At 42.0% G+C, this 72,089-nt stretch overlaps 2 protein-coding genes across 2 annotated transcripts; one reads left to right on the top strand and one right to left on the bottom strand.

Annotated features, from left to right (window-relative positions):
- Window positions 1-27,471: 27,471 nt before the first annotated feature.
- On the top strand, window positions 27,472-31,807 carry LOC149397583 (uncharacterized). Its single transcript, XM_089614271.1, has 5 exons — window positions 27,472-28,047; window positions 28,546-28,971; window positions 29,950-30,425; window positions 31,633-31,738; window positions 31,796-31,807. Exons 1-5 carry the CDS (start codon window positions 27,472-27,474, stop codon window positions 31,805-31,807), a joined length of 1,596 nt encoding a protein of 531 aa, XP_089470397.1.
- Window positions 31,808-48,418: 16,611 nt separating this feature from the next.
- LOC149397582 (uncharacterized) lies at window positions 48,419-51,187 on the bottom strand. Its single transcript, XM_089614269.1, has 3 exons — window positions 51,180-51,187; window positions 49,431-50,089; window positions 48,419-48,453 (listed from the first exon to the last, which is right to left on the bottom strand). The coding sequence occupies exons 1-3, from the start codon at window positions 51,185-51,187 to the stop codon at window positions 48,419-48,421; spliced, it is 702 nt and encodes a 233-aa protein (XP_089470395.1).
- Between the last annotated feature and the right edge of the window lie 20,902 nt (window positions 51,188-72,089).

Raw genomic sequence — 72,089 nt, 5'->3', positions numbered from 1 at the left:
AATGAAGATGAATTTATAGGCATGAAACAACCCTTCATGCTAGGAAAACGAAAAGCCTCATTTGAATCCATAAACACAATGAAAAACGAAATTATAACCCCCATAGTAATCAGACCACATAATGACACCTCTTAAACCCAATAAATACAACATTTTGAATTCAGCCTACTAATAAAACGAAAATAAACAATTACCATTTGTTTCAGCCAACTAAAAGATACCGATTTAAGGTGAAACTTCATAAGAATCCCAAAACTCATGCCCATTTATAATCTGATGTAGAATAAAACGTTTTTGGCTTCTTAACCATCTCTTCAATTGCTTGGATGATGAATTAACCAATTTGCTTCTGGAAGCGTAGATCAGCCCATGCCAAGATTTATACTTTTTCCATTCGTCTTGGGACAAACCATGAAAGTCTTCATTGAAGTCTTCAAGTCTTGTATTTGGAATTGGCTCGTTGACATGTCTTGGTGTAGACGCTGCCCTTATCATATCATACTCTCTCTCTTGGAAACGATTTGTCCTCAAATCTTGCATGTTGTTTGCAGCGATTGGGGATATCTTGAACTCCTTTGATTGAGAAGAAATTATTTCGTCCTCCAGGCTCTTGTTCTCTTCAAAATCATTAACTTCGGAGTCTGGAACGTCCAAAGTTTACTTTAATAGGCTCTTCGTTCAGCGTAGTCACATAATCCTTCTCCGTGGGCTTTTTCATTTCTTTAACAACTTCAACACGCTGAACGAGTTCTTCCTTGTCTTCTTGTTCAGTCGATTTTTCCAACATGGCGTAGATGTTTTCCATAAAAAAATCCACTCTGACCTTCTTTTCTTTTCTATCAGACTTCTTGGTTGTAATTTTTCTTCAAGTTGATCTAATCTCTTCACAATCTTTCTCGTTTCTTTTGAAACCATATCCTTCATTTCACTTAAAACCTTATCAAAATCTATTTTCTTTTAATAAAACTATTAACAATCACTCATAAAAACCTGGGAGAGTTCTACGCTATGGTACCAAATGACGCGGTGCTCGCTGCGAGGAACACGATTTCCAACGAAAGGATCGTTTTCTCCACAAGTTTGGTGACTCCGCGACCCAACGCCTATAGAGACACAAACCATGGAATAATGAAGACACAACAGACAATGGTGAAAGATCGTTTGATAAGTCGGGGATTGAATGATGCCACGATCAGATGCGAAAGACCTATTGATAAGTCAATTTGAACGCCGCAAGGCTAGTCTTAATAAGTTCGATAAAAGTTCATATAGAACTCAAGAGAAGACTCTCATTTTTTTTAATCAAAACCTGGATCCTTTCTCATTAAAATGAAGATGAATTTATAGGCCTGAAACAACCCTTCATGCTAGGAAAACCAAAAGCCTCATTCGATCCATAAACACAATGAAAAACGAATTTATAACCCCCTTAGTAATCAGACCACATTATGACAACTCTTAAACTCAATAAATACAACATTTTGAATTCAGCCTACTAATAAAACGAAAATAAACAATTACCATTTGTTTCAGCCAACTAAAAGATACCGATTTAAGGTGAAACTTCATAAGAATCCCAAAACTCATGCCCATTTATAATCTGATGTAGAATAAAACGTTTTTGGCTTCTTAACCATCTCTTCAATTGCTTGGATGATGAATTAACCAATTTGCTTCTGGAAGCGTAGATCAGCCCATGCCAAGATTTATACTTTTTCCATTCGTCTTGGGACAAACCATGAAAGTCTTCATTGAAGTCTTCAAGTCTTGTATTTGGAATTGGCTCGTTGACATGTCTTGGTGTAGACGCTGCCCTTATCATATCATACTCTCTCTCTTGGAAACGATTTGTCCTCAAATCTTGCATGTTGTTTGCAGCGATTGGGGATATCTTGAACTCCTTTGATTGAGAAGAAATTATTTCGTCCTCCAGGCTCTTGTTCTGTTCAAAATCATTAACTTCAGAGTCTGGAACTTCCAAAGTTTACTTTAATAGGCTCTTCGTTCAGCGTAGTCACATAATCCCTCTCCGTGGGCTTTTTCATTTCTTTAACAACTTCAACACGCTGAACGAGTTCTTCCTTGTCTTCTTGTTCAGTCGGTTGTTCCAACATGGCGTAGATGTTTTCCATTAAAAAAATCCACTCTAACTTCCTTTTCTTTTGAATCAGACTTCTCGGTTGTAATTTTTCTTCAACTTGATCTAATCTCTTCACAAGCTTTCTTTTTTCTTTTGAAACCATATCCTTCATTTCACTCAAAACCTTATCAAAATCCATTTTCTTTTAATAAAACTATTAACAATCACTAATAAAAACCTGGGAGAGTTCTGCGCTCTGGTACCAAATGACGCGGTGCTCGCTGCGAGGAACACTATTTCCAACGAAAGGATCGTTTTCTCCACAAGTTTGGTGACTCCGCGACCCAACGCCTATAGAGACACAAACCTTGGAATAATGAAGACGCAACAGACAATGGTGAAAGATCGTTTGATAAGTCGGGGATTGAATGACGCCACGATCAGATGCGAAAGACCTATTGATAAGTCAATTTGAACGCCACAAGACTCGTCTTGATAAGTTCGATAAAAGTTCATATAGAACTCAAGAGAAGACTCTCATTTTTTTTAATCAAAACCTGGATCCTTTCTCATTAAAATGAAGATGAATTTATAGGCATGAAACAACCCTTCATGCTAGGAAAACGAAAAGCCTCATTTGAATCCATAAACACAATGAAAAACGAAATTATAACCCCCATAGTAATCAGACCACATAATGACACCTCTTAAACCCAATAAATACAACATTTTGAATTCAGCCTACTAATAAAACGAAAATAAACAATTACCATTTGTTTCAGCCAACTAAAAGATACCGATTTAAGGTGAAACTTCATAAGAATCCCAAAACTCATGCCCATTTATAATCTGATGTAGAATAAAACGTTTTTGGCTTCTTAACCATCTCTTCAATTGCTTGGATGATGAATTAACCAATTTGCTTCTGGAAGCGTAGATCAGCCCATGCCAAGATTTATACTTTTTCCATTCGTCTTGGGACAAACCATGAAAGTCTTCATTGAAGTCTTCAAGTCTTGTATTTGGAATTGGCTCGTTGACATGTCTTGGTGTAGACGCTGCCCTTATCATATCATACTCTCTCTCTTGGAAACGATTTGTCCTCAAATCTTGCATGTTGTTTGCAGCGATTGGGGATATCTTGAACTCCTTTGATTGAGAAGAAATTATTTCGTCCTCCAGGCTCTTGTTCTGTTCAAAATCATTAACTTCAGAGTCTGGAACTTCCAAAGTTTACTTTAATAGGCTCTTCGTTCAGCGTAGTCACATAATCCCTCTCCGTGGGCTTTTTCATTTCTTTAACAACTTCAACACGCTGAACGAGTTCTTCCTTGTCTTCTTGTTCAGTCGGTTGTTCCAACATGGCGTAGATGTTTTCCATTAAAAAAATCCACTCTAACTTCCTTTTCTTTTGAATCAGACTTCTCGGTTGTAATTTTTCTACAAGTAGATCTAATCTCTTCACAATCTTTCTCGTTTCTTTTGAAACCATATCCTTCATTTCACTCAAAACCTTATCAAAATCCATTTTCTTTTAATAAAACTATTAACAATCACTCATAAAACCTGGGAGAGTTCTGCGCTCTGGTACCAAGTGACGCGGTGCTCATTGCGAGGAACACGATTTCCAGCGAAATGATCGTTTTCTCCACAAGTTTGGTGACTCCGCGACCCATCGCATATTGAGACGCAAACCTTGGAATAATGAAGACGCCTCAGACAATGGTGAAAGATCGTTTGATAAGTCGTAGATTGAATGACGCCACGATCGGATGCGAAAGACCTATTGATAAGTCAATTTGAACGCCACAAGACTCGTCTTGATAAGTTCGATAAAAGTTCATATAGAACTCAAGAGAAGACTCTCATTTTTTTTAATCAAAACCTGGATCCTTTCTCATTAAAATGAAGATGAATTTATAGGCATGAAACAACCCTTCATGCTAGGAAAACGAAAAGCCTCATTTGAATCCATAAACACAATGAAAAACGAAATTATAACCCCCATAGTAATCAGACCACATAATGACACCTCTTAAACCCAATAAATACAACATTTTGAATTCAGCCTACTAATAAAACGAAAATAAACAATTACCATTTGTTTCAGCCAACTAAAAGATACCGATTTAAGGTGAAACTTCATAAGAATCCCAAAACTCATGCCCATTTATAATCTGATGTAGAATAAAACGTTTTTGGCTTCTTAACCATCTCTTCAATTGCTTGGATGATGAATTAACCAATTTGCTTCTGGAAGCGTAGATCAGCCCATGCCAAGATTTATACTTTTTCCATTCGTCTTGGGACAAACCATGAAAGTCTTCATTGAAGTCTTCAAGTCTTGTATTTGGAATTGGCTCGTTGACATGTCTTGGTGTAGACGCTGCCCTTATCATATCATACTCTCTCTCTTGGAAACGATTTGTCCTCAAATCTTGCATGTTGTTTGCAGCGATTGGGGATATCTTGAACTCCTTTGATTGAGAAGAAATTATTTCGTCCTCCAGGCTCTTGTTCTGTTCAAAATCATTAACTTCAGAGTCTGGAACTTCCAAAGTTTACTTTAATAGGCTCTTCGTTCAGCGTAGTCACATAATCCCTCTCCGTGGGCTTTTTCATTTCTTTAACAACTTCAACACGCTGAACGAGTTCTTCCTTGTCTTCTTGTTCAGTCGGTTGTTCCAACATGGCGTAGATGTTTTCCATTAAAAAAATCCACTCTAACTTCCTTTTCTTTTGAATCAGACTTCTCGGTTGTAATTTTTCTTCAACTTGATCTAATATCTTCACAAGCTTTCTTTTTTCTTTTGAAACCATATCCTTCATTTCACTCAAAACCTTATCAAAATCCATTTTCTTTTAATAAAACTATTAACAATCACTCATAAAAACCTGGGAGAGTTCTGCGCTCTGGTACCAAATGACGCGGTGCTCGCTGCGAGGAACACGATTTCCAACGAAAGGATCGTTTTCTCCACAAGTTTGGTGACTCCGCGACCCAACGCCTATAGAGACACAAACCTTGGAATAATGAAGACGCAACAGACAATGGTGAAAGATCGTTTGATAAGTCGGGGATTGAATGACGCCACGATCAGATGCGAAAGACCTATTGATAAGTCAATTTGAACGCCACAAGACTCGTCTTGATAAGTTCGATAAAAGTTCATATAGAACTCAAGAGAAGACTCTCATTTTTTTTAATCAAAACCTGGATCCTTTCTCATTAAAATGAAGATGAATTTATAGGCATGAAACAACCCTTCATGCTAGGAAAACGAAAAGCCTCATTTGAATCCATAAACACAATGAAAAACGAAATTATAACCCCCATAGTAATCAGACCACATAATGACACCTCTTAAACCCAATAAATACAACATTTTGAATTCAGCCTACTAATAAAACGAAAATAAACAATTACCATTTGTTTCAGCCAACTAAAAGATACCGATTTAAGGTGAAACTTCATAAGAATCCCAAAACTCATGCCCATTTATAATCTGATGTAGAATAAAACGTTTTTGGCTTCTTAACCATCTCTTCAATTGCTTGGATGATGAATTAACCAATTTGCTTCTGGAAGCGTAGATCAGCCCATGCCAAGATTTATACTTTTTCCATTCGTCTTGGGACAAACCATGAAAGTCTTCATTGAAGTCTTCAAGTCTTGTATTTGGAATTGGCTCGTTGACATGTCTTGGTGTAGACGCTGCCCTTATCATATCATACTCTCTCTCTTGGAAACGATTTGTCCTCAAATCTTGCATGTTGTTTGCAGCGATTGGGGATATCTTGAACTCCTTTGATTGAGAAGAAATTATTTCGTCCTCCAGGCTCTTGTTCTGTTCAAAATCATTAACTTCAGAGTCTGGAACTTCCAAAGTTTACTTTAATAGGCTCTTCGTTCAGCGTAGTCACATAATCCCTCTCCGTGGGCTTTTTCATTTCTTTAACAACTTCAACACGCTGAACGAGTTCTTCCTTGTCTTCTTGTTCAGTCGGTTGTTCCAACATGGCGTAGATGTTTTCCATTAAAAAAATCCACTCTAACTTCCTTTTCTTTTGAATCAGACTTCTCGGTTGTAATTTTTCTTCAACTTGATCTAATATCTTCACAAGCTTTCTTTTTTCTTTTGAAACCATATCCTTCATTTCACTCAAAACCTTATCAAAATCCATTTTCTTTTAATAAAACTATTAACAATCACTCATAAAAACCTGGGAGAGTTCTGCGCTCTGGTACCAAATGACGCGGTGCTCGCTGCGAGGAACACGATTTCCAACGAAAGGATCGTTTTCTCCACAAGTTTGGTGACTCCGCGACCCAACGCCTATAGAGACACAAACCTTGGAATAATGAAGACGCAACAGACAATGGTGAAAGATCGTTTGATAAGTCGGGGATTGAATGACGCCACGATCAGATGCGAAAGACCTATTGATAAGTCAATTTGAACGCCACAAGACTCGTCTTGATAAGTTCGATAAAAGTTCATATAGAACTCAAGAGAAGACTCTCATTTTTTTTAATCAAAACCTGGATCCTTTCTCATTAAAATGAAGATGAATTTATAGGCATGAAACAACCCTTCATGCTAGGAAAACGAAAAGCCTCATTTGAATCCATAAACACAATGAAAAACGAAATTATAACCCCCATAGTAATCAGACCACATAATGACACCTCTTAAACCCAATAAATACAACATTTTGAATTCAGCCTACTAATAAAACGAAAATAAACAATTACCATTTGTTTCAGCCAACTAAAAGATACCGATTTAAGGTGAAACTTCATAAGAATCCCAAAACTCATGCCCATTTATAATCTGATGTAGAATAAAACGTTTTTGGCTTCTTAACCATCTCTTCAATTGCTTGGATGATGAATTAACCAATTTGCTTCTGGAAGCGTAGATCAGCCCATGCCAAGATTTATACTTTTTCCATTCGTCTTGGGACAAACCATGAAAGTCTTCATTGAAGTCTTCAAGTCTTGTATTTGAAATTGGCTCGTTGACATGTCTTGGTGTAGACGCTGCGCTTATCATATCATACTCTCTCTCTTGGAAACGATTTGTCCTCAAATCTTGCATGTTGTTTGCATCGATTGGGGATATCTTGAACTCCTTTGATTGAGAAGAAATTATTTCGTCCTCCAGGCTCTTGTTCTCTTCAAAATCATTAACTTCAGAGTCTGGAACTTCCAAAGTTTACTTTAATAGGCTCTTCGTTCAGCGTAGTCACATAATCCTTCTCCGTGGGCTTTTTCATTTCTTTAACAACTTCAACACGCTGAACGAGTTCTTCCTTGTCTTCTTTTTCAGTCGGTTGTTCCAACATGGCGTAGATGTTTTCCATTAAAAAAATCCACTCTAACTTCCTTTTCTTTTGAATCAGTCTTCTCGGTTGTAATTTTTCTTCAACTTGATCTAATATCTTCACAAGCTTTCTTTTTTCTTTTGAAACCATATCCTTCATTTCACTCAAAACCTTATCAAAATCCATTTTCTTTTAATAAAACTATTAACAATCACTCATAAAAACCTGGGAGAGTTCTGCGCTCTGGTACCAAATGACGCGGTGCTCGCTGCGAGGAACACGATTTCCAACGAAAGGATCGTTTTCTCCACAAGTTTGGTGACTCCGCGACCCAACGCCTATAGAGACACAAACCTTGGAATAATGAAGACGCAACAGACAATGGTGAAAGATCGTTTGATAAGTCGGGGATTGAATGACGCCACGATCAGATGCGAAAGACCTATTGATAAGTCAATTTGAACGCCACAAGACTCGTCTTGATAAGTTCGATAAAAGTTCATATAGAACTCAAGAGAAGACTCTCATTTTTTTTAATCAAAACCTGGATCCTTTCTCATTAAAATGAAGATGAATTTATAGGCATGAAACAACCCTTCATGCTAGGAAAACGAAAAGCCTCATTTGAATCCATAAACACAATGAAAAACGAAATTATAACCCCCATAGTAATCAGACCACATAATGACACCTCTTAAACCCAATAAATACAACATTTTGAATTCAGCCTACTAATAAAACGAAAATAAACAATTACCATTTGTTTGAGCCAACTAAAAGATACCGATTTAAGGTGAAACTTCATAAGAATCCCAAAACTCATGCCCATTTATAATCTGATGTAGAATAAAACGTTTTTGGCTTCTTAACCATCTCTTCAATTGCTTGGATGATGAATTAACCAATTTGCTTCTGGAAGCGTAGATCAGCCCATGCCAAGATTTATACTTTTTCCATTCGTCTTGGGACAAACCATGAAAGTCTTCATTGAAGTCTTCAAGTCTTGTATTTGGAATTGGCTCGTTGACATGTCATGGTGTAGACGCTGCCCTTATCATATCATACTCTCTCTCTTGGAAACGATTTGTCCTCAAATCTTGCATGTTGTTTGCAGCGATTGGGGATATCTTGAACTCCTTTGATTGAGAAGAAATTATTTCGTCCTCCAGGCTCTTGTTCTCTTCAAAATCATTAACTTCAGAGTCTGGAACTTCCTAAGTTTACTTTAATAGGCTCTTCGTTCAGCGTAGTCACATAATCCTTCTCCGTGGGCTTTTTCATTTCTTTAACAACTTCAACACGCTGAACAAGTTCTTCCTTGTCTTCTTGTTCAGTCGATTTTTCCAACATGGCGTAGATGTTTTCCATAAAAAAATCCACTCTGACCTCCTTTTCTTTTCTATCAGACTTCTTGGTTGTAATTTTTCTTCAAGTTGATCTAATCTCTTCACAATCTTTCTCGTTTCTTTTGAATACATATCCTTTATTTCACTTAGAACCTTATCAAAATCTATTTTCTTTTAATAAAACTATTAACAATCACTCATAAAAACCTGAGAGAGTTCTGCGCTCTGGTACCAAATGACGCGGTGCTCGCTGTGAGGAACACGATTTCCAGCGAAAGGATCGTTTTCTCCACAAGTTTGGTGACTCCGCGACCCAACGCCTATAGAGACACAAACCTTGGAATAATGAAGACACAACAGACAATGGTGAAAGATCGTTTGATAAGTCGGGGATTGAATGATGCCACGATCAGATGCGAAAGACCTATTGATAAGTCAATTTGAACGCCGCAAGACTTGTCTTAATAAGTTCGATAAAAGTTCATATAGAACTCAAGAGAAGACTCTCATTTTTTTTAATCAAAACCTGGATCCTTTCTCATTAAAATGAAGATGAATTTATAGGCCTGAAACAACCCTTCATGCTAGGAAAACCAAAAGCCTCATTCGATCCATAAACACAATGAAAAACGAATTTATAACCCCCTTTGTAATCAGACCACATAATGACAACTCTTAAACTCAATAAATACAACATTTTGAATTCAGCCTACTAATAAAACGAAAATAAACAATTACCATTTGTTTCAACCAACTAAAAGATACCGATTTAAGGTGAAACTTCATAAGAATCCCAAAACTCATGCCCATTTATAATCTGATGTAGAATAAAACGTTTTTTGCTTCTTAACCATCTCTTCAATTGCTTGGATGATGAATTAACCATTTTGCTTCTGGAAGCGTGGATCAGCCAATGCCAAGATTTATACTTTTTCCATTCGTCTTGGCTTAAACCATGAAAGTCTTCATTGAAGTCTTCAAGTCTTGTATTTGGAATTGGCTCGTTGACATGTCTTGGTGTAGATGCTGCCCCTTATCATATCATACTCTCTCTCTTGGAAAAGATTTGTCCTCAAATCTTGCATGTTGATTGCAGCGATTGGGGATATCTTGAACTCCTTTGATTGAGAGGAAATTACTTCATCCTCCAGGCTCTTGTTCTCTTCAAAATCATTACCTTTAGAGTCTGGAACTTCTAAGTTTACTTTAATAGGCTCTTCGTTCAGCGTAGTCATATAATCCTTCTCCGTGGGCTTTTTCATTTCTTTAACAACTTCAACACGCTGAACAAGTTCTTCCTTGTCTTCTTGTTCAGTCGGTTGTTCCAACACGGCGTAGATGTTTTCCATAAAAAAATCCACTCTGACCTCCTTTTCTTTTCTATCAGACTTCTTGGTTGTAATTTTTCTTCATGTTGATCTAATCTCTTCACAATCTTTCTCGTTTCTTTTGAAACCATATCCTTCATTTCACTCAAAACCTTATCAAAATCCATTTTCTTTTAATAAAACTATTAACAATCACTCATAAAACCTGGGAGAGTTCTGCGCTCTGGTACCAAATGACGCGGTGCTCATTGCGAGGAACACGATTTCCAGCGAAAGGATCGTTTTCTCCACAAGTTTGGTGACTCCGCGACCCAACGCCTATTGAGACGCAAACCTTGGAATAATGAAGACGCCTCAGACAATGGTGAAAGATCGTTTGATAAGTCGTGGATTGAATGACGCCACGATCGGATGTGAAAGACCTATTGATAAGTCAATTTGAACGCCACAAGACTCGTCTTGATAAGTTCGATAAAAGTTCATATAGAACTCAAGAGAAGACTCTCATTTTTTTTAATCAAAACCTGGATCCTTTCTCATTAAAATGAAGATGAATTTATAGGCATGAAACAACCCTTCATGCTAGGAAAACGAAAAGCCTCATTTGAATCCATAAACACAATGAAAAACGAAATTATAACCCCCATAGTAATCAGAGCACATAATGACACCTCTTAAACCCAATAAATACAACATTTTGAATTCAGCCTACTAATAAAACGAAAATAAACAATTACCATTTGTTTCAGCCAACTAAAAGATACCGATTTAAGGTGAAACTTCATAAGAATCCCAAAACTCATGCCCATTTATAATCTGATGTAGAATAAAACGTTTTTGGCTTCTTAACCATCTCTTCAATTGCTTGGATGATGAATTAACCATTTTGCTTCTGGAAGCGTAGATCAGCCAATGCCAAGATTTATACTTTTTCCATTCGTCTTGGGACAAACCATGAAAGTCTTCATTGAAGTCTTCAAGTCTTGTATTTGAAATTGGCTCGTTGACATGTCTTGGTGTAGACGCTGCGCTTATCATATCATACTCTCTCTCTTGGAAACGATTTGTCCTCAAATCTTGCATGTTGTTTGCAGCGATTGGGGATATCTTGAACTCCTTTGATTGAGAAGAAATTATTTCGTCCTCCAGGCTCTTGTTCTCTTCAAAATCATTAACTTCAGAGTCTGGAACTTCCTAAGTTTACTTTAATAGGCTCTTCGTTCAGCGTAGTCACATAATCCTTCTCCGTGGGCTTTTTCATTTCTTTAACAACTTCAACACGCTGAACAAGTTCTTCCTTGTCTTCTTGTTCAGTCGATTTTTCCAACATGGCGTAGATGTTTTCCATAAAAAAATCCACTCTGACCTCCTTTTCTTTTCTATCAGACTTCTTGGTTGTAATTTTTCTTCAAGTTGATCTAATCTCTTCACAATCTTTCTCGTTTCTTTTGAAACCATATCCTTCATTTCACTTAAAACCTTATCAAAATCCATTTTCTTTTAATAAAACTATTAACAATCACTCATAAAACCTGGGAGAGTTCTGCGCTCTGGTACCAAATGACGCGGTGCTCATTGCGAGGAACACGATGTCGAGCGAAAGGATCGTTTTCTCCACAAGTTTGGTGACTCCGCGACCCAACGCATATTGAGACTCAAACCTTGGAATAATGAAGACGCCTCAGACAATGGTGAAAGATCGTTTGATAAGTCGTGGATTGAATGACGCCACGATCGGATGCTAAAGACCTATTGATAAGTCAATTTGAACTCCACAAGACTCGTCTTGATAAGTTCGATAAAAGTTCATATAGAACTCAAGAGAAGACTCTCATTTTTTTTAATCAAAACTTGGATCCTTTCTCATTAAAATGAAGATGAATTTATAGGCATGAAACAACCCTTCATGCTAGGAAAACGAAAAGCCTCATTTGAATCCATAAACACAATGAAAAACGAAATTATAACCCCCATAGTAATCAGACCACATAATGACACCTCTTAAACCCAATAAATACAACATTTTGAATTCAGCCTACTAATAAAACGAAAATAAACAATTACCATTTGTTTCAGCCAACTAAAAGATACCGATTTAAGGTGAAACTTCATAAGAATCCCAAAACTCATGCCCATTTATAATCTGATGTAGAATAAAACGTTTTTGGCTTCTTAACCATCTCTTCAATTGCTTGGATGATGAATTAACCAATTTGCTTCTGGAAGAGTAGATCAGCCAATGACAAGATTTATACTTTTCCCATTCGTCTTGGGTTAAACCATGAAAGTCTTCATTGAAGTCTTCAAGTCTTGTATTTGGAATTGGCTCGTTGACATGTCTTGGTGTAGACGCTGCCCTTATCTTATCATGCTCTCTCTCTTGGAAATGATTTGTCCTCAAATCTTGCATGTTGTTTGCAGCGATTGGGGATATCTTGAACTCCTTTGATTGAGAAGAAATTATTTCGTCCTCCAGGCTCTTGTTCTCTTCAAAATTACTAACTTAAGAGTCTGGAACTTTCTAAGTTTACTTTAATAGGCTCTTCGTTCAGCGTAGTCACATAATCCTTCTCCGTGGGCTTTTTCATTTCTTTAACAACTTCAACACGCTGAACAAGTTCTTCCTTGTCTTCTTGTTCAGTCGGTTGTTCCAACATGGCGTAGATGTTTTCCATAAAAAAATCCACTCTGACCTCCTTTTCTTTTCTATCAGACTTCTTGGTTGTAATTTTTCTTCAACTTGATCTAATCTCTTCACAATCTTTCTCGTTTCTTTTGAAACCATATCCTTCATTTCACTCAAAACCTTATCAAAATCCATTTTCTTTTAATGAAACTATTAACAATCACTCATAAAACCTGGGAGAGTTCTGCGCTCTGGTACCAAATGACGCGGTGCTCGCTGCGAGGAACACGATTTCCAACGAAAGGATCGTTTTCTCCACAAGTTTGGTGACTCCGCGACCCAACGCCTATAGAGACGCAAACCTTGGAATAATGAAGACGCAACAGACAATGGTGAAAGATCGTTTGATAAGTCGGGGATTGAATGACGCCACGATCAGATGCGAAAGACCTATTGATAAGTCAATTTGAACGCCACAAGACTCGTCTTGATAAGTTCGATAAAAGTTCATATAGAACTCAAGAGAAGACTCTAATTTTTTTTTTAATCAAAACCTGGATCCTTTCTCATTAAAATGAAGATGAATTTATAGGCATGAAACAACCCTTCATGCTAGGAAAACCAAAAGCCTCATTCGAATCCATAAACACAATGAAAAACGAAATTATAACCCCCTTAGTAATCAGACCACATAATGACAACTCTTAAACTCAATAAATACAACATTTTGAATTCAGCGTACTAATAAAACGAAAATAAACAATTACCATTTGTTTCAACCAACTAAAAGATACCGATTTAAGGTGAAACTTCATAAGAATCCCAAAACTCATGCCCATTTATAATCTGATGTAGAATAAAACGTTTTTGGCTTCTTAACCATCTCTTCAATTGCTTGGATGATGAATTAACCATTTTGCTTCTGGAAGCTCGGATCAGCCAATGCCAAGATTTATACTTTTTCCATTCGTCTTGGCTTAAACCATGATAGTCTTCATTGAAGTCTTGAAGTCTTGTATTTGGAATTGGCTCGTTGACATGTCTTGGTGTAGATGCTGCCCTTATCATATCATACTCTCTCTCTTGGAAAAGATTTGTCCTCAAATCTTGCATGTTGTTTGCAGCGATTGGGGATATCTTGAACTCCTTTGATTGAGAGGAAATTACTTCATCCTCCAGGCTCTTGTTCTCTTTAAAATCATTACCTTCAGAGTCTGGAACTTCTAAGTTTACTTTAATAGGCTCTTCGTTCAGCGTAGTCACATAATCCTTCTCCGTGGGCCTTTTCATTTCTTTAACAACTTCAACACGCTGAACAAGTTCTTCCTTGTCTTCTTGTTCAGTCGGTTGTTCCAACATGGCGTAGATGTTTTCCATTAAAAAAATCCACTCTAACTTCCTTTTCTTTTGAATCAGACTTCTTGGTTGTAATTTTTCTTCAACTTGATCTAATCTCTTCACAAGCTTTCTTGTTTCTTTTGAAACCATATCCTTCATTTCACTCAAAACCTTATCAAAATCCATTTTCTTTTAATAAAACTATTAACAATCACTCATTAAAACCTGGGAGAGTTCTGCGCTCTGTTACCAAATGACGCGGTGCTCGCTGCGAGGAACACGATTTCCAACGAAAGGATCGTTTTCTCCACAAGTTTGGTGACTCCGCGACCCAACGCCTATAGAGACGCAAACCTTAGAATAATGAAGACGCAACAGACAATGGTGAAAGATCGTTTGATAAGTCGGGGATTGAATGACGCCACAATCAGATGCGAAAGACCTATTGATAAGTCAATTTGAACGCCACAAGTCTCGTCTTGATAAGTTCGATAAAAGTTCATATAGAACTCAAGAGAAGACTCTAATTTTTTTTTTTATCAAAACCTGGATCCTTTCTCATTAAAATGAAGATGAATTTATAGGCATGAAACAACCCTTCATGCTAGGAAAACCAAAAGCCTCATTCGAATCCATAAACACAATGAAAAACGAAATTATAACCCCCTTAGTAATCAGACCACATAATGACAACTCTTAAACTCAATAAATACAACATTTTGAATTCAGCCTACTAATAAAACGAAAATAAACAATTACCATTTGTTTCAACCAACTAAAAGATACCGATTTAAGATGAAACTTCATAAGAATCCCAAAACTCATGCCCATTTATAATCTGATGTAGAATAAAACGTTTTTGGCTTCTTAACCATCTCTTCAATTGCTTGGATGATGAATTAACCATTTTGCTTCTGGAAGCCCGGATCAGCCAATGCCAAGATTTATACTTTTTCCATTCGTCTTGGCTTAAACCATGAAAGTCTTCATTGAAGTCTTGAAGTCTTGTATTTGGAATTGGCTCGTTGACATGTCTTGGTGTAGATGCTGCCCTTATCATATCATACTCTCTCTCTTGGAAAAGATTTGTCCTCAAATCTTGCATGTTGTTTGCAGCGATTGGGGATATCTTGAACTCCTTTGATTGAGAGGAAATTACTTCATCCTCCAGGCTCTTGTTCTCTTTAAAATCATTACCTTCAGAGTCTGGAACTTCTAAGTTTACTTTAATAGGCTCTTCGTTCAGCGTAGTCACATAATCCTTCTCCGTGGGCTTTTTCATTTCTTTAACAACTTCAACACGCTGAACAAGTTCTTCCTTGTCTTCTTGTTCAGTCGGTTGTTCCAACATGGCGTAGATGTTTTCCATTAAAAAAATCCACTCTAACTTCCTTTTCTTTTGAATCAGACTTCTTGGTTGTAATTTTTCTTCAACTTGATCTAATCTCTTCACAAGCTTTCTTGTTTCTTTTGAAATTTCTTGTTTCTTTTGAAACCATATCCTTCATTTCACTCAAAACCTTATCAAAATCCATTTTCTTTTAATAAAACTATTAACAATAACTCATTAAAACCTGGGAGAGTTCTGCGCTCTGTTACCAAATGACGCGGTGCTCGCTGTGAGGAACACGATTTCCAACGAAAGGATCGTTTTCTCCACAAGTTTGGTGACTCCGCGACCCAACGCCTATAGAGACGCAAACCTTGGAATAATGAAGACGCAACAGACAATGGTGAAAGATCGTTTGATAAGTCGGGGATTGAATGACGCCACAATCAGATGCGAAAGACCTATTGATAAGTCAATTTGAACGCCACAAGACTCGTCTTGATAAGTTCGATAAAAGTTCATATAGAACTCAAGAGAAGACTCTAATTTTTTTTTTATCAAAACCTGGATCCTTTCTCATTAAAATGAAGATGAATTTATAGGCATGAAACAACCCTTCATGCTAGGAAAACCAAAAGCCTCATTCGAATCCATAAACACAATGAAAAACGAAATTATAACCCCCTTAGTAATCAGACCACATAATGACAACTCTTAAACTCAATAAATACAACATTTTGAATTCAGCCTACTAATAAAACGAAAATAAACAATTACCATTTGTTTCAACCAACTAAAAGATACCGATTTAAGGTGAAACTTCATAAGAATCCCAAAACTCATGCCCATTTATAATCTGATGTAGAATAAAACGTTTTTGGCTTCTTAACCATCTCTTCAATTGCTTGGATGATGAATTAACCATTTTGCTTCTGGAAGCTCGGATCAGCCAATGCCAAGATTTATACTTTTTCCATTCGTCTTGGCTTAAACCATGAGTCTTCATTGAAGTCTTGAAGTCTTGTATTTGGAATTGGCTCGTTGACATGTCTTGGTGTAGATGCTGCCCTTATCATATCATACTCTCTCTCTTGGAAAAGATTTGTCCTTAAATCTTGCATGTTGTTTGCAGCGATTGGGGATATCTTGAACTCCTTTGACTGAGAGGAAATTACTTCATCCTCCAGGCTCTTGTTCTCTTCAAAATCATTACCTTCAGAGTCTGGAACTTCTAAGTTTACTTTAATAGGCTCTTCGTTCAGCGTAGTCACATAATCCTTCTCCGTGGGCTTTTTCATTTCTTTAACAACTTCAACACGCTGAACAAGTTCTTCCTTGTCTTCTTGTTCAGTCGGCTGTTCCAACATGGCGTAGATGTTTTCCATTAAAAAAATCCACTCTAACTTCCTTTTCTTTTGAATCAGACTTCTTGGTTGTAATTTTTCTTCAACTTGATCTAATATCTTCACAAGCTTTCTTGTTTCTTTTGAAACCATATCCTTCATTTCACTCAAAACCTTATCAAAATCCATTTTCTTTTAATAAAACTATTAACAATCACTCATTAAAACCTGGGAGAGTTCTGCGCTCTGGTACCAAATGACGCGGTGCTCGCTGCGAGGAACACGATTTCCAACGAAAGGATCGTTTTCTCCACAAGCTTGGTGACTCCGCGACCCAACGCCTATAGAGACGCAAACCTTTGAATAATGAAGACGCAACAGACAATGGTGAAAGATCGTTTGATAAGTCGGGGATTGAATGACGCCACGATCAGATGCGAAAGACCTATTGATAAGTCAATTTGAACGCCACAAGACTCGTCTTGATAAGTTCGATAAAAGTTCATATAGAACTCAAGAGAAGACTCTCATTTTTTTTTTATATCAAAACCTGGATCCTTTCTCATTAAAATGAAGATGAATTTATAGGCATGAAACAACCCTTCATGCTAGGAAAACGAAAAGCCTCATTTGAATCCATAAACACAATGAAAAACGAAATTATAACCCCCATAGTCATCAGACCAGATAATGACACCTCTTAAACCCAATAAATACAACATTTTGAATTCAGCCTACTAATAAAACGAAAATAAACAATTACCATTTGTTTCAGCCAACTAAAAGATACCGATTTAAGGTGAAACTTCATAAGAATCCCAAAACTCATGCCCATTTATAATCTGATGTAGAATAAAACGTTTTTGGCTTCTTAACCATCTCTTCAATTGCTTGGATGATGAATTAACCAATTTGCTTCTGGAAGCGTAGATCAGCCCATGCCAAGATTTATACTTTTTCCATTCGTCTTGGGTTAAACCATGAAAGTCTTCATTGAAGTCTTGTATTTGGAATTGGCTCGTTGACATGTCTTGGTGTAGACGCTGCCCTTATCATATCATACTCTCTCTCTTGGAAATGATTTGTCCTCAAATCTTGCACGTTGTTTGCAGCGATTGGGGATATCTTGAACTCCTTTGATTGAGAAGAAATTATTTCGTCCTCCAGGCTCTTGTTCTCTTCAAAATCATTAACTTCAGAGTCTGGAACTTCCTAAGTTTACTTTAATAGGCTCTTCGTTCAGCGTAGTCACATAATCCTTCTCCGTGGGCTTTTTCATTTCTTTAACAATTTCAACACGCTGAACAAGTTCTTCCTTGTCTTCTTGTTCAGTCGGTTGTTCCAACATGGCGTAGATGTTTTCCATTAAAAAAAATCCACTCTAACTTCCTTTTCTTTTGAATCAGACTTCTTAATTGTAATTTTTCTTCAACTTGATCTAATCTCTTCACAAGCTTTCTTGTTTCTTTTGAAACCATATCCTTCATTTCACTCAAAACCTTATCAAAATCCATTTTCTTTTAATAAAACTATTAACAATCTGATGCAGAATCCCTTCGAGAGAATGAATGGAGCCTCGGATCAAAGCGGAACGAACGTGGAGTCGTCTCGAGAGTCGAAAAACTTGATCAGTTTGGACTTGAATTTGCAATTTCGGGTGTTGTTTGTGGATTTATGGTTTGTATAGATTTTGGTCGAATTCAGATAAGGGTCGTAGAGGTTGTATGGAATGAAAATCGCCACAATAGTTTATGATTCGAACTATTGATAAGATTGGATGAACAAGAACGTCACAAGGAATTGCCTTGATAAGTTCTTCGTTTAGGGCTTAAAATTTCAGAGAACTAATACTCACACAATTGTTTGATAATCAAAGATGGGTTTTCTTCTTCCACACAATTGATACAAATACTCAATTCGAGATTATGGTTACAAAAACCAAAGAGACGCCATAAATCTCGAATTAACACAAAAAAACGAAATAACTCTCAGACCATAAACTCACAAACGGTTGCAAGAAAACCAACAGTCTCACACACACATAAAATTCGTTTATCCCTTTGGGCTTGACTCTATTTCGGATTATTGCCTTGAGTTTGGGCTGAGATCATGTTGACGATTCTGGGCTCTTCTATGGCAATATTTTGGGCTCCAAATTTGTGAAGTAGGCTGGTCACTTGTTCTTTGAATCTCTTGGTTCCTGCTCGCGTCATTGGGCCCTCCGGTGTATCCTTGATTGAATGCGAATGCATGTTCGTGGTGATGTCCTCATCATTGCCCCCGGGTTGGAAAGGATTTGCCCTCAAATCCAAATCTGCATGAAAAGGAGACAAATCAGCAACATTAAAAGTAGCACTCACATTATACTTACCTTGGAGATCAAGTTTGTATGCATTGTCGTTGATTTTCGACACCACTTGGAATGGACCGTCGCCGCGGGGGAATAACTTGGACTTGCGTTGTTCTGGAAAACGTTCCTTGCGCATGTGAATCCAAACCCAATCTCCGGGCTGAAACAAAACTTTTGTGCGCCCTTTGTTTGCTTGCTTTGCATATTGATCGTTGCGTCGCTCAATGTTCGCCCGAACTTTTTCGTGGAGAGATTGTACAAAATCAGCCTTCCGTGCGCCATCGAGATTAACCTGTTGAGAACTAGGCAAAGGAAACAAATCCAAAGGCGTAATAGGATTGAAACCATACACAATTTCGAAAGGTGAAAATGTAGTGGCTGAATGCTTGCTGTGATTGTATTCAAATTCGACATGAGGCAAACATTCTTCCCAAGACTTAAGATTAGTTTTGATTATGGCACGCAACAACGTAGACAATGTTCTATTCACAACTTCCGTTTGCCCATCAGTTTGGGGGTGACAAGTGGTAGAGAAAAGTAATTTCGTACCTAATTTTGTCCACAATGTCTTCCAAAAATAACTCAAGAATTTCGCATCACGATCGGAAACAATGGTTTTAGGCATACCGTGGAGTCATACGATGTCGCGGAAGAACAAGTTGGCGATGTTGGAAGCATCGCTGGTCTTCTTGCAAGGGCTGAAATGCGCCATCTTGGAGAACCGATCAACGACAACAAAAATGGAATCATTTCCCTTGCTAGATCGAGGCAAACCTAAAACAAAGTCCATAGATAAATCAATCCAAGGAGAAGTAGAAACGGGAAGAGGAGTGTACATACCATGGGGCTGACTTTTTGATTTAGCCTTTTTACAAACAATGCAATTTCCACAAATTCGTTCAACATCTTTTCGCATGTTCGGCCAATAAAAATTTGATTGCAAAATAGGCAGCGTTTTAGCAACACCAAAATGACCCATCAAACCACCACTATGTGCCTCACGAACAAGTAATTCACGCATAGAACCACTAGGCAAACATAGCTTGTTTTTGTAAAACAAAAATCCATCATGCAAATAAAATTTTCCAAAAGCTTTTTGTGAACAGTTTGCATGAATTTTACCAAAATCCGAATCATCTTTGTACAACTCTTTTATTATTTCAAAACCCAACAAGTGTGCACTCAAAGATGAAAGTAAAACATACCTCCGAGAAAGGGCGTCGGCTACCACATTCTCTTTACCTGATTTGTACCGAATGACGTAAGGAAAAGGTTCGATGAACTCTACCCACGTCGCATGTCGTTTATTCAACTTGTGTTGTCCTTTGAGGTACTTTAAGGACTCGTGGTCGGTGTGAATGATGAACTCTTTGGAAAGGAGATAGTGTTGCCATGTTTCCAAAGCGTGGATGAGTGCGTAGAGCTCTTTGTCGTAGGTCGGGTAATTCAGCGATGCGCCTTTCAATTTCTCGCTGAAATACGCCAAGGGACGTCCTTGTTGCATAAGGACAGCGCCAATACCAATGCCTGAAGCGTCGCATTGAATTTCGAAGGGCTGGTCAAAATTGGGCAACGCCAAAAGAGGAGGATTGATGAGGCGCTCTTTCAAAGTTTGGAATGCTCCCTCTTGCTCGTATCCCCATTGGAATCCCACATCTTTTTTGATTAATTCGGTCAAAGGGGCTGCGATGGTGCTGAAATTGGGAACAAAGCGACGGTAAAATCCCGCAAGGCCGTGGAAGCTTCTAACTTGTTGCACGGTCGTTGGTGTTGGCCACTCTTGAATTGCCTTGACTTTCGCGCTATCCACGGAGATTCCTTTAGCGCTGACTACGAAACCAAGAAACACAACTTCGTCCGTGCAAAAAGAGCATTTGGACAAGTTAGCATATAATTGTTCTTTGCGCAACACTTCAAAAACCATGTTCAAATGAATCATGTGGTCATCAAAAGTCATACTATAAATCAAGATATCATCGAAATAAACAACCACAAATTTCCCAATGAAAGAATGAAGTACATGGTTCATTAAGCGCATGAAAGTACTCGGAGCATTTGTTAAACCAAACGGCATGACTAACCACTTGTATAAACCTTGTTTTGTTTTGAAAGCTGTTTTCCATTCATCACCCTCTTTCATTCTTATTTGGTGATAACCACTTCGCAAGTCAATTTTTGTAAAAACACACGCACCATGCAATTCATCAAGCATATCATCTAATCTAGGAATAGGAAATCGATACTTTACCGTGATGAAGTTGATGGCGCGACAATCTACACACATGCGCCAACTGCCATCTTTTTTTGGGACGAGGAGAACGGGCACCGCGCATGGACTCAAGCTCTCGCGGATGTATCCTTTGGCCATGAGGTCATCAATTTGTCGCTGGAGCTCCTTTGTCTCGGCTGGATTAACACGGTACGCTGGACGATTTGGAAGGGCAGCGCCGGGGACTAAGTCAATTTGATGTTCGATGCCGCGGATTGGTGGCAAAACGGATGGAACATCATCGGGAAAAACGTCCGCAAAATCCTGTAACAATTCCACAACAAGACTAGGCAAACTTTTGTCAAGTTGGTCAGCGTGTAAAAGATGTCCTTTGTGCAAGAACATCAGAATCGGTTTTTCATTAAAAATTGCCTTTTTAACCTTGCTTGCACTCACTAAAAAATTTTGTTTTCTCTCATGGGTTTTGACCAGAGTTTGATTGGCTTTTTCTTTGGTACTCATGGTCTGTTTGGGAGAATGGCTAATGTGTTTAATGTGGTTGGCATTTTGGTGGAGGTGAGCTTGATCTTTGAGGACTTGGGATGGAGAAAGTGGGGAAAGAACAATCTGATGGTTTTTGTGCACGAATTTGTATTTGTTGGAAAGACCGTCATGAACAGTACGTCGGTCGAATTGCCAAGGGCGGCCAAGGAGGAGGTGACACACTTCCATTGGTGCAACGTCGCATAAAACTTCGTCCTCGTATTTGCCGATTTTGAAAGGGACAAGGACCTGGTCGGTGACGCGTACTTCGCCACTATCGTTCAACCAATGGAGCTTGTACGGGTGAGGATGCTTGGAGGTTGGCAAGGACAGCTTGTGTACAAGGATGGTGCTTGCGACGTTGGTGCAGCTGCCGCTATCAATAATGAGGCTGCACACTTTGTCATGGATATGGCAGCGAGTGTGGAAGATGGATTCTCGCTGTGCGTGCTCATCATCGTCTTTGGCGGAAACACTAAGCACTCGCCGGGTGACCAAGGTGAGTTGTTCATCTTCAACTTCAACCTCATAGTCGTCGTAGGTCGGTTCGCCATAATCAACACCGGTTTGGGTTGCTGCCTCATCGTCCGTGATTACATCGCCGTCGGGTAGGAGAATCATGGAGCGCTTATTTGGACATTCGGAAGCAATATGGCCTTTACCTCGACACTTGAAGCAGGTGAGGTCGCGGTTACGTTGAGGGGTCGAAGCGGGAAGCTTGCCTTTGTTCACGGGGTCGGGAGGTAGCCGTTGGTGAGGGACGGTTGGTAAGGCCGATTGTGGCTTCGGAGGAGAGTATTTGTTTTCGTCGGTTTTGGGGAAGGTGGATTGCCATGGTGTTTTGTCGGGGAAGCGGTTGTATCTTGTGGAGTCTGTTTTGAGCTGTTTCTCGACCACTATTGCCATATGCACCAAATCCTCCATGTCGATAAACTGTTTGATTTCGACTTGGCGTGCGATATCTCGGTTGAGACCGGACAAGAAACGGGCCATGGTTGCCTCCCGTTCTTCGTCAACTCCGGTGCGCATGAGAGTCATTTCCTGGTCTTGAAAGTACTCTTCAACTGAGCGTGAACCTTGTCGAAGACGCTGAAGGCGGTTGAACATGTCGCGGTAATAATGGGTCGGAATGAACCGCTTGCGCATGACTGTTTTCATCTCGTCCCATGTGGCAATGGGCTGTTCGCCGGCACGTCGTCTACTAGTGGAAATCTGCTCCCACCATATCAAGGCATAGTCACTGAATTCCGTGGCGGCTAGCTTCACCTTCCTCAAATCCGAATATTGGTGACAATCGAAAATGAGTTCAATCTTCCGCTCCCAATCAAAGTAAGCGTCGGGGTCGTTCTTGCCGTTGAAGGAAGGAACACGCATTTTGATGCCGCGGAAATCATCATGATGGTGACGGTGGTGTGCATGAGCTCGTCCTCGAGGGTGATCAAAATCCAAAACATCGGAAACAACTTGTTCGTCGTCGTCGTTCGTCCAAGTTCCACGATGCGCTGGTGGAAGGCCTCGTCCGCGTGTTTGTCCGCGGCGTGATGGAAAACCACGTCTTTGGTCTCCTTGGTGGTAGAACGGGTTCTCGAAGTCAGGTGCTTGCCGTTGCTCGGTGTGCACAAATTCGGCAGTTTGATGTTGTTCGATGTTGTCTAAGCGGGCAAGAATCGGATCGAGGAACCGCTGCATGGTGTGGACAAGGTCGTCCATCGTCAAAGGTGGTTGTGAGGATGAAGCACTATCTCGTCGAGGAGTTGTCATGAATCTGCGTAAATGAACAGCAGTATATATATACGATATATAAGGTTAATGGTCCTCACAAAATCACTCCCTTACGTGTTTCGCTCGTAATTTGGAAATTCACTCGTGTTTGGACACTCAAATATGGCTTTTGCTATAATGTAACACTCTGCCTTTTTCCGCTCGTAAGTCCTCTTAAAATTTTAAAACTCAAATAGAAAAACGATCAAGGTGGTGGTGGCTGAAGGAAAAAGCTTGAAAAAAAGGTAAAATTTTCTACGGTGAACAGTAAAATCCGTACAAAATGGTAAAAAAAAAAAAAAAAAAAAAAAATCACTTTCGTGAGAGGGAGCTCAAACGCTCAGAATCACACCAGGATGCCAAAAATAAAATTTCTTCTGGAAATTTTTTTTTTTGTTTTTTTTGGCTAAGAACTGGAATGGTATATGCTAAAAGATTGAGGAGAAGAAGTATTCTGGGATATATAATATGGAAGAAAGTATTTTGAAGGAAATGAATAGAGATAAATTAAACACACAAGAGAAAAAAAAAATTAAAAGTTTTCTGGAGAGATAGAGTTTTCTGGAGGGACAAAACTTTCTGGAGAGAATACCTTTCTGGAGGAAAACTTTCTGGAGAGAATAACTTTCTGGAGGAAAACTTTCTGGAGATTTTTTTTTTTTTTTTCTTTTTTTTTTTTGCGTTTTTTTTTTCTTTTTTTTTTAAGAAATGGTAAAAAAAAAATTGACTGATTGAGAGCCTAAGCTCTGATACCAAATGATGCAGAATCCCTTCGAGAGAATGAATGGAGCCTCGAATCAAAGCGGAACGAACGTGGAGTCGTCTCGAGAGTCGAAAAACTTGATCAGTTTGGACTTGAATTTGCAATTTCGGGTGTTGTTTGTGGATTTATGGTTTGTATAGATTTTTGTCGAATTCAGATAAGGGTCGTAGAGGTTGTATGGAATGAAAATCGCCACAATAGTTTATGATTCGAACTATTGATAAGATTGGATGAACAAGAACGCCACAAGGAATTGCCTTGATTCTTCGTTTAGGGCTTAAAATTTCAGAGAACTAATACTCACACAATTGTTTGATAATCAAAGATGGTCTGTTTTCTTCTTCCACACAATTGATACAAATACTCAATTCGAGATTATGGTTACAAAAACCAAAGAGACGCCATAAATCTCGAATTAACACAAAAAAACGAAATAACTCTCAGACCATAAACTCACAAACGGTTGCAAGAAAACCAACAGTCTCACACACACATAAAATTCGTTTATCCCTTTGGGCTTGACTCTATTTCGGATTATTGCCTTGAGTTTGGGCTGAGATCATGTTGACGATTCTGGGCTCTTCTATGGCAATATTTTGGGCTCCAAATTTGTGAAGTAGGCTGGTCACTTGCTCTTTGAATCTCTTGGTTTGGGCTCGCGTCATTGGGCCCTCCGGTGTATCCTTGATTGAATGCGAATGCATGTTCGTGGTGATGTCCTCATCACAATCACTCATAAAAACCTGGGAGAGTTCTGCGCTCTGGTACCAAATGACGCGGTGCTCGCTGCGAGGAACACGATTTCCAACGAAAGGATCGTTTTCTCCACAAGTTTGGTGACTCCGCGACCCAACGCCTATAGAGACACAAACCTTGGAATAATGAAGACGCAACAGACAATGGTGAAAGATCGTTTGATAAGTCGGGGATTGAATGACGCCACGATCAGATGCGAAAGACCTATTGATAAGTCAATTTGAACACCACAAGACTCGTCTTGATAAGTTCGATAAAAGTTCATATAGAACTCAAGAGAAGACTCTCATTTTTTTTTATCAAAACCTGGATCCTTTCTCATTAAAATGAAGATGAATTTATAGGCCTGAAACAACCCTTCATGCTAGGAAAACCAAAAGCCTCATTCGAATCCATAAACACAATGAAAAACGAAATTATAACCCCCTTAGTAATCAAACCACATAATGACAACTCTTAAACTCAATAAATACAACATTTTGAATTCAGCCTACTAATAAAACGAAAATAAACAATTACCATTTGTTTCAACCAACTAAAAGATACCGATTTAAGGTGAAACTTCATAAGAATCCCAAAACTCATGCCCATTTATAATCTGATGTAGAATAAAACGTTTTTTTGCTTCTTAACCATCTCTTCAATTGCTTGGATGATGAATTAACCATTTTGCTTCTGGAAGCGTGGATCAGCCAATGCCAAGATTTATACTTTTTCCATTCGTCTTGGCTTAAACCATGAAAGTCTTCATTGAAGTCTTGAAGTGTTGTATTTGGAATTGGCTCGTTGACATGTCTTGGTGTAGACGCTACCCTTATCATATCATACTCTCTCTCTTGGAAATGATTTGTCCTCAAATCTTGCATGTTGTTTGCAGCGATTGGGGATATCTTGAACTCCTTTGATTGAGAAGAAATTATTTCGTCCTCCAGGCTCTTGTTCTCTTCAAAATCATTAACTTCAGTGTCTGGAACTTCCTAAGTTTACTTTAATAGGCTCTTCGTTCAGCGTAGTCACATAATCCTTCTCCGTGGGCTTTTTCATTTCTTTAACAACTTCAACACGCTGAACAAGTTCTTCCTTGTCTTCTTGTTCAGTCGGTTGTTTCAACATGGCGTAGATGTTTTCCATTAAAAATATCCACTCTAACTTCCTTTTCTTTTGAATCAGACTTCTTGGTTGTAATTTTTCTTCGACTTGATCTAAGCTCTTCACAAGCTTTCTTGTTGAAACCATATCCTTAATTTCACTCAAAACCTTATCAAAATCCATTTTCTTTTAATAAAAAAAAAAAGAAAAGAAAGAAAAGATCCGATAAAAAAAAAAAAAAAAAAAACGAAAAAAAAAGAATCCGTGGAGATCAATTCGAATTCAGTGGAGATCAATTATAATTATCGCAGTCTATCTTAGGAAGTAAAAAAAAAAAAAAAATTCATTTCCGGATTTTATCACTTAATTTCGGAAATCTCCTTGATTCCTAGTATCCTGAAATCGGGTTTCATTTATTCGGCATTCATTCTTATTATCCTGAAATCGGGTTTCATTCATTCCTAGTATATCATTGATTCCGGATTTTGTTCACAATCAATTTCGACATTTCAGCTTCACTTAATTCAGGATTTCTTTTAGTTTCCTTTATTTCCATAATCTTTTCCCATTTAATTTCTCTTTCATTCGTTTCTTGTTTGTGTGTTCACAATCAATTTCGACTTTTCACATTTAATTTCGAATTAGCATTACCTCTCGGATATAAAAAAAAAAAAAAAAAAAAAAAAAAAGAACGAAAGAGGATCTGAAAAAAAAAAAAAAAAAAAAAAAATTTTGTCGCCATTTGTCATTTTGGGCTGATTATCGCACCTTGGGGGGGATTGTTTTTGGGACTTATATAAGACCTGGTCATAACTTTCCATGGTGTCGTTTTATTGTCCGTGTCGTTTGGGTGTCGTTTGTGTCGTTTTGGTGTATCGTTTTCGAATTCCTTTCATCACCTTCCTGGTCTCTGAGTAGTTCGGTACGAGCCTATAGAGAGTTTGAGTGAGTGGTAAAAGGCAGAGAAAGTATAACTATCGCCATTATCAAACACGAGCGCTGAGTGATATTATTTGAGTGTAAACACGTGAGGGAGAGTTTTGTGAGGTTTTTTTCTTTTGTTACTAACAATATCTTGCGGCAACCATGTCTAACAACGGCGACGCAGATGAGGGAATTCCAGACCGGAGGCTGATGATGCAAGCAATGATAGGAGAGATGAGAAGGATGATGAGGGAAGAGTTGGAACCACTACGAGAACGTGTTGAGAGAGTGGAGGAAGGCCAACAACCGCCCAACAGAGGAAGACGAAGACAGCCAAGGGAGGAGACAGAAGATGAGATGGAGAATGATTTTGAAGAGGAGGACTATAGGGGAGGAGGACGAAACGAGAGAAGGTTCGAAAGAAGACAAGGAGGAAGGGACAGAGAAGACGGAGGAATTGGTGGCATCAAGCAGAAGATTCCAACATTCCAAGGGAAAAGTGACCCGGACGCCTACTTTGAATGGGAGACCAAAGCCCAGTTTGTGTTCAACTGCTACAACTACACCGAACGCAAGAAGGTAATACTTGCTGCCGCTGAATTCACTGATTATGCTATTGTTTGGTGGGATCAGCTGGTGACGAGTAGGCAACGGGATGGAGAGGAGCCGATAGAGACTTGGGATGAGATGAAGGCCATCATGAGGAAGAGATTCGTGCCTCGCCACTATTACAGAGAGCTCTACCAGAAGCTTCAGCGCCTACGGCAAGGCACTCGCAGTGTTGAGGAGTACTACCGGGAAATGGAGGTTGCCATGATCCGAGCAAACATCGAGGAAGATCGCGAGTCTACCATGGCCAGATTTATCAACGGGCTGAACCCTGACATAGCGGACAAGGTGGAGTTGCAGCATTATGTCGAGATGGAGGATTTGGTTCACTTGGCCGTCAAGATTGAGAAGCAACTCAAGACGAGGGGTAGCATGCGGGGAAACCGATTCTCAGACCAACCTGCATGGAAGAAGACCTTCAACCGAGACGAGAAGAGCAGTTTCAAACCACGAGGGGACGTAGCCAAGCCAAGCACTTCCACGGCCCCAACCACATCTAGTCCTGGTCCCAGTGCTCAAAAGAAACCGGAGACGTCATTTCAGCGAAATCGTGATATCAAGTGCTTCAAGTGCCAGGGAGTTGGTCACTTCGCAAATCAATGCCCGAATAAGAGGAGCATGACGATTCTTCCGACCGGAGAGATGGTTACCGACGATGAAGAGGAAGATCAAGAGTGTACCGGCGAAGAGTCAGACGAGGAAATTGAGGCACCAGCAGAGCTCGTGTTGGTCTCTCGACGAACTATGAACGCACAGGTCGTACGAGATGATGAGGAGCAGCGTGAAAACATCTTTCACACCAGATGCCATATTGGTGAGAAGGTGTTCAGCGTTATCGTCGATGGAGGGAGTTGTACGAACATAGCCAGCGTTGCTGTAGTGAAGAAGCTTGGACTTCCCACGACAAACCACCCTCGTCCTTACAAGCTTCAGTGGTTTAATGATGGTGAAGAGGTACGTGTCTACAAACAAGTCCTTATCAGTTTCCGGATTGGCAGCTATGAGGACTCGGTGCTCTGTGACGTGGCACCGATGGACGCGGGGCATATACTTTTGGGGCGGCCGTGGCAATTCGATCGGAGGGTGACTCATGACGGCTACACCAACAAGTACTCCCTCCGGCACAAGAATCGTACCATCACCCTCGCCCCCCTGACTCCAAAGCAAGTTCATGAAGATCAAGTAAGGATGCAACAAGAGAGGGAAAGGTTTAGGGCCCTAGAGAAGGGAAAAGAACCAAGGGATGAGGTAAAAACAGAGAGAAAAAAAGAGAGAGTCCCAGAGAGAAAACCCGAGAGAGAAGTGGGGAGTGAAAGAAAGGATGGGGTCATGAAAAACAAAATCGGTGAGAGAAAACAAAACAACTTCTTTGCGGGAAAGAGTGATGTGAGGAAAGCCTTCTTTGCCAAACAGCCGATGATTTTACTTGTGTACAAGGAGGCTGCCTTATTCACTAACCAACATGGCGAGGTTCTACCTACTGCCATTGTTTCTCTTTTGCAGGAGTTCAAGGACGTTGTTGTTCGAGACATGCCAACAGGACTACCACCGATTCGGGGGATTGAGCACCAGATTGACCTTGTACCCGGGGCCTCGCTTCCAAACAGACCGGCCTACCGAACCAACCCTGAGGAAACGAAGGAGTTGCAACGGCAAGTCGAGGAGCTTTTGTCAAAGGGGTACATTAGAGAGAGCATGAGCCCTTGCGCCGTACCAGTTCTATTGGTTCCAAAGAAGGATGGCTCTCAGAGGATGTGTGTGGATTGCCGAGCCATCAACAACATCACGGTCAGGTATCGATTTCCCATTCCTAGATTGGATGATATGCTAGATGAATTACATGGTGTGTGTGTTTTCTCTAAAATTGATTTAAAGAGTGGGTACCACCAGATTAGAATGAAAGAGGGGGATGAATGGAAAACCGCTTTTAAAACTAAACTTGGGTTGTATGAATGGTTAGTGATGCCTTTTGGTTTGACTAATGCACCTAGCACATTTATGCGACTTATGAATCATGTTTTGCGTTCATTCATTGGTAAATTTGTGGTGGTATACTTTGATGATATTTTGATTTATAGCAAGACCTTGGATGATCATGTCTTACACTTGCGTGAGGTTTTTATTGTACTCAAACGTGAACAGTTATTTGCTAACCTTGACAAGTGCACCTTTTGCACCGATCACGTTGTTTTCTTGGGTTTTGTTGTAAGTTCAAAAGGAGTGCAGGTAGATGAGGAAAAAGTGAAGGCTATTCAGGAGTGGCCGACACCGACAAATGCAGCTCAAGTACGGAGTTTTCATGGCTTAGCGAGCTTCTATAGGCGCTTTGTCAGAGATTTTAGCACGATCGCTGCCCCGCTCACGGAGGTGAAGAAGAAACATGTGGCGTTCGCATGGGGGCAAGCACAAGAGGAGGCGTTCACCGCAATCAAAGAGAAATTAGTCAACCCTCCTTGTCTCGCATTACTTAACTTCGATAAACCATTCGAGGTGGATTGTGATGCGTCCGGCGTGGGAATCGGAGCAGTTCTCATGCAAGACCGACGGCCGATTGCGTATTTCAGCGAAAAACTGAGTGGGGCCACCCTTAACTACCCCACTTACGACAAGGAGATGTACGCATTGATTCGAGCTTTAGAGACTTGGCAGCACTATCTTTTGCCAAGAGTGTTCGTGGTCCACACCGACCATGAGTCACTCAAGTACTTAAAGGGACAACAAAAGCTCAACAAACGACATGCGCAATGGATGGAGTTCATCGAGCCGTTTCCATATGTCATCAAGTACAAACAAGGTAAGGAGAATGTGGTAGCCGATGCCCTTTCTCGGAGGTACGTTTTACTTGCCACTTTAGATACTAAACTGCTTGGTTTTGAACATATCAAAGAGTTGTACCCAGAAGACCGAGAGTTTAGTGAGATATCTGCGAAGTGTGAAAAGATAGCATCGGGAGATTACTTTAGGCATGATGGATTTTTGTTCAGATTGGGTAGACTTTGTGTGCCTAGTTGTTCTCTTCGGGAGTTGCTAGTTAGGGAAGCTCATGGTGGGGGCCTGATGGGACATTTTGGGATAGCTAAAACTCTAGGAGTGATCCAAGAGCACTTTTATTGGCCTCGCATGAAGCGTGATGTAGAGAGGATTTGTGGTAATTGTGTCACCTGTAGGAAAGCTAAGTCGAAAGTTCAATCACACGGTATGTATACACCTTTGCCTATTCCTAGCTCACCTTGGGTAGATATATCTATGGATTTTGTGTTAGGCTTGCCTAGGGCTAAGCGAGGTCGTGATTCTGTTTTTGTAGTGGTTGATAGGTTTTCAAAGATGGCACATTTTATCCTATGTCACAAAACCGATGATGCTTCTAATGTTGCTGATCTATTCTTTCGAGAGATTGTTAGGTTGCATGGCATGCCTAGGACGATTGTCTCGGATAGGGATACCAAGTTCTTAAGTTACTTTTGGAAGACCTTATGGGCTAAGTAGGGTACTAGGTTGTTGTTTTCGACTACTTGTCACCCCCAAACTGATGGTCAGACCGAAGTAGTTAATAGGACCTTGTCGACTTTGTTGAGGGCAATAATTAAGAAGAATATCAAAACTTGGGAAGATTGTTTACCACATGTTGAGTTTGCTTATAACCGCGCTATTCATTCATCTACTAAGTTCTCACCCTTTGAGATTGTCTATGGTTTTAACCCACTAACGCCGTTGGATTTATCTCCTATTCCTATGTCTGAGCATGTGAATTTAGATGGTGAACAGAAAGCAAAGCTTGTTAAGCAGAGTCACGAGAGGGCACGACTCAACATTGAGCGAAGAACGAAGCAGTATGCGCAGCAAGCCAACAAGGGCCGCAAGAGAGTGATTTTCGAACCTGGTGATTGGGTCTGGTTACATATGCGCAAGGAGCGTTTTCCAGAGCAACGCAAGTCCAAACTACAGCCGCGTGGCGATGGACCTTTTCAAGTTATTCCCAGGATCAACGATAATGCCTACAAATTGGATCTTCCAGGTGAGTATAATGTTAGTGCTACATTCAATGTGACTGACTTGTCTCCTTTTGATGCAGATCATGATTTGAGGGCAAATCCTTTTCAAGACGAGGGGAATGATGAGGACATGCCCCAAAAGGAGCCGCAAGCAAATTACCAAGTGCCGGAAGGACCCGTGACGAGAGCTCGAGCGAGGAGATTCAAGGAGGAGCTTAACAATCTGATCATCAAGCTCCAAGATGAGGAAGGGGACGAGCTCGCAAAGGAGAAAATTCAAGGAAGCCAAGAAACACCAATGAAGAACGTTATTTGGGCTGAATTGAATTAGTCGGACTATTACTATTTTTCTATTTTCAGTTTATGATATTTGGGCCAAGACATGTTATTTAAAAGCCCGTATGGTTTGTATTGGGCTGGTCCTTTGTTTTTATGTTATTATTGCTTAAATAAGGCTAAATGGGCTGACTAGGTTATGGGGCCCATGGAGCTACGAATTTGACCTATGTAAACTCTATAAATTAAGCCTTAGGCTGAATGGAAAAACACACAATTTGAATTTCGAGTTAAACACTTCCTGTGAGGATTTCATTCTCTCTTTGGTTCGTTTAGAACTATTCGAGTCTCTTACAAAGCGGTGCGTGTAGGAGTTCGAGCCCGACTCATCAGACGGCCATTCACATCCGTCCGTGGCGTCATTCGATCCACCATCGTTCCTAAATTGTAGACGATCCGTCGCTGTGCTATTGGGGTATCGGGTCTCGGAGCTTAGTCGGCCGAGGTTCGTATCAAAACCAGGGAGAGTTCTGCGCTCTGGTACCAAATGACGCGGTGCTCGCTGCGAGGAACACGATTTCCAACGAAAGGATCGTTTTCTCCACAAGTTTGGTGACTCCGCGACCCAACGCCTATAGAGACACAAACCTTGGAATAATGAAGACGCAACAGACAATGGTGAAAGATCGTTTGATAAGTCGGGGATTGAATGACGCCACGATCAGATGCGAAAGACCTATTGATAAGTCAATTTGAACGCCACAAGACTCGTCTTGATAAGTTCGATAAAAGTTCATATAGAACTCAAGAGAAGACTCTCATTTTTTTTTTATCAAAACCTGGATCCTTTCTCATTAAAATGAAGATGAATTTATAGGCCTGAAACAACCCTTCATGCTAGGAAAATCAAAAGCCTCATTCGAATCCATAAACACAATGAAAAACGAAATTATAACCCCCTTAGTAATCAGACCACATAATGACAACTCTTAAACTCAATAAATACAACATTTTGAATTCAGCCTACTAATAAAACGAAAATAAACAATTACCATTTGTTTCAACCAACTAAAAGATACCGATTTAAGGTGAAACTTCATAAGAATCCCAAAACTCATGCCCATTTATAATCTGATGTAGAATAAAACGTTTTTTGCTTCTTAACCATCTCTTCAATTGCTTGGATGATGAATTAACTATTTTGCTTCTGGAAGCGTAGATCAGCCAATGCCAAGATTTATACTTTTTCCATTCGTCTTGGCTTAAACCATGAAAGTCTTCATTGAAGTCTTGAAGTCTTGTATTTGGAATTGGCTCGTTGACATGTCTTGGTGTAGATGCTGCCCTTATCATATCATACTCTCTCTCTTGGAAAAGATTTGTCCTCAAATCTTGCATGTTGTTTGCAGCGATTGGGGATATCTTGAACTCCTTTGATTGAGAGGAAATTACTTCATCCTCCAGGCTCTTGTTCTCTTCAAAATCATTACCTTCAGAGTCTGGAACTTCTAAGTTTACTTTAATAGGCTCTTCGTTCAGCGTAGTCACATAATCCTTCTCCGTGGGCATTTTCATTTCTTTAACAACTTCAACACGCTGAACAAGTTCTTCCTTGTCTTCTTGTTCAGTCGGTTGTTCCAACATGGCGTAGATGTTTTCCATTAAAAAAATCCACTCTTGACCTCCTTTTCTTTTCTATCAGACTTCTTGGTTGTAATTTTTCTTCAACTTGATCTAATCTCTTCACAAGCTTTCTCGTTTCTTTTGAAACCATATCCTTCATTTCACTCAAAACCTTATCAAAATCCATTTTCTTTTAAAAAAACTATTAACAATCACTCATAAAAACCTGGGAGAGTTCTGCGCTCTGGTACCAAATGACGCGGTGCTCGCTGCGAGGAACACGATTTCCAACGAAAGGATCGTTTTCTCCACAAGTTTGGTGACTCCGCGACCCAACGCCTATTGAGACGCAAACCTTGGAATAATGCAGACGCCTCAGACAATGGTGAAAGATCGTTTGATAAGTCGTGGATTGAATGACGCCACGATCGGATGCGAAAGACCTATTGATAAGTCAATTTGAACGCCACAAGACTCGTCTTGATAAGTTCGATAAAAGTTCATATAGAACTCAAGAGAAGACTCTCATTTTTTTTTAATCAAAACCTGGATCCTTTCTCATTAAAATGAAGATGAATTTATAGGCATGAAACAACCCTTCATGCTAGGAAAACGAAAAGCCTCATTTGAATCCATAAACACAATGAAAAATGAAATTATAACCCCCATAGTAATCAGACCACATAATGACACCTCTTAAACCCAATAAATACAACATTTTGAATTCAGCCTACTAATAAAACGAAAATAAACAATTACCATTTGTTTCAGCCAACTAAAAGATACCGATTTAAGGTGAAACTTCATAAGAATCCCAAAACTCATGCCCATTTATAATCTGATGTAGAATAAAACGTTTTTGGCTTCTTAACCATCTCTTCAATTGCTTGGATGATGAATTAACCAATTTGCTTCTGGAAGCGTAGTGATCCATGCCAAGATTTATACTTTTTCCATTCGTCTTGGGACAAACCATGAAAGTCTTCATTGAAGTCTTGTATTTGGAATTGGCTCGTTGACATGTCTTGGTGTAGACGCTGCCCTTATCATATCATACTCTCTCTCTTGGAAACGATTTGTCCTCAAATCTTGCATGTTGTTTGCAGCGATTGGGGATATCTTGAACTCCTTTGATTGAGAAGAAATTATTTCGTCCTCCAGGCTCTTGTTCTCTTCAAAATCATTAACTTCAGAGTCTGGAACTTCCTAAGTTTACTTTAATAGGCTCTTCGTTCAGCGTAGTCACATAATCCTTCTCCGTGGGCTTTTTCATTTCTTTAACAACTTCAACACGCTGAACAAGTTCTTCCTTGTCTTCTTGTTCAGTCGGTTGTTCCAACATGGCGTAGATGTTTTCCATTAAAAAAATCCACTCTAACTTCCTTTTCTTTTGAATCAGACTTCTTGGTTGTAATTTTTCTTCAACTTGATCTAATCTCTTCACAAGCTTTCTTGTTTCTTTTGAAACCATATCCTTCATTTCACTCAAAACCTTATCAAAATCCATTTTCTTTTAATAAAACTATTAACAATCACTCATAAGAACCTGGGAGAGTTCTGCGCTCTGGTACCAAATGACGCGGTGCTCGCTGCGAGGAACACGATTTCCAACGAAAGGATCGTTTTCTCCACAAGTTTGGTGACTCCGCGACCCAACGCCTATAGAGACACAAACCTTGGAATAATGAAGACGCAACAGACAATGGTGAAAGATCGTTTGATAAGTCGGGGATTGAATGACGCCACGATCAGATGCGAAAGACCTATTGATAAGTCAATTTGAACGCCACAAGACTCGTCTTGATAAGTTCGATAAAAGTTCATATAGAACTCAAGAGAAGACTCTCATTTTTTTTTTATCAAAACCTGGATCCTTTCTCATTAAAATGAAGATGAATTTATAGGCCTGAAACAACCCTTCATGCTAGGAAAACCAAAAGCCTCATTCGAATCCATAAACACAATGAAAAACGAAATTATAACCCCTTTAGTAATCAGACCACATATTGACAACTCTTAAACTCAATAAATACAACATTTTGAATTCAGCCTACTAATAAAACGAAAATAAACAATTACCATTTGTTTCAACCAACTAAAAGATACCGATTTAACGTGAAACTTCATAAGAATCCCAAAACTCATGCCCATTTATAATCTGATGTAGTATAAAACGTTTTTGGCTTCTTAACCATCTCTTCAATTGCTTGGATGATGAATTAACCAATTTGCTTCTGGAAGCGTAGTGATCCATGACAAGATTTATACTTTTTCCATTCGTCTTGGGACAAACCATGAAAGTCTTCATTGAAGTCTTGAAGTCTTGTATTTGGAATTGGCTCGTTGACATGTCTTGGTGTAGACGCTGCCCTTATCATATCATACTCTCTCTCTTGGAAACGATTTGTCCTCAAATCTTGCATGTTGTTTGCAGCGATTGGGGATATCTTGAACTCCTTTGATTGAGAAGAAATTATTTCGTCCTCCAGGCTCTTGTTCTCTTCAAAATCATTAACTTCAGAGTCTGGAACTTCCTAAGTTTACTTTAATAGGCTCTTCGTTCAGCGTAGTCACATAATCCTTCTCCGTGGGCTTTTTCATTTCTTTAACAACTTCAACACGCTGAACAAGTTCTTCCTTGTCTTCTTGTTCAGTCGGTTGGTCCAACATGGCGTAGATGTTTTCCATTAAAAAAATCCACTCTAACTTCCTTTTCTTTTGAATCAGACTTCTTGGTTGTAATTTTTCTTCAACTTGATCTAATCTCTTCACAAGCTTTCTTGTTTCTTTTGAAACCATATCCTTCATTTCACTCAAAACCTTATCAAAATCCATTTTCTTTTAATAAAACTATTAACAATCACTCATAAAAACCTGGGAGAGTTCTGCGCTCTGGTACCAAATGACGCGGTGCTCGCTGCGAGGAACACGATTTCCAACGAAAGGATCGTTTTCTCCACAAGTTTGGTGACTCCGCGACCCAACGCCTATAGAGACACAAACCTTGGAATAATGAAGACGCAACAGACAATGGTGAAAGATCGTTTGATAAGTCGGGGATTGAATGACGCCACGATCAGATGCGAAAGACCTATTGATAAGTCAATTTGAACGCCACAAGACTCGTCTTGATAAGTTCGATAAAAGTTCATATAGAACTCAAGAGAAGACACTGATTTTTTTTTTATCAAAACCTGGATCCTTTCTCATTAAAATGAAGATGAATTTATAGGCCTGAAACAACCCTTCATGCTAGGAAAACGAAAAGCCTCATTCGAATCCATAAACACAATGAAAAACGAAATTATAACCTCCTTAGTAATCAGACCACATATTGACAACTCTTAAACTCAATAAATACAACATTTTGAATTCAGCCTACTAATAAAACGAAAATAAACAATTACCATTTGTTTCAACCAACTAAAAGATACCGATTTAAGGTGAAAATTCATAAGAATCCCAAAACTCATGCCCATTTATAATCTGATGTAGAATAAAACGTTTTTTGCTTCTTAACCATCTCTTCAATTGCTTGGATGATGAATTAACTGCTTCTGGAAGCGTAGATCAGCCAATGCCAAGATTTATATTTTTTCCATTCGTCTTGGCTTAAACCATGAAAGTCTTCATTGAAGTCTTGAAGTCTTGTATTTGGAATTGGCTTGTTGACATGTCTTGGTGTAGATGCTGCCCTTGTCATATCATACTCTCTCTCTTGGAAAAGATTTGTCCTCAAATCTTGCATGTTGTTTGCAGCGATTGGGGATATCTTGAACTCCTTTGATTGAGAGGAAATTACTTCATCCTCCAGGCTCTTGTTCTCTTCAAAATCATTACCTTCAGAGTCTGGAACTTCTAAGTTTACTTTAATAGGCTCTTCGTTCAGCGTAGTCACATAATCCTTCTCCGTGGGCTTTTTCATTTCTTTAACAACTTCAACACGCTGAACAAGTTCTTCCTTGTCTTCTTGTTCAGTCGGTTGTTCCAACATGGCGTAGATGGTTTCCATAAAAAAATCCACTCTGACCTCCTTTTCTTTTCTATCAGACTTCTTGGTTGTAATTTTTCTTCAACTTGATCTAATCTCTTCACAAGCTTTCTCGTTTCTTTTGAAACCATATCCTTCATTTAACTCAAAACCTTATCAAAATCCATTTTCTTTTAATAAAACTATTAACAATCACTCATAAAAACCTGGGAGAGTTCTGCGCTCTGGTACCAAATGACGCGGTGCTCGCTGCGAGGAACACGATTTCCAACGAAAGGATCGTTTTCTCCACAAGTTTGGTGACTCCGCGACCCAACGCCTATTGAAACGCAAACCTTGGAATAATGCAGACGCCTCAGACAATGGTGAAAGATCGTTTGATAAGTCGGGGATTGAATGACGCCACGATCAGATGCGAAAGACCTATTGATAAGTCAATTTGAACGCCACAAGACTCGTCTTGATAAGTTCGATAAAAGTTCATATAGAACTCAAGAGAAGACTCTCATTTTTTTTTTATCAAAACCTGGATCCTTTCTCATTAAAATGAAGATGAATTTATAGGCATGAAACAACCCTTCATGCTAGGAAAACGAAAAGCCTCATTTGAATCCATAAACACAATGAAAAACGAAATTATAACCCCCATAGTAATCAGACCACATAATGACACCTCTTAAACCCAATAAATACAACACTTTGAATTCAGCCTACTAATAAAACGAAAATAAACAATTACCATTTGTTTCAGCCAACTAAAAGATACCGATTTAAGGTGAAACTTCATAAGAATCCCAAAACTCATGCCCATTTATAATCTGATGTAGAATAAAACGTTTTTGGCTTCTTAACCATTTCTTCAATTGCTTGGATGATTGCTGTACAAAACCGAACCGAAAATCGGATAAAACCGATATCCAAACCGAACCAAAACCGAAATTTGGAGCCACGTCAACTAACCGAAATTCGGATTCGGATAACCGATCCGGTTTACAAAACTGGACCGTATATCGGATTTGATTTTGAGAAAATCTGGATATCGGTTATTTAACAGATTTTTTAATTAAAAATAAATATATATTTAAAAAAATACTTCACCTAATTTTGAGAGAGACCTAGCGTTTTTATTTTTTAGAATACATGGATGAAGTGGAAGCACTAAATGATTCTAAGCAAGTTGTTTCGGGTAAGATAATTAATATTTTGATATTTTATTTGACATATTCATTTGTTGTTTGTTTATTAAAACAAATTTATTTTAAATTTATGTCATTATTATTAATAGATGATGGTCAAGCTGTCATAGAAGAACAAACTTCTCATATATTAACTTCTACTGCTACTACAACTTGATTATGTGATCTATAAAGGTAACGTACAAATTCAATTGTTGTATGGTTTATTATGATCATTAGGTTTGTAATTTTAATTTTATCTTATGATATTTACATGTGCAGGTAGTTGGAGACGAGTGTCCTTTTGAATTTTATTTTTTTTTTACTCAGTTTTATATTATGTATTGTAATTTTGGAGCTTTATAAGAGTCGTTTGTACTCGTTTTTTGAATTTTTACAAACTGGATTTGGATTTTAGAAACTAGATATCCATTTTATTAAACTGGATATTAAACTGGATCTGAAATTACAAATTGGATAACCGAATTTTAAAAATTGGATACTGGATTGGATACTAGATTTAAGAAACCAGATAACCGAATATTCGGATAACCGAATTTCGGTTTTACACTAAATTGGACCGGATACTGGACCGAATTTTTAAAAACCAAAAATTCGGATTCGGATACTAAAAATGTCAAAAACCGAACCGAACCGATCCAGTTTCACCCCTAGAATTAACCAATTTGCTTCTGGAAGCGTAGATCAGCCCATGCCAAGATTTATACTTTTTCCATTCGTCTTGGGTTAAACCATGAAAGTCTTCATTGAAGTCTTGTATTTGGAATTGGCTCGTTGACATGTCTTGGTGTAGACGCTGCCCTTATCATATCATACTCTCTCTCTTGGAAACGATTTGTCCTCAAATCTTGCATGTTGTTTGCAGCGATTGGGGATATCTTGAACTCCTTTGATTGAGAAGAAATTATTTCGTCCTCCAGGCTCTTGTTCTCTTCAAAATCATTAACTTCAGAGTCTGGAACTTCCTAAGTTTACTTTAATAGGCTCTTCGTTCAGCGTAGTCACATAATCCTTCTCTGTGGGCTTTTTCATTTCTTTAACAACTTCAACACGCTGAACAAGTTCTTCCTTGTCTTCTTGTTCAGTCGGTTGTTCCAACATGGAGTAGATGGTTTCCATAAAAAAATCCACTCTGACCTCCTTTTCTTTTCTATCAGACTTCTTGGTTGTAATTTTTCTTCAACTTGATCTAATCTCTTCACAAGCTTTCTCGTTTCTTTTGAAACCATATCCTTCATTTAACTCAAAACCTTATCCAAATCCATTTTCTTTTAATAAAACTATTAACAATCACTCATAAAAACCTGGGAGAGTTCTGCGCTCTGGTACCAAATGACGCGGTGCTCGCTGCGAGGAACACGATTTCCAACGAAAGGATCGTTTTCTCCACAAGTTTGGTGACTCCGCGACCCAACGCCTATAGAGACGCAAACCTTGGAATAATGAAGACGCCTCAGACAATGGTGAAAGATCGTTTGATAAGTCGTGGATTGAATGACGCCACGATCGGATGCGAAAGACCCATTGATAAGTCAATTTGAACGCCACAAGACTCGTCTTGATAAGTTCGATAAAAGTTCATATAGAACTCAAGAGAAGACTCTCATTTTTTTTAATCAAAACCTGGATCCTTTCTCGTTAAAATGAAGATGAATTTATAGGCATGAAACAACCCTTCATGCTAGGAAAACGAAAAGCCTCATTTGAATCCATAAACACAATGAAAAACGAAATTATAACCCCCATAGTAATCAGACCACATAATGACACCTCTTAAACCCAATAAATACAACATTTTGAATTCAGCCTACTAATAAAACAAAAATAAACAATTACCATTTGTTTCAGCCAACTAAAAGATACCGATTTAAGGTGAAACTTCATAAGAATCCCAAAACTCATGCCCATTTATAATCTGATGTAGAATAAAACGTTTTTGGCTTCTTAACCATTTCTTCAATTGCTTGGATGATGAATTAACCATTTTGCTTCTGGAAGCGTAGATCAGCCCATGCCAAGATTTATACTTTTTCCATTCGTCTTGGGTTAAACCATGAAAGTCTTCATTGAAGTCTTGTATTTGGAATTGGCTCGTTGACATGTCTTGGTGTAGACGCTGCCCTTATCATATCATACTCTCTCTCTTGGAAACGATTTGTCCTCAAATCTTGCATGTTGTTTGCAGCGATTGGGGATATCTTGAACTCCTTTGATTGAGAAGAAATTATTTCGTCCTCCAGGCTCTTGTTCTCTTCAAAATCATTAACTTCAGAGTCTGGAACTTCCTAAGTTTACTTTAATAGGCTCTTCGTTCAGCGTAGTCACATAATCCTTCTCCGTGGGCTTTTTCATTTCTTTAACAACTTCAACACGCTGAACAAGTTCTTCCTTGTCTTCTTGTTCAGTCGGTTGTTCCAACATGGCGTAGATGGTTTCCATAAAAAAATCCACTCTGACCTCCTTTTCTTTTCTATCAGACTTCTTGGTTGTAATTTTTCTTCAACTTGATCTAATCTCTTCACAAGCTTTCTCGTTTCTTTTGAAACCATATCCTTCATTTAACTCAAAACCTTATCAAAATCCATTTTCTTTTAATAAAACTATTAACAATCACTCATAAAAACCTGGGAGAGTTCTGCGCTCTGGTACCAAATGACGCGGTGCTCGCTGCGAGGAACACGATTTCCAACGAAAGGATCGTTTTCTCCACAAGTTTGGTGACTCCGCTACCCAACGCCTATTGAGACGCAAACCTTGGAATAATGCAGACGCCTCAGACAATGGTGAAAGATCGTTTGATAAGTCGGGGATTGAATGACGCCACGATCAGATGCGAAAGACCTATTGATAAGTCAATTTGAACGCAACAAGACTCGTCTTGATAAGTTCGATAAAAGTTCATATAGAACTCAAGAGAAGACTCACATTTTTTTTTTATCAAAACCTGGATCCTTTCTCATTAAAATGAAGATGAATTTATAGGCCTGAAACAACCCTTCATGCTAGGAAAACCAAAAGCCTCATTCGAATCCATAAACACAATAAAAAACGAAATTATAACCCCCTTAGTAATCAGACCACATATTGACAACTCTTAAACTCAATAAATACAACATTTTGAATTCAGCCTACTAATAAAACGAAAATAAACAATTACCATTTGTTTCAACCAACTAAAAGATACCGATTTAAGGTGAAACTTCATAAGAATCCCAAAACTCATGCCCATTTATAATCTGATGTAGAATAAAACGTTTTTTTGCTTGTTAACCATCTCTTCAATTGCTTGGATGATGAATTAACTGCTTCTGGAAGCGTAGATCAGCCAATGCCAAGATTTATACTTTTTCCATTCGTCTTGGCTTAAACCATGAAAGTCTTCATTGAAGTCTTGAAGTCTTGTATTTGGAATTGACATGTCTTGGTGTAGATGCTGCCCTTATCATATCATACTCTCTCTCTTGGAAAAGATTTGTCCTCAAATCTTGCATGTTGTTTGCAGCGATTGGGGATATCTTGAACTCCTTTGATTGAGAGGAAATTACTTCATCCTCCAGGCTCTTGTTCTCTTCAAAATCATTACCTTCAGAGTCTGGAACTTCTAAGTTTACTTTAATAGGCTCTTCGTTCAGCGTAGTCACAAAATCCTTCTCCGTGGGCTTGTTCATTTCTTTAACAACTTCAACACGCTGAACAAGTTCTTCCTTGTCTTCTTGTTCAGTCGGTTGTTCCAACATGGCGTAGATGTTTTCCATAAAAAAATCCACTCTGACCTCCTTTTCTTTTCTACCAGACTTCTTGGTTGTAATTTTTATTCAACTTGATCTAATCTCTTCAAAAGCTTTCTCGTTTCTTTTGAAACCATATCCTTCATTTCACTCAAAACCTTATCAAAATCCATTTTCTTTTAATAAAACTATTAACAATCACTCATAAAAACCTGGGAGAGTTCTGCGCTCTGGTACCAAATGACGCGGTGCTCGCTGCGAGGAACACGATTTCCAACGAAAGGATCGTTTTCTCCACAAGTTTGGTGACTCCGCGACCCAACGCCTATTGAGACGCAAACCTTGGAATAATGAAGACGCCTCAGACAATGGTGAAAGATCGTTTGATAAGTCGTGGATTGAATGACGCCACGATCGGATGCGAAAGACCTATTGATAAGTCAATTTGAACGCCACAAGACTCGTCTTGATAAGTTCGATAAAAGTTCATATAGAACTCAAGAGAAGACTCTCATTTTTTTGTAATCAAAACCTGGATCCTTTCTCATTAAAATGAAGATGAATTTATAGGCATGAAACAACCCTTCATGCTAGGAAAACGAAAAGCCTCATTTGAATCCATAAACACAATGATAAACGAAATTATAACCCCCATAGTAATCAGACCACATAATGACACCTCTTAAACCCAAAAAATACAACATTTTGAATTCAGCCTACTAATAAAACGAAAATAAACAATTACCATTTGTTTCAGCCAACTAAAAGATACCGATTTAAGGTGAAACTTCGTAAGAATCCCAAAACTCATGCCCATTTATAGTCTGATGTAGAATAAAACGTTTTTGGCTTCTTAACCATCTCTTCAATTGCTTGGATGATGAATTAACCAATTTGCTTCTGGAAGCGTAGATCAGCCCATGCCAAGATTTATACTTTTTCCATTCGTCTTGGGACAAATCATGAAAGTCTTCATTGAAGTCTTGAAGTCTTTTATTTGGAATTGGCTCGTTGACATGTCTTGGTGTAGACGCTGCCCTTATCATATCATACTCTCTCTCTTGGAAACGATTTGTCCTCAAATCTTGCATGTTGTTTGCAGCGATTGGGGATATCTTGAACTCCTTTGATTGAGAAGAAATTATTTCGTCCTCCAGGCTCTTGTTCTCTTCAAAATCATTAACTTCAGAGTCTGGAACTTCCTAAGTTTACTTTAATAGGCTCTTCGTTCAGCGTAGTCACATAATCCTTCTCCGTGGGCTTTTTCATTTCTTTAACAACTTCAACACGCTGAACAAGTTCTTCCTTGTCTTCTTGTTCAGTCGGTTGTTCCAACATGGCGTAGATGTTTTCCATTAAAAAAATCCACTCTAACTTCCTTTTCTTTTGAATCAGACTTCTTGGTTGTAATTTTTCTTCAACTTGATCTAATCTCTTCACAAGCTTTCTTGTTTCTTTTGAAACCATATCCTTCATTTCACTCAAAACCTTATCAAAATCCATTTTCTTTTAATAAAACTATTAACAATCACTCATAAAAACCTGGGAGAGTTCTGCGCTCTGGTACCAAATGACGCGGTGCTCGCTGCGAGGAACACGATTTCCAACGAAAGGATCGTTTTCTCCACAAGTTTGGTGACTCCGCGACCCAACGCCTATAGAGACACAAACCTTGGAATAATGAAGACGCAACAGACAATGGTGAAAGATCGTTTGATAAGTCGGGGATTGAATGACGCCACGATCAGATGCGAAAGACCTATTGATAAGTCAATTTGAACGCCACAAGACTCGTCTTGATAAGTTCGATAAAAGTTCATATAGAACTCAAGAGAAGACTCTCATTTTTTTTTATCAAAACCTGGATCCTTTCTCATTAAAATGAAGATGAATTTATAGGCCTGAAACAATCCTTCATGCTAGGAAAACCAAAAGCCTCATTCGAATCCATAAACACAATGAAAAACGAAATTATAACCCCCTTAGTAATCAGACCACATATTGACAGCTCTTAAACTCAATAAATACAACATTTTGAATTCAGCCTACTAATAAAACGAAAATAAACAATTACCATTTGTTTCGACCAACTAAAAGATACCGATTTAAGGTGAAACTTCATAAGAATCCCAAAACTCATGCCCATTTATAATCTGATGTAGAATAAAACGTTTTTTGCTTCTTAACCATCTCTTCAATTGCTTGGATGATGAATTAACTGCTTCTGGAAGCGTAGATCAGCCAATGCCAAGATTTATACTTTTTCCATTCGTCTTGGCTTAAACCATGAAAGTCTTCATTGAAGTCTTGTATTTGGAATTGGCTCGTTGACATGTCTTGGTGTAGACGCTGCCCTTATCATATCATACTCTCTCTCTTGGAAATGATTTGTCCTCAAATCTTGCATGTTGTTTGCAGCGATTGGGGATATCTTGAACTCCTTTGATTGAGAAGAAATTATTTCGTCCTCCAGGCTCTTGTTCTCTTCAAAATCATTAACTTCAGAGTCTGGAACTTCCTAAGTTTACTTTAATAGGCTCTTCGTTCAGCGTAGTCACATAATCCTTCTCCGTGGGCTTTTTCATTTATTTAAATCACCAACTCCCTGGCACTTGAAGCACTTGATATCACGATTTTGCTGAAATGTCATCTCCGGTTTCTTTTGAGTAAAAGCAAAATAATATGCGGAATGAATAATTCTCATTAACAAATAAAGGGGTATTTATACACATACAATCAGGAAAACCGAATCAGACTCTAACTAACCAGGGAACAATAAAGCCCATCTAACAATCAGCCTATTGGGCTATTTAATGATAATACACGTTAATAAGCAAGAGAGGAACGAAATTACACAATTAAACAATGTACATTACGCGATTTAACACTCCCCCTCAAGTTGGTGCAAAGATATCTATCATGCCCAACTTGCTTATAAAGTCTTCAAACTTCAGCTTGTAGAGCCCTTTGGTGAGAACATCTGCTAGTTGTTCTGATGTTGGGACGAATGGCATGCAGATTTCTCCCCTTTCTAGCTTCTCTTTGATGAAGTGACGATCTATCTCCACATGCTTGGTCCTATCGTGTTGAACCGGATTGTTGGCAATGCTGATGGCAGACTTATTATCACAGAATAGCTTCATAGGAGTTGTGAACTTAATTTATAGCTCATTCAAGATGCCTCTGATCCAGAGGATTTCACAAATACCTTGAGCCATAGCTCGGAACTCAGCCTCTGCACTACTCTGAGACACAACAGCCTGTTTCTTACTCCTCCATGTTACAAGATTACCCCACACAAAGGTACAATATGCTGAGGTTGATCGCCGGTCATCTAAGTACCCGGCATAATCAACATCTGTGAATACTTCAATCTGCCTCCCCTCACTCTTTTTGAAGAAAACTCCTTTTCCCGGGCTTCCTTTGAGGTAGTGAAGAATGCGATACACTGCCTCTAGATGATCATTGGAGGGGCTGTGCATATGCTGACTTACAAGACTCACTGAGTAGGCAATGTCAGGCCGAGTGTGAGCTAAGTAAATGAGCTTTCCAACCAACCTTTGGTACCTTGCTTTATCTGCCGGATCCTCACCATATGACTTTGAGAGTTTATGGTTTGGATAAATTGGAGTAGAGGCAGGTTTGCAGCCGAGTAGACCTGTCTCCTTGAGTAGATCAAGCACGTACTTTCTTTGTGAGATTGCGATCCCCTTTGATGATCTGGCAACTTCCATACCTAGGAAGTATTTAAGGCTTCCTAGATCTTTCACCTCAAATTGCTGAGCTAGGAACCTTGTCAACTTGCTGAGTTCAGCCTCATCATCACCTGTCATCACAATGTCATCCACATAAACAATCAATATGGCGAGTTTACCATTTAGAGAGTGTTTGTAGAACATGGTATGATCACTGTGGGCTTGTGTGTATTGCTGATCCTTCATTGCCTTTGTAAATCTGCCAAACCAAGCTCGTGGAGATTGCTTGAGCCCATATAACGCCTTCTTTAGGAAACACACTTTCCCATTTGTATTCTGGTCAAATCCCGGAGGGGGCTGCATAAAGACCTCTTCTTCTAGTTCTCCGTTGAGGAAGGCATTCTTGACGTCAAATTGTCGTAGAGGCCAATCAAGATTCACGGCAAGAGAGAGCAGAACTCTGACTGTGTTGAGCTTGGCAACCGGAGCAAAGGTCTCCTCATAATCAAGCCCATAGGTTTGAGTGAACCCAGGAGCAACCAGCCTTGCTTTGTACCTGTCAATTACTCCCTCAGCATTATACTTGATAGTAAAGATCCACTTGCAATCAACCATTCGTTTTCCCTTAGGTAACTCAGTCATCTCCCAAGTCTCATTCTTCTTAAGAGTTCTCATTTCATCTAAAACAGCTTCCTTCCACTTAGGACTACTTAGAGCTTCATGTATAGAACTAGGAACCTCATCAGTCATAAGATTAGTGGTAAAGGCTCTAAAGGTAGGAGAAAGGTTTTGATATGAGACATAATTAGATAAAGGGTACATGGGAAACATTTCGGCTTTTCTAGTGGTGCAATTTCTGGTTCCTTTTCTAAGTGCAATAGGCTCATCTATGCTTTCTGACTCATCTAGGCTTTCTGACTCATCACTCCTTTCAATGGCTATTGGTGAATTATGGATGATAGGAGATGTGTTACCTTGGCCTGAGCTCGGTTCTGATGATGACAATGCTGGAGTTTCTACTTCATTCTCTGATTGCACTCTTGAGTTAACACGGAAATCAGTACTTGGTTCCTCAATTGAGTCAGTTTTATATTCAGTATCTAATGAAATAACATTGGGCACACGTGTAGGTAAAGGTACAGAATTAGGCAAGGTGTGATTTAATTCCCAAAAACACTCTTCATTACCATTTATCTCCCACTGAAGAGAGTTTTTCTCAAAGAATGGTTTGTTTTCAAAAAATGTGACGTCCATACTTACAAAGAATTTACCCGAGCTGGGATCATAACATTTAAAACCTTTTTGAGTTGGTGAAAAACCAAGAAAGATGCATTTTATTGCTCTAGGGTCCAATTTTCCTCGTTCATGATTATGAATATGAACAAAGGCAGTACACCCAAATATTTTTGGAGAAAGATGTCTGAAACATTTATTTTCAGGAAAATACGTTTTTAGTGTTTTAATGGGAGTATTATAGCTAAGAACTTTGCTAGGCATTCTATTAATTAGATATGCAGCAGTTAGTAAAGCATCTCCCCAAAAACATTTTGGAACATTCATTGAAAACATTAGAGCTCGAGTAACTTCAAGTAGGTGTCTACTTTTTCTTTCGGCAATTCCATTTTGTTGAGGTGTATAAACACAAGAACTTTGATGGATTATGCCTTTTTCAATTAAAAACTCACCGAGGCTTTTATTAAAGTACTCTCTACCATTATCAGTTCTTAAAATCTGTATACGGCTATTAAATTGAGTTTCAACCATTTTGTAAAACGTTTTAAACATGTTTTCAGCCTCAGATTTATCCTTTAAAAGGTATATCCATGTGTTTCTAGTATGATCATCAATGAAAGTAATGAACCAACGTGTACCAGTTATATTTTTTACACGTGATGGTCCCCAAATATCACTATGAATTAAGGCAAAAGGTTTTGATGGATTATATTTCAAAGTAGGAAAACTAGACCTTTTGTGTTTTGCTAATTGACAAACTTCACATTGCAAAAGATCAATATTCTTATTTTGAAACATAGAAGGAAACAAATGCTTTAAATAACTAAAACTTGGATGACCTAAACGAAAGTGCCATAACATTATTTCATCAGATACTGAAAATAAACTAGAACAATGAGGTTTCTGAATTTGTTTACTCAAGGTGTTCTCGGATGTGAAGTAGTAGAGCCCTCCATATTCTTTAGCACTGCCAATCATCGTCCCCGAGCTTAGGTCCTGAAATTCACAACAAGAAGGCACAAACGTGAGTTTACATTGTGAATCAATTGACAATTTATGGACAGAGATCAGGTTATAGGCAAGTTTAGGAACATGAAGGACATTTAATAGGGTCATTGATGGGGATAAAATAATTGAACCTTTCCCAGCAATTGCAGCAAAAGAACCATATGCAATTTTTACTTTTTCATGACCAGAACAAGGATAATATGTGTGAAAAAGATAAGATGAGCCAGTCATGTGGTTTGTAGCACCTGAATCTAAAACCCATGGATTGGAATTTTCTAGGGTGGTTTTTAGGGCTGCTACATGAATACCTTTGTGTGCTAGGTTTGATGAGGGCTGATGAGATGACCATAGCTTAAACAATTGCTCTAAGTTGTCTTTAGAGAAGGAAATCTGATCTTGAGTTGATGATGAAGCTCTAGGGCTGCCTGGTTGAGACTTTGGCGACTGAGACCACTCCATGAAATTACTTCCATTCAGCTTGTGAGAAGTAATGAAATTAATGGAATGGGAAAGAGAAGAATTTTCGCCTGGGTTGACAGAATTAATTCCACCAGACTTAGAGGAATTTCCAGTAAAGCTGGAATTATTAGAATCGGCCATGAGAGTTTGGTCACGAATTCTAGAGGTGTTTAGGGAAGGGTTTGCGATTTTGTGGCTCTGATACCATAAAAGCAAAATAATATGCGGAATGAATAATTCTCATTAACAAATAAAGGGGTATTTATACACATACAATCAGGAAAACCTAATCAGACTCTAACTAACCAGGGAACAATAAAGCCCATCTAACAATCAGCCTATTGGGCTATTTAATGATAATACACGTTAATAAGCAAGAGCGGAACAAAAAACACAATTAAACAATGTACATTACGTGATTTAACATTGAGCACTGGGACCAGAACTAGATGTGGTTGGGGCCGTGGACGTGCTTGTCTTGGCTACGTCTCCTCGTGGTTTGAAACTGCACTTCTCGTCTCGGTTGAAGGTCTTCTTCCATGCAGGTTGTTCTGGAAATCGACTCCCCCGCAAGCTACCCCTCGTCTTGAGCTGCTTCTCAATCTTGACGGCCAGGTGAACCAAATCCTCCATCTCGACATAATGCTGCAACTCCACTTTGTTCGCTATGTCAGGGTTCAGCCCGTTGATAAATCTGGCCATGGTAGACTCGCGATCTTCCTCTATGTTTGCTCGGATCATGGCAACCTCCATTTCCCGGTAGTACTCCTCAACACTGCGAGTGCCTTGCCGTAGGCGCTGAAGCTTCTGATAGAGCTCTCGGTAATAGTGGCGAGGCACGAATCTCTTCCTCATGATGGCCTTCATCTCATCCCAAGTCTCTATCGGCTCCTCTCCATCCCGTTGCCTACTCGTCACCAGCTGATCCCACCAAACAATAGCATAATCAGTGAATTCAGCGGCAGCAAGTATTACCTTCTTGCGTTCGGTGTAGTTGTAGCAATTGAACACAAACTGGGCTTTTGTCTCCCATTCAAAGTAGGCGTCCGGGTCACTTTTCCCTTGGAATGTTGGAATCTTCTGCTTGATGCCACCAATTCCTCCGTCTTCTCTGTCCCTTCCTCCTTGCCTTCTTTCGAACACTCTTTCGTTTCGTCCTCCTCTCCTATAATCCTCCTCTTCAAAATCATTCTCCATCTCATCTTCTGTCTCCTCCCTAGGCTGTCTTCGTCTTCCTCTGTTGGGAGCTTGTTGGCCTTCCTCCACTCTCTCAACACGTTTGTTGTCGCAGTTTTTCGGACAACGATTTAGGAGTCGCAGACGGTCAGACCCAAGGCCGGACCAAGTGGTCTCGTCTTGACTCGAGCGTGTCGGGCTTGGTATCCCAAGCCGTCCCTTAGCTGTAGGTGATCTCTATCTCGTCCAAGCACCTGAAATGTAAGCAAAAAGGTGTGAACTATAAAGGGGAAATAGAGGGGTTACCTCTGTTTACCTCTCCGACGCTCAACATTAGTAGGATTGAGGTGGATATAGGAGGTTTAAGTGTTTAGAGGCCGAGACTTGAGAGAAACGAGCGAGGTACGAGTTCGACAGCGTTTCAGTACTCAAATTCGGATTACCTGGACCAGGGGAGGGACCCCGGTATTTATAGGCGACCAAGGGACGTTTTGAGGGTCCCTTGGCCGAGTGAGGTTGAGTCGGCCATTGGCCGAATGAGGCTCGGCCGGTCGATGGCCGAATGAGATGCTGGCCGCCGAGGGAGATTCACTCGGCCAAACGAGCATGCTCGGCCTCTTGGGGCCTCACTCGGCCATTGGCCGAGCGAGCATGGTGGGCCGGCTGGAGGCTTCACTCGGCCCTTGGCCGAGCGAACACGTTGGGACGTCTGAGGCCTCATTCGGCCATTGGCCGAGTGAGCATGGAGGATCTCGCTCGGCCATTGGCCGAGTGATGGGCCTGGGCCGAGAGAGGGCTCACTCGGCCATTGGCCGAGTGAGTTGATGGGCCGGCCGAGTGTGGGCTGGAAGCTAGGGTTTCACTCGGCCATTGGCCGAGTGAGCTTGCTCGGCCGCCCGAAATGTCGATCGATCCGTCGGACCTCGTCGGGCCGATAACATTAGCCCCCCGAGTTTGGCACCGGGCGCAGCCCGTGTGGTAAACTCAAGCAGCTTCGTCTTCAGTCGTCTCGTCGAACCGTCTTGTCAACAATTGGTAAGCCCGCTCACTTTAGGTATTATTTTAATATTTTTGCTGACGTGTTCATCGTTATATGCGCCAATGGGGTCCCCAAATCACACGTCGGCCAATGGGCCCCCCGAGGATTTCGTCTCGTTCTTTTTTTACGATCCTCACGAGACATTAGATGACTTTTTAGATCGATTTTCCCCGCCTCCGGCCGATCATCAATCTCTCCCCACTCTAGGTTTGGTTTTTCTAGATTGAGCGACGATGAATCTGGACGGCCAGGACTTTCCCACGGTGGACGCTTGGTTGGCGGGCGAGGGAGAGCACCCAGCGGCTGAGGGCGACGCCGGCGGGGCCGAGGCGAGCGTTGGCGTGGCTGAGGCAAGCGAGGGCGCAGCCGGGGCACGTGCTGCCGGGGCTGGGTCGAGCGAGGGCGCAGGCGGGGCCGGATCGGCCGGGGACGGCGCCGGCGGGGTCGAAGCGGCCGGGGATAGCGCCGGCGGGGTCGAGGCGAGCGCCGGCATAGCCGGGGCGCGCTGTGGCGTGGTTGGGTCGCGCTGTGGCGTGGCTGGGTCGGCCGAGCGGGCCGAGGCGGGCGAGGGCGCGACCATGGCGCGCGCTGGCGGGGCCGGAACGGCCGAGCGGGCCGAGACGCACGCCGACGCGGCCGAGGAGCGCACTGGCGGGGCCGACAGGGCCGAGGGAGGTCGCGCTGCTGCCGGGGGGGCGCTGGTGGAGGCGCGCGCGACGAACCCAGGCGTGGGGCACGCCGCCTGGGCCGGTGGAGGCGGCGCCGGCGCTGGAGAGGCCGCGCCCGGACGGGTCGGCTTCGTGGAAGGCTCTACCCACGCGGGTGGGGCCGCGTTGCAGGTGGCCGGAGACCATGGCGGCCCGGGTGGACCAGCCCCAACCAGGCCGGGGCGCGCGCACGACGAGGAGACGTCGCCGGCGACGGCCGGCGTCACGGGCGGAGGAGCCGGCGCCGGAAACGGGGCGCGTCGGCCATCCATCGTTGGAGGAGAGGGGGCGGCCAGCTTGGACCCTTCCCAAACCCTAGGGCCCATTAGGCCGGGCCTAGGTGGGGAAAGCTTGAAGCATGCTCAAACCCTAGGACCCATTGGGCCGGGCCTAGGTGAGAGAGAGTTTGACCCTTCACAGGACTTCGGGCCGAACCACGAGCTTGGGCCGGACGCATCCTATGGAGGCCACATGGCCATCCCATCGCTTGACGCGCACCATGGGCTCACGAACGGGCCGGACGCACCGACGGAGCCGCCTTTCGCGGTCAACACCCGGGAAACGGGCCCCAATGGGCCGAGCACGCACACCACGGCCCGAGCGAGCTACTGTAGTGGGCACCACGAGGGGTCGGGCGAGACGTCGAGTCGTCGCGCCCTATCGGTCGCTCCAACAAGCTCGACTGCGCAGGAAGAAGAGCGAACCTCGTCGTTTCCCCTCGGGGAAATGGCGATTCGAGATAGCTTTGACTACTCCGGCATCGATTTCCCGAGTTCGCTCTCATTTGCCAGCTTTAATGGTTTGAGGAAGCGGTTCCACATCCCGTCGGCCGTATCGCTTTTGCGAGCGTTGTCCGACGATCTGCCGACTCGTCCTCGGAGAGGGTACGCCGCCGTTCACGAGGCGAGCCTTCGGGGAGGGCTGCGATTGCCTTTTTAGCCCGTGATCCAGGATCTTCTAGCTCGGCTCGATGTTCATGCGGCCCTGATGTCTCCATCCTTTTACCGTATGGTGGCTGCCTGCCACATGATGCTGCACCGAGCGAAGGGTCGAACCGTGACGGCCGACGATATCAGGAATCTCGTGGCCGTCTTCGATGTTCCCGGGAAACCCAGCTTCTACAAGGTTCAGCACCGGAAGCGATTCCCCATCCTCACCAAGCTGACCTCGAAACACCGATACCCTTGGGTGTGGGTGTCCTAATCCGCCTTCGGGACGGCACCTCTCACCTTTGGCCCCGTCGCTGAATTCCCGGCCGACTATGGCATCGAGAGCTCCGAACTCGCGCTTGTGATCGGAGCGGTTCCCGACTCGAGGCGGCAAGGATCGCTTTTCGAGTCCCCGGACCTTATGGCAACCACCGAATGGTTCGTGCCTGCTGACAAAGACTCCTCATGCTCCGGACCTGGAGTGGAGACTGGTCCGGAATCCGAGGCGGGGGGTTCGTCTGCTCCCCCACCCGACGCGGGGGGTACTGATCGAATATGCGTCGTCGCGCTATCGTTGTTCTTCCATTATTTATGCTTATCGTTATGCTTTAACTGACAGACGCTCTGTTCTTCTCTGCAGGTACCATGGCTCGACGTCATCGACCGCGCACACAAATGCCGAGAGCAGCGCCCACCGATGATGCTACGATCGTGGCTCGTCCTCCAGCCGAGGCCCGTCGCGGGGGGTCGCCATCGCGGGCGAGGAACGAAGCGATCTCCTCCAACAAGCGACCATCATCGTCAGCTTCTCTCGGGTCACCGTCCGACCACAAACACGCTCACACATCGACGGTGTCAGACAGCTTAGACTCTATGCTCCTAGCAGAGGCGGCAGAGTTGAGAGATCAGTGCTCCCGAGGGATCCTGAGACCTCCTTGCGGGATTTCAAGGGTCTGCTGACGACGAGCGATCTTGAGCACTTCCAGAACGGGATCGGCGATGCCCGAAAGGTATGACTCGTTTGCTTGTGTTATGTATGATTGTCGTGCTCATCGTGATTATCCGCGTTTCATCTGTTTGCAGATGCTCGCGCGCCAAGAGCGGAGTGATCGCATTCTCCGAGATATGCTACGACGCATGCAGATCATGGAGAAAGAGAAGACGAGTATGGCGGCCGCGCATGCTGCCGCCCTAGCGGGGACCCGCACCGCCCAAGAGTTTGAAGCGCTCGAGGGGGAGCTGGAGCGAGCTCGCGGGGAATCGGCTGCCGAGAAAGCGCTTCGTGAGAAGGCGGAGCAGGCGGCGGACACCTTTCTGGGGGAAACGAAGAAACTCCAGGCGGCACTCTCGAGCCGGGATGCGGAGCTGAGCATCGTCCATGCTCGACTATCGGCGAGCGAGATCGCCCGGGTTAAGGTCGAGAGGGAGAAGGACACCTTACGGACGGAGATGCAGACCCTCGTCGAGGAGAAGGAAGATGCCATGCGATCCAAGACGGACTTGGAGGACGATTGGGACTTGGCGTTGGAGGCGGCTCGTTACGAAGCGGCCAGGCGAGTCCGAGACGCGACCGCGAAGGAGAACGCACCCCCGAGACCCTGCGGAGGCCGCCCAATCGACGAACCGTCCACTCGGAGGAGAGGCTGCCGATGGGTCGGGCGCTCCTCGTCCCGAGGATGACGAAGAGCAGAAAGACTTCGGCTCAGACTAGTCTACTTTACTTTGATTTTCCGCGCACTTGTTTAGCGCTCGCTTTACGCTTTCTTTCAGATTTTTGTTATGTTTGACATGTGTCGTACTCTCGTACTTTTCTCGTCGGGTTGTTTTATGCGTCTTATTATGCGTCTTATTTTCTCGACTTGCTATGCTTAGTGTAATCGATTTGCGCAATTTTGAACAATGCGTGTCTTACGAACTTGGCTTATTATGTCTAGCGTAACCGGTTTGCACGGCTTACTGCCGCATTTGGCGGCGGAGTTTCCCACGGACGCTGGCTAGACCAGTTTCATCCGACGGGTGCGATTCTCGGCCATCCCTTCGTGACTCGCTGCCTATCGGCGTGTGCGAGCTGGGCGGCCGTCGCGCTCATCCTCCGACGAGTACGCTACCTATCGGTGTGCGTATTGGGACGAGCTTGCAGTTCCCAGTGAGCGTGGTACTTGTTGGTACGCGTGTCACGTTTTGGGTTTTGACTGCCGAGATCAACGATCCGGTGCGTGGACGTGATCCGTCGACGCCTTACTGCCTATCGGTGTGCAAGGCGCAACGTTGCGCAAGGGTGTCGCAGCGAAAGACGTGCGAGGTTGGAGGTCCGGTGCGTGGATCCAACTTGTCGACGTTTCGCTATCTCTCAGCGCGGGGTCGGAGTTCCGGTGCGCGGATCCGATATGTGGACGTTTGCCACCTCTCGGTGCGTGAAAGGTGGAGCATGAAAAATGGAGTAAATGTGCTCGTTACTTACCCTCATTCTATCCTCCTTAGCCCCCCGAGTTTCTTGGGTGCTCGTAGAGGAGACTAGAAATTATAACACAATGCTTTGAAGCGAAATGTAATTCATTATAATGGTTAAAAAATTACATCCCAGGCCGTTGGCCAAACTCGAAATTTAAAATTGTCTTTGCTAAAATTGAAAACAGCATGAAAACGACAAAACGTAAAGTGGACGAATGAACATCTATTGGTAGTATTGCCGAAGATGCTCTGCGTTCCACGGGTGCGTGAACACGAGTCCCTCCAGGTTCTCGAGCTCGTATGTGCCGTTGTGGATGGCTCGGCGCACACGGTACGGGCCTTCCCAAGTGGGGCCTAGAACTCCCGCACCTTGCACCTTGGTGTTTTGGAACACCCTTCGAAGGACGAGGCTCCCGTCGGCGAACTTCCGCAACTTGATCTTGGAATTGTAGTACTTCTCGACCTTCCTCTTTTGTTCAGCAAGCCGGGTGAGTGCGTCCGCTCTCCTCTCGTCTATGAGGTCTAACTCGAGCCTGATTGCGTCGTCGTTGGTGGCTTCTTCGTACTCCTCAATGCGCAAGGTCAGTAGCTTGGTCTCGACGGGTACCACGGCCTCGACGCCGAACGCGAGAGCGAAAGGGGTTTCGCCGGTAGCGTTTCGAGCGGTGGTTCGGTATGCCCATAAGACCATAGGGAGCTCGTCGGCCCAAGCCCCCTTTCTTTCCTCCAGCTTCTTCTTCAAGTTCTCTTTGATTGTCTTGTTAACCGCTTCGACCTGACCATTGGCTTGAGGATCGCGGGGGGAGGAGAAAGTTTTGCTAACGCCTAGTTGTTCGCACATTTCTCGGAGGCGCGCATTGTCGAATTGTTTCCCGTTGTCGGTTACAATTGACGCGGGGATCCCGAAGCGGCAGACGATGCTTTTCCAATTGAAGCTTGTCGTGTTCGCCTCGGTGATCTTCGCTAGCGGCTCAGCCTCTACCCACTTTGTGAAGTAATCGATGGCCACGATCGCGTGCTTGTATTGCCTCGGGGCCGTAGGTAGCTCACCGATGAGGTCGATTCCCCACTTCGCGAAGGGTCGCAGCACAATGATTGGACACAATGGGGCCGGTGCCTGACGCGGGATGTGGGCGAACCTTTGGCACTTATCACATTTTTTGGCCCACTCGTGGGAGTCCTTTTTCAAGGTCGGCCAAAAATATCCAAGTCTTAGCAGCTTTAATGCCAAATATTGTCCGGCGGCGTGGTTTCCGCACACCCCCTCGTGTACCTCGCGGAGCGCCTTCCTCGCCTCGACTTCGGTCAGGCAGCGGAGAAGGGGCATTGAGTAGCCTCTCTTGAACAAGTTGTCCTCCCTCATTGCGTACTTCGGCGCCAAGCTTCTCAGCTTTCTGGCCTCTTCTTTGTCTTCGGGGACTATTCCTCGCTTAAGGAATTCCATGAGCGGAGTCATCCATGAGGGAGGCGGAGTCTCGTCAACTACCCCTACGTCACCTCTCGAGACGTAGGGTCGGGTCAATACTTCGATCGGTACGCTGCCTTCGCCCTCCTCGTCTATCCCAGACGCGAGGCGAGCCAGGGCGTCAGCATCAATGTTCGCCTCTCGAGGAACTTGGACGATCTCGAACCACGACAGGGCCTCTAGATTCTTTTGGGCCTTGGACAAGTATGCGACCATGTTTGGCTCTTTTGCGGCGTAGTCGCCCTTAACCTGGTTCACAATCAACTGCGAGTCGCAGTGGATGCGCAGGTATTGGGCGCCTAGCTTGTTCGCTAGTTCGCCCTTAACCTCGTACTCTGCCTCGTTGTTGGAAGCCTTGAACTCGAACAGCATGGCGTATCTCAGTTTTTCCCTATCGGGATTTGTGAGTACAACGCCGGCGCCAGCCCCCCGGGCGTTTGACGCGCCATCCACGTGCAAGTCCCAGACCGGCCCTATCGGGTCGTTGGTTCTCTTCTTTGACGACTCGCTGTGGTCGTCCTCCTTGTGTCCTTTGTCTCCCTTGTCAGTTGAGGGCGTGCTTGTGAACTCGGCTACAAAGTCGGCGAGGGCTTGTCCCTTGATGGCGGTCCTTGGTTGGAACTCGACCCCGTACTCGCCCAGCTCTTGGGACCATATCGCCATTTGAGAGGAGGTCCCTTTTTGAAGGGTCTTCTCGATGGGATGTCCCGTGCGGACCACAATGGGGTGCGCTTGGAAGTAAGGCCGCAGCTTTCTCGCGCCCATGACAAGGGCAAGGGACTGTTGGTGGATCGAGCGCGCATCGGACACGAACGATCGCTCCGACGCGCCTCTTTTGAGATGATTCCACCATATAACCATATTAATGCGGAAAATAATTAATTACGCTGATCATAAGCTAATTAAATTATGGTTATAATTAACAAGATCTAGTTATGTTTAATTAATTTAATTCACGAGAGCATATAAGTCAAGCAACCGATATAGAGCGAAAACGAATACTTACAGTTTTTGGCTCACGTACTGAAAGCTTTCACAATCCGTCTTCGTCTTGAACGTCTTGATGAAGGACTCGAGGATGACACCTTAGTCTTCCGAAACGTAATCTCCGAGGCGAATAAGAAAGATGAGTGGGCACAGTCTTTATCTCACTAGATCACGAAACTAGGTGTCTCGAGATCTTTCTCTTATTTTACTAAGAATGGAAACGAATTTCCGAGGGGAGGGAGAGGCTGTTTTGCACGGCTAAGGTAGCCTAGAGTGCACGAAATTATTAGGTCAAAAACCTTAATTTTTGCCTTCTCATGAACCCCTATTTATAGTAGTAAAAATGAGATATTCATGGAATCTTCCAGAATATTTTATTTCCTTTTATTGTGTTCACACTAATGGATTTAATCTAGGCCCTTGGATCTCAACAAGTGAATCCTACTTTTTCTCTCATCCATCAGATCAATATCTATGGGATATTTAAATAGAGAATAATTTATTTAGTGAGATAATAAAGGAGAATATATTATTCTCCTAAATTTTCTCCTAAATATTCTCCTAAATATTCTCCTTTTAAATAAGGAGAAAATATAGGAAAATATCTTATATTATTCTCTCTCCTTTATTTAAACAACTAAAGAGAAAATATTGGTAAATACCAATATTATAAAAATCGGTTTTTAGGCACACGGCCAAGGGGATTTGCGCAAACCCTAGTGCCAAAACCTTAAATCCGACTTTCATATTTTTGTGCAAGGCCCAATTGCTTAAAACCCAATTAATTATTTATTTACTTGGTCCAACAATAAACAAATAATTAATAATTGTTTATTTACTTGATCAAACAATATATAAACAATTCTACCATAAATATTTATTTAATTCTGCGAATACCCGTTTTCCAGAATTAATGCTGTCAATCACAATTACAGCAAGTGAGATTAATAATGATAAACATTATTATAAGAAAGTTCTTATCTGCCTTTATCAGAGCCGAATCGGGGACTATGGACCTAGTAATAGGAGCTTAACAAATCCGATGAAAAAGACGAAATAGTCCTTTCTCTTTTGTCCATCGATACGTCTAATCTTGGTCAAATACTCCACCTTGTAAGCCAAGACTGAACTCTCCTTTATACTAGAATTATATTTACTCATCGTGACGAGTGTCCACTGATATAGTCAGTTCGTGATCAAGATCCTCGAGGTTCAACCCGTGTCAAGAGAAGTCAATTTTTCCGTTATACTTCTCTTGATACATATCAGCCCTAAGCATTGTTGCTTCCCCAGCGAAAGATTCTTTCGAACGTTACTTACTACGAAAGTGCTAGCAATCTATCGGTTCTGGAATCAACCCTTAGGTGAGTGAACATTAACCTTCTTTCAGGAAGGCTGGATTCCGTATCTGTAAATCACTTCCCACTCGAATCATGCTCTGAGAAAACTCCCAAGACATAAGCTGTGATTAGCATGAATAGCCTTTTAGCGAATGAGTCAAAGAGCCCAGTAATATAACCTAGTGTCCATGATCACTTCAGGATTTAGATCAAGTCTCACTGTGACCATCATAGTGACCTCGGTTAGTGTGTCGTAACGGTCCTTAAACGACACATCTACACCAAGACCTGTCCAAGTCGTACACTTACCACAAGTGTAGAATGCTCCCACATAGTGATCAGCCTTCACCTATGTGTTCCACATATATGTCTTTAGATATTGCTTTCCAGGCATATATCAGTCATCGACCATGTTTTAGCTCACCGCCCGAACTCAGGTGCCCATCACGTGACTCAGTTAGATACGGAGGCTATGGAAGATAGTTGTTATTGATTCTAATTGTTTAGAACTCAACCCACTAATCAAATAATGCTAATAAAGTTATCTTATTATCGAATTTAGTAATCATTTATTCATTATCTTCAAGTGGGCAATATTCCTAACAATCTCCCACTTTGACCAGAGAAGATAAGTTTCCTTCAGCCAATTTAATTCTTTGCCATCATTATAGACGGTTTAGACTTTGACCCGGGATTGAGATTCCCATCATATGGATTCCCACTTTTATCTATACTCTATCATTTATGTCGATCTGACATATGTCCCATTTTCATATCATTCTAGTTCATGCATTTTTGCAAGTGTTCTTTGACTTACCATTTAAGGTCAAGTCAATTTGTTCACAGTAAATAAATTTACTTTAGAACAAATTAACACTTCGCATACCTTTAGATTATACACCAGACTTTATATCTAAAGATAACAAGTCTCCCTATCAAGGTGTACATCCTTTTGGTGCCAAAACAGGTTGCACCATTGCATGGTTTGATCTCATCACCACTTACTATAGTGTGATTTATTGAACGTGTTTACATAAGAACTTTATTGACCTATTTCCATTACTTGGTTATTTATAGTTCATCCTTGTTTGTCATGTTCATATTCAATATATACACAGGACTTTAAGGATCTACTATATTTAAATAACTAAGTATCTCACTATTTCCAGAAATTACAGTGTTTACAACACATGTAGTTATTCTTGGAAATACGACACTGTCTAAGGTCTAATTATTAGTCCTTTTAAAGACAATGTCGATAGCCTCAACATTGAGCTCATACCTTATATCAATAAGTATGTTTGAGACATAATGGAACGAGCATGTCGTTTCTAAATTTAATTTTAGAAACAGTTAGCTAAGTCAATTTACTTGTGTCATAATGAGGTCTTGAACTATAATAGTAATGACATTATTCATGACACTTGTTTAGGAGCTATACTTATCGATCATTCTCAAAATATCGATTATAACAAACATCCATGTACAATCATGACTAATTTGTTAAGTACTTAGGATCTACCTTTCATATTTCAAAAGGTTTAGTAGTATAACTACTTCGATCCATGTCTTCATGTTATTGGAACTTCATCCTCAAAGGACAGTTCATCTTCAATTTTGAAGATCCCTAATGAAGTGGTTTGTGGTATCAGAAAGAAGAGTATCATTGATGATAATGTCTCTCCTTAAGGGCTTAATCCCTTACCTTATAGCTTATTAAAGCTTAAACCATTTCATTAATCCTTTTATAGATCTCTATATTCCTTTAAGCTAATAGCTTAACAGGTAGATCTATTAAATATGGGCTAATAACTTTTAGACAAGTTAGTATGATCGAGAGTGATATCTCAAGATCATGTCTTTCCATTTAAGGAAAGTTTATTGTTGATGATAGTGACAAAGATCCATTCTAGGATGCTCCCACTAGGTTATTGATTTTAACGACAAGATAATTCAAAATTATCCTTCCTTTCAATTCATTGATTTATGTGGCAAGGTAATCATTGATTACTCTTTCACTTTAATGATTGAATAATAGCATATACATTCCGGTTAAGGATGCCATCTTCAATGATGGGTTTAATCCTGTGAAGGATGTTGCTATTTATTGAACAACAAGTGGCTAGATTTCATTAAAGAAAGCTCCCACACTTTTATTGATCAATAGTGACTAGAATCCAATTAAGGATGCTCCCACTCAATAATATTTGTTATTTAGTGACTAGGTTCCATTTATGGATGCTCCCACTATGTCAATGAATAAGAGTAGCTAGGTTCCAACTAAGGATGCTTCTACCCGATTATTGAATTATAGACTGGCTAGGTTCCAATTAAGGATGCTCCCACTCAATCAATAAATCTAGAGTGACTAGGTTCCATTCAAGGATGCTCCCACTCAATCAATACGAATACTAGTGACTAGGTTCCAATTAAGGAAGCTCCCACTAATTTAAATCATCATCAACACTAACTTTTAGTTGTGTCTTCTTTATTACTTATTATTCGCACAAGTCATTGTCGAATAATGGTAATATTTATTTAGACGCTTTCAAAGCTCTAAATAGTTCTTAAACAATAAAACATATTCAACATAAGAATTTAATGAAGCAATAAAAGCTAATTAAATTCTAACAGAGATAATAACTTAGAAAATATTTATATTTATTGTGCTTCTATATAGCATATGAACGGAAAAACGTGACCTTCATATTCTATATCATTTTCATAAGGACATAAGCATTCATGCATATTCAAAAATCATAAAAGCTATCAAGGCATTCAATTATAGAAGGAAATATTTAAAGACACAACCATGTGTTCATAAATAATGTAATAAAACATAAAGAAAGAAAGATTCATCCTTTCTGGAATAACCATAAAGGCTACAGTCCAGAAAACCTCGGATTATTAAATGACACATCCCATGTTCAAAAATAAATCCAAAAATGAAAGTAATGAAACTAGCGGGAAATTAGATCTTCAAACGGAGCATGAGCTTCTCTACAATTCGGACTTGAATCCGACATTGTTCAGCAAGCTCGTCTACACACGTGTGCTCCATCAGATCTGCTCTGCAACAAGAAAAGAAGTATGCTCATGAATAATTATCCTCAAAACATTTTTAGGATATCTTTATTCATGAATTTTAAGGTACGATACCAGCATTCTTCTTATTTTTCTCAAGCTCGGCCAAGTACAAAGGACAATGCCTCTTCCAATGGCCTTCAGTGTTGCAGTGGTTGCATTTATCAATGCTTTCTCGCTTCTTTTCTTTTCCTTTTCCACTTCTCTTGAAGTTCTTCCTTTCCTTCTTAGCGGGACCTTTCCCCTTTGAAGTATTCGGACGTGCCTTAGATGACTCAGCACCAGAAGTCAACATCTTCTTGGTTTTAGGCGAAGAACTCTTGTCAGCATAGAGAGCTGACCCTTTGTTCTTCCCATGTCGAGAGATAGACTCGAAAGTCTGTAGTTCATTCAACAGCTGAGACAGTCCATACGTCAACTTGTTCATGATGTAGTTGGACGTAAACTGTATGAAGTCACTCGAAAGGGAATTCAGGATTATTCCCACGTGAGTAACCTCATCCATCTGTGCCCCATGGAGTTCAGCTTCGGTGAAGTATTTAGTCATCTTCATGACATGATCCCTCACCGGAGTTCCCGTAGTCATCCTAGTGCTAGTGCACTTACGGGTGAGCTCAATGCGGGCTTGCTCGCTTTGCATCCCAAACATTTGTTGCAACGAGTCAAGGATCTCCACAGCGTTCTCCTTCCCTTCCATCTTAGTTAGCAACGCATCAGATATGCTTGCGAGCATGTAGGCCACCGCCTTGTTATTGGCAGTAGTCCACTTGTCATAGTCCTCCCTCAAGTTCTTGGAGGCACCATGAGCAGGAAGAGGAGTTCTGTCTTCAGTGAGGATAAAGCGAATGCTTTCACTCACAAGCACAATGTTGAGATTCGACTTCCACTTAGGGAAGTTATCTCCAGTCAGGACGTCTTTCGACAACAGGGCCATAATAGGGTTCGACATGATTACTAAAAACATAAAAAGTACATTTATTGACAATATGAAAAGAAACAACTATCAATATAATTTAGGAAATAAAAACTATAATGCAAACATGCACGGGATAAAATACTAAACAAAAGAACCCAGTTTTTATATTCCAAGGTAATTCGACTAATAGCCACAGTCCGTTTCACTCTGGTGACGTAACGGAGTGCACCTAGTGAAAATGAGAACCATCTCAGATTAGTGAGCAATCATAGTACATGCACCTTCATAACTATGCTCACTAACTACCAATTTTATAGGAATCTTTGGCCACATGAGCAACCACCGGTTGGTTCATGCATGAGTCAACCCAACATTTCAGTGAAAGAAATCTAGCTCATACGCACTAGCGTAACTAGTACACGCAGAGATCAACCCTCCCACCTATCGTCAGAGACACAACCTTGGTATTGGAATCAGAAAAGCCCTTCCGAATGGAACTGACCACCATGTTTAGAAAACCGCCGGTCACGAGGGGATCTTTCATCCTCACGGTGTTGTGTCAATGTTGGAGACCTACGACTCAATATACTTTCAGTATTTTAATTTTCCTAGCATTAACTTTAATCTAGGTGATCCACTCGAGTTAACTAAGTCACATTAAAAACTCGAGTGTTTCTAAGCTACCCTTAAAAACAGATGTTTCGATATAGCTTAGTGATTAGGAATTCGTGACATCTAGTCTTGATTATCCTAAAAGTATTCCATCACGTAAAAGCTCCCAGTAGAGAAGGTGAGACACTAGGTCTTCTTAAGTACCTCTCAGCTTAGCCTCTTATCGGCTTGGTGACAGAGCTCTCCGATCCGTTCAACTCATTCATTAATTAACTATCCTAATCCAATTAGACAATTTTAATGAATGAAAGCCCATGACAACCATTAACATACGATACATGATCTAAGTTATAGCATACAAGCATGGCATAGTAATTAAATAAACAAGCAAGAGCATGGAAGAATGGTTTGATTCGGATTGATCGTTTCCTATTTGATTCTATAAAGTAAATCAAGATGAGCCCAATCATATATTGGCCCATGGATTCAATTGGGCCCATCCTTATGTCCCTTAGAAAAATAAATCAATATCAAATTATTTAATTTTTCTAATTTTTTATCGAAAAAATTAATTAAGTAAGGGCACATTCCAATGTCCCATTTAAAATAAATCGATATCATAATCATTTATTTTGTAATGTTTTAAATAAAAAAATCATTAGGGCTCAGCCCATACAATTATTTAAATAAAACATTTAATAAACTTAATTTTTTTTTTAATGAGTGGGCCTGTGGGCCCACTAGGGTTTCCGGGATGAGGCCCGGACGAATCCTCTAATCTTGACCTAGGTCAAGATTAGACTTGAGGCTGCACCGGACCGCCGCCGCCACGAGGGCGCGGCCCGGCACGAAGAGGACCGCCGAGACTTGTCACAAAATTTTGTGACAAGTTTTCTTGTGGCATTGTCGTGGAGGCTTTCTTCGTCCGTCATGCTTCTTCGTTTTGTGTCCGTCTCTCGCCGATCGTCATGATCAAGAACGTCGCACCATCGGATTACAACAATAATAATAATAATTACATAAAACCTATACCATTTGAATTTCGGGTTTACAAAAAATCTAGAAAAGCGGGAATCAAATATTCTACGATCAAACCACGAATCACAATTCACATATCATATATTGAATTGCATGAAATTCACATCCACATATAATTTCATTCAAACCATATTTAAATTAATTACAAGAACGAATCGATTAATTAATCATAACAACTAGCTCTGATACCACTTGTTGGTGGATCGAGCGCGCATCGGACACGAACGATCGCTCCGACGCGCCTCTTTTGAGATGATTCCACCATATAACCATATTAATGCGGAAAAATAATTAATTACGCTGATCATATGCTAATTAAATTATGGTTATAATTAACAAGATCTAGTTATGTTTAATTAATTTAATTCACGAGAGCATATAAGTCAAGCAACCGATATAGAGCGAAAACGAATACTTACAGTTTTTGGCTCACGTACTGAAAGCTTTCACAATCCGTCTTCGTCTTGAACGTCTTGATGAAGGACTCGAGGATGACACCTTAGTCTTCCGAAACGTAATCTCCGAGGCGAATAAGAAAGATGAGTGGGCACAGTCTTTATCTCACTAGATCACGAAACTAGGTGTCTCGAGATCTTTCTCTTATTTTACTAAGAATGGAAACGAATTTCCGAGGGGAGGGAGAGGCTGTTTTGCACGGCTAAGGTAGCCTAGAGTGCACGAAATTATTAGGTCAAAAACCTTAATTTTTGCCTTCTCATGAACCCCTATTTATAGTAGTAAAAAGGAGATATTCATGGAATCTTCTAGAATATTTTATTTCCTTTTATTGTGTTCACACTAATGGATTTAATCTAGGCCCTTGGATCTCAACAAGTGAATCCTACTTTTTCTCATCCATCAGATCAATATCTATGGGATATTTAAATAGAGAATAATTTATTTAGTGAGATAATAAAGGAGAATATATTATTCTCCTAAATTTTCTCCTAAATATTCTCCTAAATATTCTCCTTTTAAATAAGGAGAAAATATAGGAAAATATCTTATATTATTCTCTCTCCTTTATTTAAACAACTAAAGAGAAAATATTGGTAAATACCAATATTATAAAAATCGGTTTTTAGGCACACGGCCAAGGGGATTTGCGCAAACCCTAGTGCCAAAACCCTAAATCCGACTTTCATATTTTTGTGCAAGGCCCAATTGCTTAAAACCCAATTAATTATTTATTTACTTGGTCCAACAATAAACAAATAATTAATAATTGTTTATTTACTTGATCAAACAATAAATAAACAATTCTACCATAAATATTTATTTAATTCTGCGAATACCCGTTTTCCAGAATTAATGCTGTCAATCACAATTACAGCAAGTGAGATTAATAATGATAAACATTATTATAAGAAAGTTCTTATCTGCCTTTATCAGAGCCGAATCGGGGACTATGGACCTAGTAATAGGAGCTTAACAAATCCGATGAAAAAGACGAAATAGTCCTTTCTCTTTTGTCCATCGATTCGTCTAATCTTGGTCAAATACTCCACCTTGTAAGCCAAGACTGAACTCTCCTTTATACTAGAATTATATTTACTCATCGTGACGAGTGTCCACTGATATAGTCAGTTCGTGATCAAGATCCTCCAGGTTCAACCCGTGTCAAGAGAAGTCAATTTTTCCGTTATACTTCTCTTGATACATATCAGCCCTAAGCATTGTTGCTTCCCCAGCGAAAGATTCTTTGAAACATTACTTACTTCGAAAGTGCTAGCAATCTATCGGCTCTGGAATCAACCCTTAGGTGAGTGAACATTAACCTTCTTTCAGGAAGGCTGGATTCCGTATCTGTAAATCACTTCCCACTCGAATCATGCTCTGAGAAAACTCCCAAGACATAAGCTGTGATTAGCATGAATAGCCTTTTAGCGAATGAGTCAAAGAGCCCTGATATATTATTTAGTGTCCATGATCACTTCAGGATTTAGATCAAGTCTCACTGTGACCATCATAGTGACCTCGGTTAGTGTGTCGTAACGGTCCTTAAACGACACATCTACACCAAGACCTGTCCAAGTCGTACACTTACCACAAGTGTAGAATGCTCCCACATAGTGATCAGCCTTCACCTATGTGTTCCACATATATGACTTTAGATATAGCTTTCCAGGCGTATATCAGTCATCGACCATGTTTTAGCTCACCGCCCGAACTCAGGTGCCCAACACGTGACTCAGTTAGATACGGAGGCTATGGAAGATAGTTCTTATTGATTCTAATTGTTTAGAACTCAACCCACTAATCATATAATGCTAATAAAGTAATCTTAGAGAATATTCGTTTTTCGCTCTATATCGGTTGCTTGACTTATATGCTCTCGTGAATTAAATTAATTAAACATAACTAGATCTTGTTAATTATAACCATAATTTAGTTAGCTTATGATCAGCGTAATTAATTATTTTTCCGCATTAATATGGTTATATGGTGGAATCATCTCAAAAGAGGCCCGTCGGAGCGATCGTTCGTGTCCGATGCGCGCTCGATCCACCAAAAACGTCGCCCCCGCGTTTTTTAGGCCAAAGGGCATGACCTTGTAACAGTAAAGTCTGCGGTTCGTAACAAAGGTGGTCTTGATCTGATCCGGCTCGTGCATGCGGATCTGATTGTAGCCTGAGTAGACGTCCATGAAGCTTAGCAATTCGTGGCCTGCCGTGGCGTCCACGAGTTGCTCGATCCTCGGGAGAGGGAAGCTGTCTTTCGGGCAGGCTTTGTTAAGATCTTTATAATCAATGCAGATCCGCCACTTCCCATTTGGCTTCTTGACCATCACCACATTGGACACCCACTTGGGATGCTCCGCCTCCCTGATGAAGTCGGCGGCGAGAAGTTTGTCAACTTCTTCACCAATGGCCTGGTACCTCTCACCGCTGAACGCCCGCCGCGGTTGAACGCGCTCAGTTACTCTCTTGTCGTCGTTAAGACGATGAACCATTATTTCGGGGTCAATTCCCGGCATGTCGGCGTGCGTCCACGCGAAGACATCTTTGTGCTCTCGGAGGAAAGCGGCGAGCTCGGTTCGGACTTCAGATGGGAGTTGGGCGCCTACCTTGACTACTTGGTCAGGCTTGGCGTCGTCCAACACGACGGGAACGAGGTCGTCCGGTGTCTCCACCTTTCGACGCTCGACATCGTCCCTTTGGTCTAGCTCTCCGAAGGTGCCTCCCTCCTCTATCTCGCAGGGGAATTTGTCCCCGAGCTGGAAGACGGTGCTTACCATCATTCCCTTCCCTTTTCCGTCCATGCCCTGGATGTAGCACATCCTCGCCATTGACTGGTCTCCCAGCATCACGGCGATCCCCTTCTCGGTCGGGAATTTCATCATTAGATGGTACGTGGACGTTATGGCCTTCAACCGATTGAGAGTCGGGCGGCCAACGATGATATTGTATGCCGATGGCTGATCCACGACTAAGAACGACACGATGTGGGTAACCTCGAGCCCCCCCGGGGTACCGAAGGTAACCGGGAGGTCGATAGTTCCCTCCGTCATGACCCTCTCCCCGGAGAAGCCGAAGAGCGGAGTCGAGATCGGGGTCGGTCTCATCCTGGATAGCTTCATCCCGTCCAACGCCGACTTGAAGATTATGTCGGCGGAGCTCCCATTGTCGATTAGGATTCTTCGGACGAGGTTGTTGGCGACGGGGGCAGAGACGACTATCGCGTCGTTGTGTGGATGGAGCACTCGTGCCGCTTCTTGGCCGAGGAAGAACATGGATTCGAACGGGGCCGGAGGAGGGGCCTCGTACGTGTGGTTGATGTAGTGTGCTATTTTCCCTTGGGAAACTTCACGCACGTACTTCTTCCTCTGCGTGGCCGAGTCTCCAAACTCCGGGCCGCCTAAGATCGCACCCACGACGTGAAGTTTTGAGCTCTCCGGTTCTTCGTTTGTCGCGCGGTCCGTGACGGTCACCGTCGCCGGACCTTTCTTTTCTTGCCGCGGGCGGCCTCCGTGTGCCGCGGCCGTCCCGATAGTTCTAAGGACGTATTCTTTCAGTTTCCCATCTTGAATCAGGGCCTCAATCTGACGCTTGAGTTGATAGCATTCGGATGTCAGGTGCCCATGATCCTGATGGTAGTCACAGTACTTACTTTGATCCCTCTTGGCGGGATCCTTCGTTAGAGGGGTTGGACTCCCCAGCTTGTCACGGTGCAGAGCCAGGATCCGCTCCGGTGAAGTGTTCAGAGGAGTGAATGTCGAGAACTTTCGGAAGCTATCGACATGCGGCGGCCTCGGCCCAGGGAGGGAACGGCCGTTAGGGGCCTGGCTTCCCTTATTCCTCCTCTTTCGAGGGTCGGGGCGATCTTCGTCTTGATCGTCGCGGCGGCGACTCCCCTGCCCTCCTGACTTTCGGCCATATCGGCCATCGAGATAGTCCTCGATTCCCATGTACGTGCGGGCTCTCGTCATTAGCTCCGCCATGTCCCGCGGGACTTTGCCAACAATAGACTTGAGGAAGTCGCTCGTGCGGACTCCCTCAGTGATCGCCGTGATGGCGTCTCTGTCGTCGAACCCTTCGACCTTGTGAGACTCCTCAGTGAAGCGAGCGAGGTATTGTCTCAACGTCTCATCTCTTCCTTGTCGGATAGAGAGGAGGTGGGTCTTTGGTTTCTTTTGCGCCACGAGGGTGGCGAATCGGGCAAGGAACGCCTCTCGTAAGGCCCGGAAAGACGAGATGCTCCCCGGCCACAAACTTCGGAACCACTCAAACCCCGACCCTGTGAGGGTCAGGCTGAAGGCTTGGCAGAGGGTGGCGTCGTGTGCCCTTGCATCGTCATCCACGTCTCATAGTGTTGGACGTGGAAGTGGGGGTCCGTACGTCCATCGTAGGGGGGAATGGACGGTAACTTGAAGTTTCCCACGCATGCCCTGACTCCCTCATCTCGATGATTTGATTTTGGAGGCTCTGAATCATCGTGACCATGTCAAGCCCGTTAGCAGGGCCGACCGTTGGGGCCACGGGAGTCACCGCTTGGCGCTCGTTGGACGCTTGGTCCACGATATTGGCCTGAGGCCGGCCGAGAGTCGCGGCGGGGAGCACGTCCCTCCGAGAGTTGAGCCTTTGGAGGAGATCCTCCCCTCGGGAGTTTCTCTGCGCCGTCAGGCGCTCTCTAAGGTCCATGCTTGGAGCGGGGCGAGGCGATGTCGCCCTTGGTCGAACCGCTCGGCGAGCGCTTCAGCTATCGGCCCCATCATCTACCAGAGTCGCTCTCTCCTCGGCGAGGGGCCGTGTCCGGCCGCCTCTTGAAACCGAGGGGGCGAGTCCCCGGGAATTTGACCGCGCCTGCTGTCGCGCCAGGTGCGACGGCCCGGCCAAAGCATTGTTAGACCTCTCGGGCCGCGAAGGGGCAAGGCTGGGCGTTGCCTCATTGGTCCTCGACTCCCCCACATATTCGGGATCGGAGTCGTCTTGGGCGGACCTATCCTCAATGTCATAGCCGAGGAGGTTAGCCATCGACGCCGGGGCGGTCAAGGAGCTCCGCGAGCCGCCGGGCCGTGTCCTCTCGGAGCTCGGCCTCGGGGTCGTTCATCGGGTCTTGGGGCTGGCTCTCGCTATCGCGAGGTTGCCCTTCAAGACGATGTGCGAGGCGTCGAAGGCCGTACCTCGAGCTCGTCGCTCAGGTACTCGCGGAGGTGGTGGGAATGTGACTCATCTCTCGAGAGTCGTGAGAACAAAGAGAGAAAACTGGTAGAGGGAATGCGTCGTCAAGGTCGAGAGATCCCCTCCTTCTAGCGCCAAAATGTTGTCACAGTTTTTCGGACAGCGATTTAGGAGTCGCAGACGGTCAGACCCAAGGCCGGACCAAGTGGTCTCGTCTTGACTCGAGCGTGTCGGGCTTGGTATCCCAAGCCGTCCCTTAGCTGTAGGTGATCTCTATCTCGTCCAAGCACCTGAAATGTAAGCAAAAAGGTATGAACTACAAAGGGGAAACAGAGGGGTTACCTCTGTTTACCTCTCCGACGCTCAGCATTAGTAGGATTGAGGTGGATATAGGAGGTTTAAGTGTTTAGAGGCCGAGACTTGTGAGAAACGAGCGAGGTACGAGTTCGACAGCGTTTCAGTACTCAAATTCGGATTACCTGAACCAGGGAAGGGACCCCGGTATTTATAGGCGACCAAGGGTCGTTTTGAGGGTCCCTTGGCCGAGTGAGGTTGAGTCGGCCATTGGCCGAATGAGGCTCGGCCGGCCGATGGCCGAGTGAGATGCTGGCCGCCGAGGGAGATTCACTCGGCCAATGGCCGAGTGAAGGAATGGACGCCGGGTGAGTTTCATTCGGCCATCGGCCGAATGAAAAGCCTGGGCCGAGAGAAGACTCACTCGGCGGTTGGCCGAGCGAGCTGTTGGGCCGGCAGGAGTCCTCACTCGTCCTTCGGCCGAACGAGCATGCTGGGCCGCTTGGGGCCTCACTCGGCCATTGGCCGAGCGAGCATGGTGGGCCGGCTGGAGGCTTCACTCGGCCCTTGGCCGAGCGAACACGTTGGGACGTCTGACGCCTCATTCGGCCATTGGCCGAGTGAGCATGGAGGATCTCGCTCGGCCATTGGCCGAGTGAACATATGGAGAAGTTCACTCGGCCATTGGCCGAGTGATGGGCCTGGGCCGAGAGAGGGCTCACTCGGCCATTGGCCGAGTGAGTTGATGGGCCGGCCGAGTGTGGGCTGGAAGCTAGGGTTTCACTCGGCCATTGGCCGAGTGAGCTTGCTCGGCCGCCCGAAATGTCGATCGAGCCGTCGGACCTCGTCGGGCCGATAACAACGTTCTCGTAGTGGCTTCAACTCTTCCCTCATCATCCTCCGCATCTCTCCTATCATGGCTTGCATCATCAGCCTCCGGTCTGGAATTCCTTCATTTTCGTCGCCGTTGTTGGACATGGTTGCTGCAAGATATTGTTAGTAACAAAAGAGAACCTCACAAAAATCACTCCCTCAGGTGTTTACACTCAAAGTATCACTCTGCACTCGTGTTTGATAATGGCGATATTTATTCACTCTGCCTTTTACCACTCACTCAAACTCTCTATAGGCTCGTACCGAACTACTCAGAGACCAGGAAGGTGATGAAAGGAATTCGAAAACGACACACCAAAACGACACACAAACGACACGAACAATAAAAACGACACCCCAAACGACACAAGCAAGAAAGACAACACCACGGAAAGTTATGATTAGGGTCTTAAATAAGTCCCAAAAACAATTCTCCCAAGCTGCGACAATCCGCCTGTTGTCGGTCCGTCTCGGACCGACGACGACAAAGGCGTCACTTCGACCCACGCGACCGGCGCGAGGCCTCGGGCGGCGAAACCATGCCTCAGCCATTGGCCGACCCAAGGATCAACCGGTAAATGGCCGGCCCAAGGGTCAGCCGGCCAATGGCCGACCCAAGGGTCAGCCGACCGT

Source organism: Urtica dioica, chromosome 5 (genome assembly GCF_054948205.1).
Source record: "Urtica dioica subsp. dioica isolate 48M chromosome 5, U.dioica_male_clone48M_v1_H2, whole genome shotgun sequence".
Lineage (NCBI taxonomy): Eukaryota > Viridiplantae > Streptophyta > Magnoliopsida > Rosales > Urticaceae > Urtica > Urtica dioica.
The sequence above is the reverse complement of the archived record's forward strand: the minus strand, read 5'-3'. Positions and strand labels throughout refer to the sequence as shown.

Coding starts and splice junctions, on each gene's coding strand:
- LOC149397582 (XM_089614269.1), bottom strand. Junction 48,454..49,430: donor CAACCGAGACGAGAAGTGCA/GTTTCAAACCAC, acceptor TGTGAATTTCAG/GACCTAAGCTCGGGGACGAT.
- LOC149397583 (XM_089614271.1), top strand. CDS start 27,472: ATGGAGAATGATTTTGAAGAGGAGGACTATAGGGGAGGAGGACGAAAC. Junction 28,048..28,545: donor ATGTCGAGATGGAGGATTTG/GTTCACTTGGCC, acceptor ATTGGTGAGAAG/GTGTTCAGCGTTATCGTCGA. Junction 28,972..29,949: donor GAAAAGAACCAAGGGATGAG/GTAAAAACAGAG, acceptor AAAGGAGTGCAG/GTAGATGAGGAAAAAGTGAA.